The sequence below is a fragment of the Schistocerca serialis genome, chromosome 1 (genome assembly GCF_023864345.2).
Source record: "Schistocerca serialis cubense isolate TAMUIC-IGC-003099 chromosome 1, iqSchSeri2.2, whole genome shotgun sequence".
Taxonomy (NCBI): Eukaryota; Metazoa; Arthropoda; class Insecta; order Orthoptera; family Acrididae; genus Schistocerca; species Schistocerca serialis.
The window spans coordinates 1,041,550,029-1,041,622,117 of NC_064638.1; positions in this window are offsets into that span (position 1 = coordinate 1,041,550,029).

Below are 72,089 nucleotides of genomic sequence, written 5' to 3' on the forward strand. Positions count from 1 at the left end.
ATCTATCATTTTGTATTGCAGGTCACACATTTCACTCAAATTTTAGGATCGTTCCTTTATTGACAACAGACGTTATCTTAGGTACTAATTTTCTCGTACAACACGACGCAGTGGTTGATTTTCAGAATTCCTATTTAATGTTGAAGGATGAAAATGTGCAATTGGCTTTAGAATTTCAGCACTCATTATCGGCAGAAGAGGAAACAATTAATTGTACACAGGTCATTTCCGTGTTACGTAACATAAACTGTAATTCCACATTGTTCACTGATACGTACGTACATAACTATAACACTCCAGACGAAGCTGACTACGACGTAATGCAGATGATTTGTGATAAAGTTAAGCAAAGTAGTGCACATACAGACGACGAACGCACGCAACTATACAAAATTCTTTTACAGCAAGCTCCAGTTTTCGACAACATTCCTGGTACTATGTCCGGATTTATGTATGAATTTCAAGTCAAACAGCACGACACATTTAAAGCTAAGCATTATCCTATTCCGTATATTCACAGAAAACAAGTTAAAAAAGAATTGCAGGATATGCTCGACCAAGGAATTATTGAACCGGCAGTTAGTCCGTACATAAACCCGCTACATATTGTTAAGAAAAAAGATGGCTCACTTCGCCTTATACTTGATTCACGTCACATTAATGACATTATTATTAATGAAACAGATCGACCACAGACACTAGAGGAACTTCTACAGAAATTTCACGGTACAGCTATTTATTCCACATTAGATTTGAAATCGGGATTTTGGCAAGTTCAACTTCATCCGAATTGCAGAAAATACACAGCTTTTCTCTGTTTTGGCGACTGTTATCAATTTTGCAAATTACCATTTGGATTAACTATTTCTTCTGCAGCTTTCATTCGCGGTTTGACCACAATACTTCCGACAGAACTTAAGGACAGAATTACGACGTACGTAGATGACATTCTTATTGCAGAAGCTAACTGGTCTGAACACAATGTGATTTTAGAACGACTGTTGCAAACTTTTCATGCACAAGGACTCACAGTTAACCTCAGTAAATCGCACTTTGGTAAAACTTCTATAAAATTTCTTGGACACATAATTTCAGCAGAAGGCATTGCGCCTGACCCGGAAAAACTTCAAGCTCTACGTGACATTACTGTTCCTACGACAAAAAAACAATTACGCAGTTTTTTGGGTTTAATTAACTTTTTTCGTAAATTTATTCATCACTCCGCTTTAGACACGCCTAGATTATGCCAATTGACAGGTAAAAACAGTATTTGGTCTTGGGATAGGCAAGCACATTCTGAAGAAGGTGAACCTGAAACATGCTTTGTTGAATGCTCCACTTTTATCGCACCCAGATCTTACTAGAAATTTTTCCATTGCCACCGACAGTTCCAATACCGCTTTAGGCGTACATATTTTCCAGGAAATTGAAGAAGATGGCTCAACAGTAATTAAAAACATCGCATTTGCAAGCCGCATTTTGTCGCCTGCTGAACGAAATTATTATGTTACAGAACTGGAAACGTTATGTGTTGTTTGGGCTTTCACGAGATTTAGGCATTTTCTTTATGGCAGACATACCACCGTTTACACAGACCACAGAGCGATACAATTCTTACTTTCAGCTAAATTTACGCACGACAGATTAAGCAGATGGAAACTATTTACAGGAGTTTAATTTTACAATAGTTCATATTCCCGGCACACAAAATGTTGTAGCAGACGCACTATCTCGCTCTCTCAGCAACAATCAGCAAGACGTAGCAACCAACTTCTGCAAAGCGAATTTCAGCGTTATGTACATTCAGCAAGTTGCATTTGAAAATTTTATTTCATCGTCATTACAGGACATAGCACGAGAGCAAAGTAAAGACAATGTGTGGAAAGAAATTAAACACCTTTGGCAAGATAGGAATAATGTTACGATTAGAAACCATTACACAGTACGCAATGACATTCTGTTTCGCCGCTCTCATCCTGACAGCAACAGCTGGTTATTATGCATTCCTGACGAACTGGTTAACAAATTAATCTGGTACACTCATTTAAGTTACGCACATTACGGAGCAAGAAAATGTTTTCTTATACTGAGACAGATCTGTTATTTTACCAACATGGAGAAACGTATACGACGAGTTTTAACGACATGTAAAATTTGCCAGAAAGCTAAGTCAGACACCACTTCACATATTCCTTCTTTATATCCCATTATACCTATTAAATTAAGACACATGGCCGCTGTAGACATTTTTGGTCCGATTCCGAGAACTAACAGAGGTTTTTGCTACATCTTTGTCGCTGTTGAGCTCACTTCAAAATTTGTTACCTTCACTCCGTTACGCAAAGCTACTGCTAAAACTGTTTCGAAAGCATTTGTAAAACATTTTCTATTTCATGTAGGGCATGTGATGAAAGTAATTTCTGACAATGGATCACAATTTCGATCTGCTATATGGACACGTATGTTACGAGCTAGAAACATTTATCCGATTTATATATCCAAGTACCATGCTTCTTCGAACCCCTGTGAAAGATTAATGAAAGAAATTGGTAAACTGTGTAGAATATACTGCCACAAAAGACATATTAATTGGGATACACACATACTCTCATTCCAAGATGTAATTAATTCCATTCCAAATGAATCCACTATGCTATCTCCGTCTGTTATACTGAAAAACGGTGAACCACCAAACAAAATTAAAGAATTAGTAAACTTCCCTACCTGTCGTCGCCTACGACACCACGAAATAATTGACATTGCGCTGAACAACATCAAACGTGCCGCAGAGCGCCGGAGAAGACAGCAAAAACAGGTTTGTACGCGCCGAGACTTTCACGTTGGACAGAAGATATTAGTACGTACACACTATTTATCCAGCAGAATAAAAGGTAAGTGCAGTAAATTTGAACTTCTATACGCAGGTCCATATCGGATTCGCAGTATTCCTCACCCCAATGTTGTACACGTCGAAACTTTGAGAACCAGAAAATCGAAAGGCAATCACCATATCTCATACATTAAACCGTTTATTGAATGAAACCACTTTATGATGTAACATGATATGATGCCATTTACTAACCTTTATGACCACTTATGCAATTACATTCATATTACTAATTACTGATGATTATCGTATTTTTTCTTGGCAAGTGCCCAGCAAGGTAAGGTTAGCAGGTCGCTTTTCTTGTCGTTACATATCAGACCGTGCATATTTTCCAGATGAATTTACACATCTTATGAGCAGTTATGCAATTATAATTACATAGTTAACTACTGATGATTATCGTATTTTTCTTGGCAAGTGCCCGGCAAGGTATGGTTAGCATGGCCCCTTTTCTTGTTATGTATCAGACTGTGCACATTTTTTTCCAGAGACACGTATTTTATGACTAATTATGCAATGTTATCTAATGACATGTTAATTTCATTACATTTTTTCTCCATTAAAGGCTTTAACTATCGCCTCTATTAACTACACTACATACAAGCTGAACACAACGAACATCACATTTTTTCTTTCTTATATATATACGATTATTTCATGTTTTGTTCGTATGCATTATGAAATGGTGAAGACATAGCAAACACCAGTCGACTTTGACATTTTTTGCCTTATGACATCTCAAGATCGTGACTGTTTTACATTTTTTGCTGCTGCATTGTGATATTCTGTGTACATTTTTGCATTTGAACACTGTCAATGTCTTCGACATATTACGTTTTCTGTCATGTTATGCTGTATGCTTAATTGTGCCACCATTAACCAGTCATTATTTAGTGGGTATATGATTTAAATGCAAGACATTAATCTTTGTTCATCAATTTCAGAAAGACACGATGCGTAAAGGAAATAAATTAAACAGAAATGGGAATTTCGACTACGGAATAGACAAAAGAAGATACAAACACCTTATGAGGAAGAGTAAATGGATCAGAATTAACAAGCATTAACAAGAATATACTATACACATCGTAGAATAGCAGTCGTAACTAATTTTTTCTTTCAGAATACAAGGCGATTGATGCAGGCTGTCAGACAGAACTACACATCTTAGTTTTAAGTGATAAAATATGTTAGAGATAAGGAATAGTTGTGTAATGAATAATGAAGTGATTTTTGCAGATGATAATGAATGCTGATGAAGAGTAATGATGAAGAATATGCTACTATGAATAATGAAGTTTTTCTTTACAGGTGATGATAATAATGAAGTTATGATAATATGGATAATGATGTTTTTCTTTACAGATGAGGATGATGTTGAAGTTTATGTATTTATGCTAAGTAGTTATTTAAGTATTTGTTGCCGTTTGTTTTGACTATGTTTTATATCGTATGGTATGATGACTGAAGGTTTTGAAAAGGACAGCTATGGAACACAATTTATACACATTTCAGTACCTGTTAATTCGAAGTTCACTACTTTTCAGCATAGTATGCGTTTCTTCTTTCAGCTCAATAATCCATTTTGTATTTTTTCCAGGAGAAGCCTTTCATGATAGTTACTAAACTTGATACTTATTAAGCCTATACTAGTACTTGCATTTTTTTTACCCACTTGTGTCACAACCTTGCTACAGCTGACTCATGACGAATGACGTTACACATTTTTCATTTACAGGAACAACCTAGAAGCAATTTTATTTTTATTTTTTTCTTCTTGCTTTCCCTTATAATTACCCAAAGCAATGCATTGCTAACTATCTAGCACAGAAACAAACAATAATGTATTACCAGTCCCAAATAATGTTACTAGTTTAAGAGAATTCTGAATAATACTGATCAGCTCTGAATAGTATGTCACTTCAGTAATGACTTCTTAATGATACAAAAAAAATATATCAAATAATGCTTTGTAACTGGCTAATAACTGCCACTGTTTATTGTAATGAGACTACTTATAATGCCCATGATTATTAATGCTATGACTGTAATTAACTGATTTTTAATAATGACTTCTTAATGATCTGAATAACACTGAATGATGAACAATGTTTTATACTATTCAATACTTGCTGGCCACTGAGTGCCAATAATTAATATCACTAAATGAATTATGTTATTAATTATGCCATTAATTATCTCCTGTTTTCAATGATGAATTTTCATGTTCTATAACTGGCCACTGAGTGCCAATAATTAATGTCATTAAATGAATTATGTTATTAATTATGCCATTAATTAGCTCCTGTTTTCAATGATGATTTTTCATGTTTTATAACTGGCCACTGAGTGCCAATAATTACTGTCACTAAATGAATTATGTTATTAATTATGCCATTAATTAGCTCCTGTTTTCAATGATGACTTTTCATGTTTTGGTACCTGGCCAATGAGTGCCAATAATTTCTATAACACAATGTATTATGTTAATGCTAGGCCAATAATTGACTCTTTTTTTTTTTCAATGAAGACTTCTGATGAACATTATTCTGTCATACTAAATATGCTTTGTAACTGGCCAAAGACTGCCGCTGTTTATTGTAATACGATTACCCATGATGCACAATAATTTAATTTTATGAACATTATTCTGGAATACTAAATACATGGTACAGAAATGTTCAATAACTGGGCTATGAATGCCGCAAACTACTAATGTAATTCCTAATCAAGACTAGTCTGTGACTTAATGTCCTTCACCTTCTGACCTAACTACCTGGAATTACTGTAATATCCGTTTGTCTTGTCCATCCTCATGATCATGGAGCACTATATTTGGTTTTTGCACTAATTCTACGTTGGTGTGCCTTGTAAGAGCGTGGTGTTGACACGACATGCTGTCCAGCACCGTGAGCGATGAAGACGTTATTATGGTCCCACTGTTTGGTGTACCTAATGTACTGCCAAAATGAAAACATGGAATATTACTACGACAGTTCAGTGTCTTGGCTGCGCTGATAAATTCTGATGGGAAAAGAACTTCAAATTGTGTCACTTGGTGTTGTACTTCTGTGGAAAGATATGGACTTTCAGAGCAGCTGCATGCAACCTAAAGTGCTACAAACATGATGCAATCCTTCCCTTTCCTATCCTAATTCTTGTAACATAGTAAAAAACCATTTTTTTGCTAACATGATTTGTATTCATGACCTATACATTTTTTTGATTTGATGATATGTTCTAAACTACAGTACATGTGCACTTATGTCATGTGTTAATATGTTTTCTACTGCACTTCAGTGCCTGTGCACTTTTCTCATTTTTCAATGTGATTTGTACTCATTCTGTATGTTCAATACTTTAGTGCGTGTGCACTTATGTCATTTGTTACTCATTGTATATACATTTTGTCATTTGCTGATATGTTCTGAACTGCAGTGCATGTGCAATTATGTCACTTGTCAACAGGATTTTTTGCCATTCTATTTATTTGTTCTGAAAATGCTAAAGAATTTTCAGTGCGTGTGCACTTTGTTATCTATCAAATAATTTGTATACATTTCTCTGATCTGCGAATATGTTTTGTAGTCATATCTTGTCTTTGTTTGAAATGTTTTATACTCGGTACATGTGCACCACATTTAATTCATGTACTAAATCTGAATATTCTGTAAATTGTAAAAGTTGATTAATTAAAGAAAAAATTTTGCCGCGCTTGGCAAGTCCAAATGACTCACCATCGCTGCCAAATTTTTGCCCCCCCCCCCCCCCCCCCAGTGGAGGGTTATGAAACACGTATGTTGTGTGGCGGCGATGGCGAGGCATTGCAGAGTCTCTGACCAGAGAGCTTTTTATCGTGGTTAGTCTGCGCTTGACCGCGCGAGAGTTGCGAGCAGTACTCTGTCGGCAGCAGTCGTGTAGTTCAGCTGCGAGCAGCACTCTGTCGGTAGCAGTAGCCGAGTACAGTTGTGTGTGAGGAGTCGGCGGGCGTCGACATGGCACTCTGGTCAAGATTCAGGACGAGGTATATTATTTTTAAATAAGGTAATGAAGCAGCATTGCGCTCAGCTAATAATGTAAATTAACTGTAACTAATTTGTGCGACAATCTCCCCAATAATAACTTTGGTTTTCAAAGCAATTTTTTTAACAAAGAATTCTTTAATGAAAGAAATATTCCCTTGATATTCCTTAAAGAAAAGTTTCCCTTAAATTCAAAATTTTTGCAATCAATTTCCTCCAAGCTATGGCAAAAAAAAATAATAAGAGCAGATGCAGCTTTACTAAGGTAAGAATTTCAGTTTAATTAATGAACAGGGCTTAAGATCGACATTTCGGTCTGTTTGTGTTTTCATTGTCACTGAGATTTTATTATCACTGAATTGACTTTCATTATTTTTGTGGGGAGCTTATATTTGGGTCAGATTGCTAATTATTATTTAATTGTCATTGTCAGTATATTTCATTTGCGCGGAGGTTACACTTGGCTCCCATTAATTATTATTTATTAAAATATTTTTGTTGGGAGGTTACAATGTACAAGCAGAATAGATACAATTACGTACGTGTACTAAGCTACTTTTGTTACAGTGCGTCAAATACCTATTTGGAAATGTTGAAAAACTTGATCATGATACTTAGGAGGGAGGTTAGAAATTAAAGAAACTTGCATTTAGACATGCAAGAGTAGCTAGTCGGCAGATTAACACAGATGGACCTGCTCCACACCAACGCTTCCTCCGGTCATCAAGGAATGTAAGATCCGAAGAAGATCTTAGAAGATCGAAACTGGTCATCTAAAAATGAAAGTGAACAACTTAAATGCTACCATAGCTATGGGTACTGAAATAATTTTAGTGAAACAGAAGCCAAAGATGAAGGTGGGGAATAGTAACGGAACACACAACAGTAACTTCAGTATACATCAAAATTGGAGGATAGACGGTAGTCGAAGAACTAAGGAAAATATGCCGTGTACAAAACAGATGGCTAATAGTATTATGTACTGGTGCAAAAAGGATGTCGATGTCTATAACCTATATTGTTTAAAAATCAATCGTTGATGCAGGTTGTTGTTGTTGTTGTGGTCTTCAGTCCGAAGACTAATTTGATGGAGCTCTCCACTCTACTCTGTCCTCCAAGCTATGGCAAAAAAAAATAATAAGAGCAGATGCAGCTTTACTAAGGTAAGAATTTCAGTTTAATTAATGAACAGGGCTTAAGATCGACATTTCGGTCTGTTTGTGTTTTCATTGTCACTGAGATTTTATTATCACTGAATTGACTTTCATTATTTTTGTGGGGAGCTTATATTTGGGTCAGATTGCTAATTATTATTTAATTGTCATTGTCAGTATATTTCATTTGCGCGGAGGTTACACTTGGCTCCCATTAATTATTATTTATTAAAATATTTTTGTTGGGAGGTTACAATGTACAAGCAGAATAGATACAATTACGTACGTGTACTAAGCTACTTTTGTTACAGTGCGTCAAATACCTATTTGGAAATGTTGAAAAACTTGATCATGATACTTAGGAGGGAGGTTAGAAATTAAAGAAACTTGCATTTAGACATGCAAGAGTAGCTAGTCGGCAGATTAACACAGATGGACCTGCTCCACACCAACGCTTCCTCCGGTCATCAAGGAATGTAAGATCCGAAGAAGATCTTAGAAGATCGAAACTGGTCATCTAAAAATGAAAGTGAACAACTTAAATGCTACCATAGCTATGGGTACTGAAATAATTTTAGTGAAACAGAAGCCAAAGATGAAGGTGGGGAATAGTAACGGAACACACAACAGTAACTTCAGTATACATCAAAATTGGAGGATAGACGGTAGTCGAAGAACTAAGGAAAATATGCCGTGTACAAAACAGATGGCTAATAGTATTATGTACTGGTGCAAAAAGGATGTCGATGTCTATAACCTATATTGTTTAAAAATCAATCGTTGATGCAGGTTGTTGTTGTTGTTGTGGTCTTCAGTCCGAAGACTAATTTGATGGAGCTCTCCACTCTACTCTGTCCTGTGCGAGCCTCATGATCTCTGAATGTCTACTGCAACCTACATCGCTCTGAATCTGTTTACTGTATTCATATTTTGGTCTCCCCCTGCGATTTTTACACTTCATGCTTCCCTCCAATTCTAATTTGGTGGTCCCTTGATGCCTCAGAACGTGTCCTACCAACGGATCCCTTCTTTCGATCAAGTTGTCCCACAAATTTCTTGTCTCTCCAGTTCCACTCTGTACCTCCATCTATCCATCTACCCATCTAATCTTTGGCATTCTTCTGTAGCACCAAATTTCGAAAACTTCCGTTCTCTTTTTGTCTAAACTGTTTACCGTTCATGTTGCTCTCCTACACTCCAGAAAAGACTTGATGATATTTAAATCTATATTCGACGTTAGCAAATTTCTATTTTCAGAAACTCTTTTCTTGCCATTTCCAGTCTACATTTTACGTCCTCTCTACTTCGGTCATCATCAGTTACTTTGCTGCCCAAATAGCACAACTCATCTACTGCTTTCAGTGTCTCGTTTCCTAATCTAATTCTCTTGCATCACCTGACTTAATTCGACTACATTCCATTATTCTTGATTTGCTTTTGTTGATGTTAATCTTATATCCTTCTTTGACGACAAAGTCCATTCCGTTCAAATGCTCTTCCAAGTCCTTCGCTGTCTCTGAGAGAATTACAATGTCATCGGCGTACCTAAAATTTTTATTTCTTTTCTCTGAATTTTAATTTCTACTCCAAATATTTCCTTGGTTCCCTTTACTGCTTTTTCCGTGTACAGATTGAATAACATCGGGGATTGGCGACAACCCTGTCTCACTCCCTTCTGAACCACTGCTTCCCTTTCATACCCCTCGACTCCTATAACAGACGTCTGGCTTCTGTAAAAGTTGTAAATACCCTTTCGCTCTCGGTTTTTTACCCCTCCTAGCTTCAGAATTTCAAAGCGAGTATTCCAGTCGAAGTTTTCAAAAGCTTTCTCTGTGCCTACAAACGTAGCTTTGCCTTTCCTTCACCTATCTTCTAAGATAAGTCGTAGGGTCAGAATTGCTTCGCGTGAGCGTGTAAAGAGAGAAGTTTATGGAAGTCTCCTCGCTAGACGAATAACAAGCTACAGTAACGTAAATTGATGCCAGCAGGAGTAACTAATTGACAATGGAAGAAGCTATTGTACTGGGGTAGTATACTTAAGTAAGGGATATCAGGAGAAAACATTCGTGAAGTTGAAAATTTTTGTGCAGGGGTAGAGGTAAGTGTCATGAATCTGACCTGCGGGAGGTGAGCCTGGGGATCAGTTTTAGGGGGCGGGGGTGGCGATTAAAAGTCGCTTTTTAGGTTTTTCTTGGCTATCTCGAAAACTGGTGCTCATAGAGAAACTACCCGGTAAGAAATTAATCTGCATTAAATTTTCTACAAATAAGTACCTATTAATTTTTTTCTCTTTGTCCTGTAGTTTCAACGTTGAAGGGGATGAAATAGACCCCTACTATTGAAAACAGTATTTTATTAATGTTTATTGTCAAATAGCAATGGATTTACGACAAATATTAAATGTTTATTTCTCGTGTAAGTGCAGTAGAACCGTATTAATGGATTAACTGCGTTGTTGGAGTGTAACGCTGTGCAAAGATGGGAGCGGAGTATAGAAGTGTGAGGGAACGTAAGTCGCCCTATTGTTGTCATGAAACTCCCTCCGTCAAGGGTCAGCCTTTTTCTGTAGCGCACTGCGTCACAAAAAGGAACTTCATGATGTCTCACAAAGTTATACCGACCTTTTCAAAGCTCATCTATCATTAACGGTGCAATGTACAGAAACGGCAGGCGATGTTTATTTTCTGCAAACTGCGCTAATAGTACATGGAATACGAGCTTGAATTACTAATAACACTAACGCAAGAAACGTATATGGACAGAATTTAAGTAAATCTCAGGACACTGTTCTAAAATGCTACAGAGCAGTTGTAGCGTTCTTCCGAGAAAGGCAAATTTCCCACAAAAAGGGCTGCTCACCTTTCAGTTTACAGACAGACTACACACCCCACCGTTTCCTGTCCAGTTCTCTCATGTGAGATATCTTCACTGAGCTCCTGTTTACACAGTTGATTTTTTTTCAGTTTATTAAGTGAGTATTTATTTGCAGCTCGTGAGGAAAATACAGGTGATACCTGAAGCAAAACCATAGATTGACGACGGAAAAAGGAACGGAGCTCCATGTAACTGAGTTATATAAACTGAAAAATGACATGATCTCAGAAACGATCGATATAAATTTCTGTATAATTCCTGCTCTGTGTTGCTTTCATGGATTATATGTCAGTTTCCGGCTCCAAGACATTCATTTCCACGAACCGAACTGTATGTTGGAAGCACAAAGATTTGTCCTATGAAGATAGTCATCATAGCTTAACAGGATCGCGACACGTTCTTCTTTGCTCAAGAGTTCGTGTTGTTTTACTAAGGCAAAGAAATGTTTAAATTTGGGCACCAAAATATTTTACTTGTTTAAAATAATTTAAATAAAAACATAATAATCGTACGTATAACATAATTAAATATGCTCAGCCGTGTACCGATTCTTAAACCAAAAGAGAATGTAGTGAAACAATAACCAAATCCAATAAAAAAAATACAGTTTGCAACTTACAGAATTGTAAAACTACAATAATGACCCGATAAACAGCTTCTTTACATGCATAATCATAAAAACGAAGCACAATGAGCAGTACACAATGATGATAATAATATTTACGCTTTGACATGCATAAATTTCCTTTCAGACCTACCAGTCAAAAATATACTCTAACACAAACAAAAAAAAAAAGGGCCGCAACACAAGCAATTATACCAATAGTACGTAAATCAGTAGTACATATACAGACAAACAAACGATTAAAATTTCAGGAAAAATTGGATGATTTATTTAAGAAAAAGAGCTTCACAAATTGAGCATGTCAATAACGCCTTGATTCATCTCTGGCCCTTATGGAAGCAGTTATTCGACTTTGAATTGATTGATGGAATCTTTTTAGCTGTCAACCTGAGGAATAGCGTGCCACATTTTCTCCAGTTGGTAGACCGCCAAAATCCCGAGCTGGTTGGTTGGCCCTGACCATAATGCTCCATACGTTCTCAACTGGAGAGAGATCTGGAAATCTAGGTGGCAAATTTAGGGTTTGGCAAACATGAAGACATGGAGCAGAAACTGTCACTGTGTATGGGCGGGCATTACCTTGCTGAAATGTAAACCCAGGATGGATTTCCATAAAGGGCAACAAAATGGGGCATAGAATACTGTCGAAATACCACTGTGCTGTAAGGAAGTCGCAGATGACAACCATAGAGGTCCTGCTATGAAATGAAATGGCACTGACCAGCATTCCCTGTTGTTGGGTCTTACGACGGGCAACAGTCAGGTTGATGTACTATAGCTGACCGGGGCGTCTCCAGAACCGTCTTCGGTTGTCATCGGGGCTCAGTTCGAAGCGGCACTAATCACTGAAGACAATTCTACTCCATTCAATGAAATTCCCAGTCGAATGTGCCAAACACCAATGCAAACGATCTTGTTGGTGTGCAGAGACTACTGATAATCGGCGCAAGGGCGCCGTTTGCTAGATCTTCTTTCTGTGAGCCGCCTGTTAATGGTTCATGTGGTCACTGAAGGACCAGTTGCACGTCGGATCAATGATGATGATGAATTCGGGGTTCTGGCTGCCTCTCTGACGATTGTTCGGTCGTTCCATTCTGTTGTGTCTTCAGATCGAAAAAAAAAAATGGTTCGAATGGCTCGGAGCAGTATGGGACTTAACATCTGAGGTCATCAGTCCCCTAGAACTTAAAACTACTTAAACCTAACTAACCTAAGGACATAACGCACATCCATGCGCGAGGCAGGATTCGAACCGGCAACCGCAGCGGTCACGCGGTTCCAGACTGTAGGCGCCTAGAACCGCTCGGCCACCCCGTACGGCTTTTAGATCGACCTCTTTCGTCTTGACACTGTGTTCGGCTATGGTACACCCATTCCCGCCAACATCGCTGAGTAGTGCCATCGCTCATATTTAAATATCGAATGATTCGCTGATTACTCCAACGGGGTTCTTAGAGTCCAACTACACGTAGTCTCTCAAATGCTACGTATACTATTCAGGGTATGTCTGTGGTGCATAGTGTCCAAATGAGAACACAGAATGCAAATCCCAAAGACTTTATGCCTTGGTACCGACATGTCTCCTGTTTACTGTCTTTGCCTACTTCGCGGTGAAATTGCGACTGCAGCGTCACAGACTCATAAATCGGCCGCGAAACGTTTCAATTTTGCATTTTTCATTGAAGCTCTTATGAGGATCAGTTTCTGGCGAATTTGCATAAATTCATGGTTATGTGTCTTTTTTTGTTCTCTTTTCTTACAGTGTATAAGAAAACGTTTCAACAAATTAAGCAGACGTCTCCTTTATACTTCGGTTTGTGGATTTTGTTCTCAGTAATCTAATGTTTGCTGTTATATCTGACTTTTAACAGTATATTTTTAATCCCATTTGTCCTTTCCTTTGCGACGGTGATTTTAAGCATGGCTTGTTACTCTCAGAAAAACTACCACAGAAGGAGTCACATACAACGTTCTTTGACGTTTCTTACAGTGCTACCGAACCAAGGTAGTTTTCCTTTGGCGGTTCCTGGCAAATAAAAACTGTGTGGCGGACCGTGAATCGAAACCAGAACCTTTGCACTCCGCTACCAAATGCTCTACCGACTCATGATCTCCCTTCACAGCTTCACTTCTGCCATTCTCCAATTCCCATTCTCCCAACTTCACAGGAATTGTTCTGCATTTCTTGATGGGCAGAGACTGCTGCAGAAATAATACTGTATGGACGTGCCGCAAGCAGTGAGACGACAGCTCCGTCGGTAGAGCATTTGGCTGCGAAAAGGAAGCACTGTGGGCTTGAGTTTCGGTCAAACACATAGTTATAAGTTGCCATGAAGTTTCGAGCCAGCATCCCTAGAACCTAAATAAAAGCAAGTCACGCTAGCATAAGATAGTCATACGCCAGATAAAATATGATCTTCAGCCTACTACATTGTCCTTTATTCTTTCAAAGAGCCTGCTTGGTATTCGATGACAGTATGTAGACTTAGTAACACTACAGCAACAGCTAATCAGTATATGAAATTTGAACGCTGCACTCGCAGACAAGCACTTGGAGTTGTATCTCTGCCAATAGTAAATCCGATACCTCTTCATTTAGTACCTTATTCATCTATTTCGCGCCCGACGCTCAAATGTTACCAATTTCTACTTCCCCGTTCTCTCCGTTCTCCTTAACATTAAGGCGACAAAATCGTATTGGGAAGAAAACTGTTTGCAATTCCAGTCTCACCATTCTGATATAAGATTTCTACTGTGTATCTAGTTGATGTGGAATTATTCTGCTGTGGTTCCTTATAGATCGAGTTCTTACTATAGTTCTCGCCTGTTTCGTTCTGTCTCCTCAGATTTCCAGATCTCACTTCTTGTTCTGCATGCGGTAAATACAAATATCGGCAAAGACATAGAATACATTCAGACAGAAATTAAAAACTACTAAATCTATGTTAAAGGGCTTTTCATCGCTCTGTCAACACTTACTTTGAAAAAAAAAATACTTTACTGAACAAATAACGTTACTCTCCATTGAAGACGTGAAACGTACTGACTTAAAAACGGTACTTTTTGGCTGCTTGGATACCTTGCCAGTCCATTAGATTATAACTGGAAGGACGAAGGGTGTTTTTCGTTTAAAGGAATTCCGGAAACTACATTCCGGGTGGACGGTTTGGCGGGATTGGGGTGGGAGGAGGGGCAGAGAGGAGGTCGGTGTGCAGGAATTCGCTTGAATGAATAAAAGTGTAATGGAAACCGTATTTCAAGCTCTAGCTAGGATTAATGGCTCAGAACCTTTAAGAGAAGAGAGAGGTTAGGGGAATTTTTTTTTAAAGCTGCAGTGCGGTACCTTCCCAAACGCATCGTACGAATGACGTTACAGGCTTATTAGTCTTTAATTTTTATCTTTTTCTTATTTACGCATCTTATACCGTAGGACCAAACCGAGGAGCAAATCTCCAAGCTCATGGTACGTATCAATACATGGAATTGCAACATAAAAGTAATAATGGATAAAATAAAATGTTTTTGAATCCAAAAACCGTTACCAGAATTCAGATTATTTTGATTAAAATATGTCAGATTCGAGGATAATTTACTTGGTGAAATAGTAATTACTAATCCGTTTAACAGGAAAAAGCATACTGGTGGGTGTATCAGTTCTCTTTCAAGATAACTACAATCTACATCTCGCCACCTTGAGTTATCATCACTGCTACAGGATTTCAGGGTTAACTATATATTTTAATCTGCTAAAACCATTGGTTGTCATACTTCGTCCTAGCACTCTAGTGTGTAATAAATAGTATGAGGAAGAAAGCTGCCATATAATTTAAACTCTCGATAACTGCTTTGTTAAGCCCTATCTTATTTTAAAGTGTCATCTACAAGTATGAGATTGTAACTGCATCAAGTTTTTGTTGTTTTAATACAGAAGATAGCTCTCTATTGCTGAGTACCTAGTGCCGCAAAAAATATCTATTTATTCCAACCGTCAATTAGTCTCCTCTTCCGCTCTCTCTCTCTCCCCATCTCCTCCTCGCACCTCTCTCAGTCCACCTCTACTTTCATTCTCTGTCCATTTCCTCCTATCTGTCTCTTTATCCATTTGTTCCTCCATCTCTCTGTATACCTGCTCCACCCCTCTCTGCCCATTTCCTCTTTCATCTCTTTCTGTCGATCTCCTTTTGATCGCTCTCCTTGTCCATTTCCATTTTCTTCACTTTCTCTATCCTTCCTCTCCCCCCCCCCCCCCCTCCCCTCCGTCTCTGACCATTTCCTCCTCCTCTCCCAGTCCATCTTCTACTCCACCCTCTCTTGTGTATTTCCTCTTCCATTCCATTTCACAATTCCTCTTCCACCCTCTCTGTCTATTTCCTCCTCCTCCTCACATGTTCCTCCACACTCTCTCTGACCATCTCCTCCTCTTTACCTTCTCAGTACACCTTCTCCTCTTTCCTTTCTCAGTCCCTCTCCACCTGTTTCCTTTCTCAATCCCTCTCCTCCTCTTTCCTTTCTCAGTCATCACCTCCTCTCATCCCTCTCTGTCCCACACCTCCTTTCCCCTTTCTGTTCATCTTCCTCCCCCACCGCTTTCCACCTATTTCTCCCCCTGTATCTGTCCATTGCTGCCTTCAATCTCTCTTTCAGTCCTCCTCGTCCCCCATCACCTTCTCTCTCTCTCCACGTTATCGCCTCCATCCCAATATGAGGTTGTTAGCTCATACTCTCACAGTATTTCTATCCAGAGTACGTAATAGTTGTAACAAAACTGGCTGAAATAGGTGGGGTTTAGAAGGAGCTTTCGACCCATGGCTTTTCCTGTGTACACATGTAACATGTATTTCATATATGTTTAACATATTTCTCACATATTCGTACGCATATTTCATGTGTACGACCAGCGAGTTTCAACATGCCGTTTTGTTTTCAAACAGCTCAACTTCTTTGACGTCGTGTCACCTTAAGTATGATTTGTACAATGATATATTTGCAAGTGCATTCCGTGTGGCATATATGAATACTGTCTGCAAATTGTCTTGCTAAAACAATCATTAAATAAGTAGTAAACTAAAATCTAATGCCGCAAATTTATTGCAAAGACAGCGAAAATGTACTAACTGAGAAATACTTTTTCTTTCATAATTTTGTAGGAGGTGTCGGTGACAAAAATTCTCTCAAAGGTTTGGAATTATGAATCAAGTTTCCTCCAAGTCTCTAAGTGATGCCATTCTCGAATAATGGATAGATTTGATCGGCCTATTAGTACTTCGGGAGCCACCCTCCTTTTTCAACCACGCCCCCACCCCTCTGAAAGGCAGATAGTTCGTACCAACACAGTGGTTTTCTTTAGACGCTAAGTGACACGTACACCATATTTGGCTGAAATCGATCTTGCAGTTTACGAGGAGATGAACACACAGACAGGCATATATACAGGGTGATCAAAAAGTCAGTATAAATTTGAAAACTTAATAAACCACGGAATAATGTAGACATAGAGGTAAAAATTGACACACATGCTTGGAATGACATGGGGTTTTATTAGAATAAAAAAAAAACATCCCACATTGCTATACGCGTGAAAGATCTCTAGCGCGCGTCGTTTGGTGATGATCGTGTGCTCAGCCGCCACTTTCGTCATGCTTGGCCTCCTAGGTCCCCAGACCTCAGTCCGTGCGATTATTGGCTTTGGGGTTACCTGAAGTCGGACGTGTATCGTGATCGACCGACATCTCTACGAATGCTGAAAGACAACATCCGACTCCAATGCCTCACCATAACTCCGGAAATGCTTTATAGTGCTGTTCACAATATTATTCCTCGACTACAGCTATTGTTGAGGAATGATGTGGACATACTGAGCATTTCCTGAATGAACATCATCTTTGCTTTGTCTAACTTTGTTACGTTAATTATTGTTATTCTGATCAGATGAAGCGCCATCTGTCCGACATTTTTTGAACGTTTGTATTTTTTTGGTTCTAATAAAACCTCATGTCATTCCAAGCATGTGTCTCAATTTGTACCTCTCTATCTACATTATTCCGTAATTTATTCAGTTCTCAAATCTATACCGACTTTTTGATCACCCAGTACATCCATGTTTATGATATCTACGGATATAAACAGTGGCTGCGCAGTATATAGTCGTTTCGAGACCTATTGCTGCAAATCATTGGAGTGTTATGGATTGAGTGGTGAATATAATTTACATCTCATGGTAAGAACGGAGTAATATCATTCCTGAATCCTATATTCTCGGTAGCACTGCTTTGTTGATGTTCGATCTATCGTTGGCACAATTTTAACAACAAAGTGTGTGTGGCTTCTATTTGAAGGGGGCATTTCTCTCTGGATGCCGATTCCAGGAACTTTCAAAGCAGTTTCTAATGGCAAGTAGGGTACATATTTATCGGTTTATAGGGCGGATACTGCAGACGCTAAAAGTTTGGCCTTCCCTATAGTAACATGCACACTTCGTACTCCAACAGGTACAAATGTGACGTACATAATTTAGTAAACAACAGGACAGGAGAGCCATCTAGACGAATTGTTCCAAAGATAAAATGACGGAAGCAATGTGGAACTGTGTATCACTCGTTATTTGTTTTTTATTTTTTTTATCCCCGAAAATTTGGGCCGTCAAACCCTCACTTTTAAACATAGTGACTTGGAAATTGGCTTTTTCTTATTCTAAGTGACTTGCGCCCATGCGTCGGGATTAGCCTTTACTCGATACATTGTTCAACTTAATGTTCATTGATGATTTCACAGATTTGTATTTAAACTTCCGTAGTGAACACGCCACTCCTTTTTTCTGCCTCACTAGACAGACTATCGTAAGAATTTTTCCGCTTCATAGCAGGGTTGGTATAGCAACCGGTATGTATTATACGAAGATACAACTAGACTTGGTTGCAATGTAACAATTTTTTTAATTATTTCCCAGTGACTTGTTTCGCCTTTGTTTAGGAATCTTCGTACTGGGTTACGAAGAAAATGTTAAATAACTTACTGATATTTGGTAGCGATGTGTACATGGGATAAAGCGTATAAAATATCCCAGAAGGTAAATTTTTATTGTCAAAGCTTTAAAACACTATGCGGTGTCCTATAAAATACAATAAATTGCAGACTACGAAATATAAGAAGCAGTAAATTACCGAAAAGTCTTTTCGAAAAACATGTAACCTGCTTTGTCTTATGTTCACGACCCACACTGGAAATAAGAAGGAAGCAACAGACTACGTTATTACGATATGTAGTGCAGGCCAGTGCAAAGGAAACGGGATGAGGCCCAGGGCAAAGCATTACAAAAATATACTGGAGGTATAATGCATATCCTGATGGCACACATCACACTGGATATGAAAATCACATAACACACTTAAAACTGATGCACACAGCTCTCGGCAGATGAGCCGACAGGCTGTGAGCTACGATAGTGTTGACCTTCTAAATCTTGTCATAACAACAAATAATGACAGCTGCTGTACAATGTCTTTTGTTCTAAGACTTGCTGATAAAATGCTTGCATTAGTAACCAGAATACTGGGGCTGAATAAAATTAAAAACCACCCACATCTCCCTTAAACCTGAATTTACGTCCATCCCCCCCCCCCCCATCCTCCCCCACATTCGAACGTCTATCCGCCAGAAGAGCCTAGCCAGATCGACGAAAAGATTTTTAAAAAGGCAAGAGTACTTAATTACTTAATTAATGTCTGCATCAGTCGGGATATTGGGACACACATTTTTGCTTCATAGAGTTTGTTTACAATGGAAGGGCTGTGAACATACCTTATAGCAATGTATCTGAGGTTTTTAAGTTCTGTGCCGATGGCTGAGTTACTAAGAGGGAACTCGAGAACCTGGGCAATCATTGCCATAAAAACACTGAGCTTATACTGGCGGGGGTGGCTCGATTATGCGTGAATAACAGTGTCGCTCGTGGTTGGTTTTCTGAAAATGCCAATATGCTCTTTATTATCTACTAAATGAAGCTGCAGATAAAGATAATTTAGGACTCCAGCTTGGTCCATATTCTCCTGGATGAACACTATTTTTGGATGGAGCGCACTGAATTCATCGGTCAGCCTAACAGGCCCAGAAGCACCACCAATAAAGATAATACTACCATCGACATAGTGCAGAGAAAATGGGATATTATGACATGCCTGTGACATATTATCGAAAAATTTACATTCGAGGAGATTTGCAAAAACGTCTGCTAGAAAACCAGCCAGGCAGTTACCCATAGTCAGTCCATTGAATTGTTTATAAATATGATTATTAAATGACAAGTAATTGTGTGACATGAGCAGCCGAGGAAGAGAAATAATCTCAATAATTTCTTCCATTACTATGAGCTCATTAATAACTAATTTTTTTGCATGATGAGGATGGTCTCCTCCAGGGGGACGTCCGGCTGTAATTTTTTGATGTCCAACGACAAGCAACGAACACCCTTTTGGAAATGCAGAGTAACAAGTTCTTCCCGACTGGCAATCTTAAAACTGTTTAAAATCAGTTTCTTTTCCCGAAACTGCAACAAAATCTCTTGGTCAGGCTCTCCAGGATTCCCCTTAACATTAATTAGAGGGTGAATTGGGAAGCCATCTTTATGTATCTTAATCTGACCTCTAAGTGCCAGCAGTTTTGGGTTCCTAACACGTAATTTCCCCCCCATGAACCATGGACCTTGCCGTTGGTGGGGAGACTTGCGTTCCTCAGCGATACAGATAGCCGTACCGTAGGTGCAACCACAACGGAGGGGTATCTGTTGAGAGGCCAGACAAACGTGTGGTTCCTGAAGAGGGGCAGCAGCCTCTCCAGTAGCTGCAGGTGCAACAGACTAACCAAAACAGCCTTGCTGTGCTGGCACTGCGAACGGCTGAAAGCAACGGGAAACTATATTTGTAACTTTTCCCGAGGGCATGCAGCTTTACTATATGGTTAAATAATGATGGCGTCCTCTTGGATAAAATATTCCGTAGGTAAAATAGTCCCCCATTCGGATCTTCGGGCGGGGACTACTCAGGAGGACGTTGTTATCAGGAGAAAGAAAACTGGCGCTCTACGGTTCGGAGCGCGGAATGTCAGATCGGGCAGGTAGGTTAGAACATTTACAAATGGAAATGGATAGGTTGAAGTTAGATATAGTGGGAGTTAGTGAAGTTCGGTGGCAGGAGGAACAAGATTATTGGTCAGGTGAATACAGGGTTATAAATGCAAAATCAAATAGGGGAAATGGAGGGGTAGGTTTAATAATGAATAGGAAAATAGGAATGCAGGTAAGCTACTACAAACAGCATAGTGAACGCCTTATTGTGGCCAAGATAGATACGAATCCCATACCTACCGCAGTAGTACAGTTTATATGCCAACTAGCTCCGCAGGCACGAAGAGATTGATGAAATATATGATGGGATAAAAGAAATTATTCAGATAGTGAAGGGAGACGAAAATTTAATAGTCATGGGTGACTGGAATTCGATACTAAAATTTTGCACAGAGCATAAGTTAATCATTGCTAACACTTCGTTTAAGAATCATAAAAGAGGGTTGTATACATGGAAGAAGCCTGGAGACACTGGAAGGTTTCAGATAGATTATATAATGCAAAGACAGAGATTTAGGAACCAGGTTATAAATTGTAAGACATTTACAGGGCAGATGTGGACTCTGACCACAATCTATTGGTTATGAACTGTAGACTGAAACTGAAGAAACTGCAAAAATGTGGGAATTTGAGAAGATGGGACCTGGATAAACTGAAAGAACCATCGGTTGTAGAGAGCTTCAGGGAGAGCATTAGGGAAGGATTGACAAGTATGGGGGAAACAAATACTGTGTAAGACGAATGGGTAGCTTTGAGAGACGAAATAGTGATGGTAGCGACGGATCAAGAAGGTAAAAAGACGAGGGCTAGTAGAAAATGTAAAAATGCAGTAATACAAACGTCTCAAATATGAGATCGACAGGAAGTGCAAAATGGCTAAGCAGGGATGGATAGAGGACAAATGTAAGGATGTAGAGGCGCTTATCAAAAGGTGTAAGAGGGATACTGCCTACAGGAAAATTAGAGACACCTTTGGAGAAAAGAGAACCACTTGCATGAATATCAAGTGCTCATGTGGAAACCCAGTTCTAAGCAAAGAACGGAAAGCAGAAAGGTGGAAGCAGTATATTGAGAGTATATACAAGGGCGATGTACTTGAGGATAATTTTATAGAAATGGAAGAGGATGTAGATGAAGATGAAATGGGAGAAATGATACTGCGTGAAGAGTTTAAAAGAGCACTGAAAGACCTAAGTCGAAACAAGGCCCCGGGAGTAGACAACATTCCATTAGAACTACTGACAGCCTTGAAAGAGCCAGACCAAACAAAACTCTACCATCTGGTGAGCAAGACTTCAAGAAGAATATAATAATTCCAATCCCAAAGAAAGGAGGTGTTGACAGATATGAAAATTACCGAAATATGAGTAAAATAAGTCACAGCTGCAAAATACTAACGCGAATTCTTTACAGACGAATGGAAAAACTGGTAGAGGTCGACCTCGGGGAAGATCAGTTTGGATTCCGTAGAAATGTCGGAACACGTGAGGCAATACTAACCTTACTCCTTATCTTAGAAGAAAGATTAAGGAAAGGCAAACGTACGTTTCTAGGCTTAGAGAAAGCTTCAAATTCTAAAGGTGGCAGGGGTAAAATACAGGGAGCGAAAGGCTATTTGCAATTTGTACAGAAACCAGATGGCAGTTATAAGAGTCGTGGGACATGAAAGGGAAGCAGTGGTTGGGAAGGGAGTAAGACAGGGTTGTAGCCTCTCCCCGATGTTATTCAATCTGTATATTGAGCAAGCAGTAAAGGAAACAAAAGAAAAATTTGGAGTAGGTATTAAAATCCATGGAGAAGAAATAAAAACTTTGAGGTTCGCTGATGACATTGTAATTCTGTCAGAGACAGCAAAGGACTTGGAAGAGCAGTTGAACGGAATGGATGGTGTCTTGAATGGAGGATATAAGATGAACATCAACAAAAACTAAACGAGGATAATGGAATGTAGTCGAATTAAGTCGGGTGATGTTGAGGGTATTAGATTAGGAAATGAGGCACTTAAAGTAGTAAAGGAGTTTTGCTATTTGGGGAGCAAAATAACTGATGATGGTCGAAGTAGAGAGGATATAAAATGTAGACTGGCAATGGCAAGGAAAGCGTTTCTGAAGAAGAGAAATTTGTTAATATCGAATATAGATTTAAGTGTCAGGAAGTCGTTTCTGAAAGTATTTGTATGGAGTGTAGCCATGTATGGAAGTGAAACGTGGACGGTAAATAGTTTGGACAAGAAGAGAATAGAAGCTTTCGAATTGTGGTGCTACAGAAGAATGCTGAAGATTAGATGGGTAGATCACATATCTAATGAGGAGGTACTGAATAGGATTGTGGAGAAGAGGAGTTTATGGCACAACTTGACCAGAAGAAGGGATCGGTTGGTAGGACATGTTCTGAGGCATCAAGGGATCACCAATTTAGCATTGGAGGGCAGCGTGGAGGGTAAAAATCGTAGGGGGAGACCAAGAGATGAATACACTAAGCAGATTCAGAAGGATGTAGGTTGCAGTAGGTACTGGGAGATGAAGAAGCTTGCACAGGATAGAGTAGCATGAAGAGCTGCATCAAACCAGTCTCAGGACTGAAGACCACAACAACAACAACATCAAAAGTTGTGGCATTAAGTAACGAAGCCGCTGATAGATATGCACTGTAAGATAGAGCTTTTAAACAATCTCTACATGTCATTGTTGATTTCCTTGGCAGTTACAGTCTAAACACATTTAAACAAATGTGGCTTGGGAATTGGTTCTTTTTTATTCTAATACACTTGTAGACATACTCCGAAATTACCTTTTCCTCCATATATTGTTCGTTGATGCTCTCATAGTTTTGTATGTGAAGTTTGATAGTGATTACGCTGCCTCTTCCTCTGCTTCTCTAGACAGACTATCGAAAAACTTTCAGCATTTCATAACGGGGTTAATACTACAACCAGTATGTATGATGTGAAGGAACATGCTTTCTTGGTTGCAGTATTAAAATTTCTTATTTTCCAATGACGCCTTTCATCTTTATTTAGGTATCTTCGGATTTTCCTATGGAAGAAATACAAAATTTCACAATAAACGCGTGATACTGGGTTACCATGTAAATATTAAACAACTTACTGATATTTAGTAGCTATTGGTACATGAGATAACATGAATTAAGTATCCCAGTTGGTAAATGCCCCTTGTCAAAGCTTTAAAAACGCTATGTGATGTGATGCAAGACAGAATACATCGGAGATGACCGAGAGGCATTATTACAAAAATGTGCACACTGCTTTCTCCATAAATCGACAACCTAGACTGGAAATAAGGAGGAAACGATTATTTTATCATGGCATGTGGCGCTGTCCAGCGCCTACCAAACGGAATCAGGCCCAGAGCAAAGCTTTGCATCAAAACAAGCTGGAGGTGTAGTGCATATTCTGGCTGCACACATCACACAGGACACGAAACCAAATAAGGCCCCTACGATAAGAGCATACAGCTCTAGGAAAATGGCACCTGCAGGCTATGAGCTTTGATAGTGTTCAATTGATAAATCTTGTCACAATAACAAATCATGACAGCTATTATAGAAGATTGTCGTTCTAAAAATTGCTGGTAAAATACCTACAATAGTAGCAAGGATGAATAAAATTTAAAAGCTACAGCATATAAAAATGCATTGCATAATTGGAAAGGATAAAAGTACGAAGGGGAGCTCCAAATACCAATTTTGAGTGTCCCTAGTAGTATTATAGCCAGCAATAATATGCATACTTGAACCTCCCTCAAGCCAAAATCTATCCTCCTGCCCCCCCCCCCCCCCCCCCCCGCCTCCAAATTCATCAGGCCGCGTCTACCTTTGTACTGACCTACAGTATCAGTGCTATGTCCAGATGCCAGAGAAGTTCAGCATCTAAGTCGTAAAAAACACTACACTGGGGTGCTGATAAATGCAAATACATATGTAAAATATATAATCACATCAACAATAAAAACCGCTAGTGTCAGCCGGCCGGTATGAGCGAGCAGTTCGAGGCGCTTCAGTCTGGAACCGCGCGGCCGCTACGGTCGCTGGTTCGAATCCTGCCTCGGGCATGGATGTGTGTGATGTCCTTAGGTTAATTACGTTTAAGTAGTTCTATGTTCTAGGGTTCAAAAAATGGTTCAAATGGCTCTGAGCACTATGGGACTCAACATCTGAGGTCATAAGTCCCCTAGAACTTAAAACTACTTAAACCTAACTAACCTAAGGACATCACACACACCTATGCCCGAGGCAGGATTCGAACCTGCGACCGTAGCAGTCGCGCTGTTCCAGACTGAAGCGCCTAGAACCGTTCGACCACAACGGCCGGCTATGTTCTAGGGCACTGATGATCCCAGATGTTAAGCCCCATAGTGCTCAGAGCCAATTGAACCATTTTTTTGCTAGTGTTAACTGTATGGCACCCTACATCACACCCTGAGGTCACACAGTGTAAAAGCTGCTAGCTAGAATCAAACTTAAAAATTCGACTGCCATACGATAATGAACCTTCTTGTTAAAAACAGAGCTAGATCAGCACAAGAGTGCCAGTGGCAGCTATATGTGACAGTGTTCATAATATAGAGCTCCCACTGAGTGTAAAAACTAAAAATAAAAATCAGTTAACTATAAAAGTGGGAAATTTAAAAATAACATTTCGAAAAATGTACAAGCTGAACTGCCCTCCTGCATTACCCAAATAGAACATGAAAATGTCAAATATCGATTTAGGATTAAATTTTAATCAAAAAATGTTACCGAAGAACAATCATGAACACAAGTGAAAGGGCAAAATTACGTTCTAGCTCGGGAGCCAACAATTTTAAATTCACAGTACTTTATTACAATGTGTTTCATGAAATAAATAGCTGTACCAGAAAACATAGTTAATTACAGAGGCGGTTACAAAAGTGCACAACACGACCATAGGCCCCACAGTACGCCAACGGCGGCCTCCTATCGCATCAAGAGCACTCTGAGGGAAACGTAAATGAGCGTTTGGCGTTATTAGGCGGAGGTCCCTTGCGGGGCAGGTCCGGCCGCCTTGGTGCAGGTGTTGTTGCATTCGACGCCACATTGGGCGACCTGCGCCCCGGATGGGGATGAAATGATGATGGAGACAGCTCAACACCCAGTCCCTGAGTGGAGAAAATCCCCGATCCAGCCGTAGGGCGGCAATCCGTCACGCTGACCACTCAACTTTGGGGGCGGACTAGCACTCTGATTACAGGCTCGTACAGCAAACTTCTGAAACAGGAAACTGGCATACATGCAACAACAAATGTAATGATCTGAGAAACCGACAATTCGCTCCGAGCTCTGGATTGTACAACACAATGAAATTAACTACGATTAATAAAAAATTTTCATAAATAAGAAAACTTTAAAGCTCAGCTTTAAGTCAGATGCACAGGGCCTAAGTTACTGGTGCTGATAAATTACTCATCAGTTACTTTACTTGAAAGGCAACATGCACTTTAGCAACAGCTGTCCAAAACGTAATTACTGAACAGTCGCTACGATAGGGTAATGGGCAAATGATTCAAATTTAAGGTTATTAAACAAGAGTGTGTTTCAATAATGCGGCCCACTTATGGTACTCAATAAAATGGAAATCACACAAAGCCTTTAAAAGAAACTCTAACACACATATGAAAATAAAACGCCATTTTTTTAAAAGCGACCAGCTCATTGACATACTAAATTCATGTAAGGCTAATGAAGCTCTGCGCTGTTAGGAGTATGGCAAAGTACACTAAACAACAGAAGTTATTTGCAATGAACAAAGATGTACCGACTTGCATCATCGTATCATGCCGAAGCGCAGCTCAGTTCCATTCAGCCACATAGAATAACTTTCCACCAGTACACAACGCCTTCCCAATGTGACAGCAACTAAAGGCGCTTAGCACTGACCGTATTCCGCTTAAGCGAGCCACCAAACAGCCGCCGTTCAGTACGGTTACAACGGCCAACTCAGCTCGCTGCAACGAGAAATTTCCTTCGAGCCGAGCACCGTCTCTCCACGTAATCCCTTACCCGACGGTTTAATAACGCGTCGCAACGTTACTCGGGTTCCACCGCTGTATACCACAAGTTTTAAAGGATACTTCGGCACCACACCACCTCACACCTACCGTAAACTCAGCTTCGACGAAACTCTGCAATCAGCTGGCCGGTAAACCGCAATGTTCACTTGAGCATCCACAGCCATCCTCACCGGTCTCGAGCGATGTATCGAGGGCCGATAACAAGACTTGTTGCAATCGACTACGGACGGTTTCAAAGTCATCAGGCCTTCGTCGTCATCGCATGGTCCTGGTAGTGTTCTCCTTCCCGTTCTGGAACGAAATTTCACTCACCATATTTCCAGCTAAGAATAAAGGAAAACCCAGTTCAAAAAGATGAAACTTCAAATATGGCGCAACAGTGTCCCAACCTCACTGCTTTTGGCTAGTGCCATCCAATTTCTGTCAGTTATTCCCAACGACCTCTCACAAAATGTGCACTCTCTAATGTGACTCAAAGCTCATGAATTCTAGAACAAAACTCTGAAAATTTCGAAAGCATTCAACAAAAAGCTTTTTTCTAAAGTGTCGTTCTAAGGATTTTTTCCTCATCAAGTCCACAATCACTAGTCTAAATACACACAACTACTGCCAAGTTCTTTACTTTGGAACCCGAGCGAAACATACGCCTTTGTCGCCTCTGTCCCCCACACTGTTACCTTTGCACACAACTCGCTGACTATTGTTGCTGTGGTCACATGTTTTAATCCCAAAATGAAACTGCAGGATTTCACGCAGTAAAACCCACGCCATCCTGCAGATATAAACTACCACGTGAATCTGTCAACTTTCATTCAGAATCCTCAATCACAATCGATCACCTCGTCAAACACAAAATCACCATCTACTGCAGCGAATGGGTGTACAGCTATCCAATGTGAAATTTCAAATTATATGTTGATGGTGCTGGGCCAGCAAATAGCCACAAATTTACTTTCAGTTTCTTTATTCAAGGGGTACCGTTAACGTTTTCGAATCGTTATGATTCATCTTCAGACGGTTTCCATGCTTTCCTTACAACATGTAATGCGTTTTTTTTCAGATTAATGGTCCTAAAATACAGATAATGTATAATTATAGGCACGCCACACAGATGGTTGCGTTACAGACTATCATTGGATGTGACTTACGTGAAATGTCGGTTTCGAATGTTCGTTTTCATAACATTCATCCAACAGATGTGAATACATTCCCACTACCTTTTTATACTTGCACACGTAAATTTTTCTCACTGAACACTTTATATTAGTCACAGAAAAGATTTCTACCACGTACCACATGTTTTGATACATACAAAGTGCTTACAAACATATGAGTGTCAAAGATGCTATGATATGTCGTAACATTTGAAGATGTCCCATGTTTGGAAAAAAATCTTGTATTCATTTATTTAACTGAAACGCCTTTTACACTGGTGCAGAGAGATTGATTTTATGAGGTTTAGAGCGAATACTGTGTAAAAGAACGCAGCACATGTTGTAAGCAAAGATGGAAACCGTCCGAAGATGAATCATAACGATTCCAAACCGGTAACGGTACCGTTTGAGTAAAGGAACTGAAAGTAATTTGTGGCTGGTTGCTGTCTCAACACCATCAACATTTGTATTCAAATAACAACTACGGTCTCCAGCCATGTCATCATATGACAAAATTGCATTCTCGTTATATAATGATTTTGATGCGAGTGACCCTGCAAAGTAAGAATGGAGTCCATTCCTCTACTGCTAAACCAAGCCTCTTTTAAAAATCCAAATGCGCTGTCCCGGCTCAGCACATTGGTTTGCCTGTTATTCTAAAAACTCACTTCCAACGTCTAGAGATATTATCTCTTGTTGTTGTTGTTGTGATTTTCAGTTATAAGGTGGTTTGATGCAGTTCTTTACGCTATCTTGTACAAGCCTCTTGATCTCTCTATACTTAATGCAACTTACTTATATACCGTGTCGTACATTCCATAGATTCTCGATTCGGTTTAAATCCGAGGAGTATGGTAAACTCATCCAGCTGCTCTTCGCAACACGCATGCACACTGCGAGTTGTGTGTTACGTTGCACCGTGCTGCTGGTACACCACTGGCCATTAAAATTGCTACACCACGAAGATGACGTGCTACAGACGCGAAATTTAACCGACAGGAAGAATATGCTATGGTATGCAAATGATTAGTTTTTCAGAGCATTCACACAAGGTTGGCGCCGGTGGCGACACCTACAACGTGCTGACATAAGGAAAGTTTCCAACCGATTTCTCATACACAAATAGCAGTTGTCCGTTGTTGCCTGGTGAAACGTTGTTGTGATGTCTCGTGTAAGGAGGAGAAACGCGTACCATAACGTTTCCGACTTTGATAAAGGTCGGATTGTAGCCTATTGCGATTGCGGTGTATCGTATCGAGACATTGCTGCTCGCGTTGGTCGAGATCCAATGACTGTTAGCAGAATATGCAATCGGTGGGTTAAGGAGGCTAATATGGAACGCCATGCTGGATTCCAACGGCCTCGTATCACTTGCAGTCGAGATAACAGGCATTTTATCCGTATGACTGTAACGGATCGTGCAGCTACGTCTCGATCCCTGCGTCAACAGATGGGGACGTTTGCAAGACAACAACCATCTGCACGAACAGTTCGATGACGTTTGCAGCAGCATGGACTATCAGCTCGGAGACCATGGCTGCGGTTACCCTCGACGCTGCATCACAGACAGGAGCACCTGCAATGGTGCACTCAACGACGAAACTGGGTGCACGATCGGATGAATCCAGGTTCTGTTTACAGCATCATGATGGTCGCATCCGTGTTTGGTGACATCGCGGTGAACGCACATTGAAAGCGTGTATTCGTCATCGCCATACTGGCGTATCACCCGGCTTGTTGGTATGGAGTGCCATTGGTTACACGTCTCGGTCACCTCTTGTCCAAATTGACGGCACTTTGAACAGTGGAAGTTACATTTGAGATGTGTTACGACCCGTGGCTCTACCATTCATTCGATCCCTGCGAAACCCTACATTTCAGCAGGATGCAGGTTCTGTACGGGCCTTTCTGGATACAGAAAATGTTCGACTGCTGCCCTACCCAGCACATTCTCCAGATCTCTCACCAATTAAAAACGTGTGGTCAATGGTGGCCGAGCAACTAGCTCGTCACAATACGCTAGTCACTACTCTTGATGAACTGTGGTATCGTGTTGAACCTGCATGGCAGCTGTACCTGTACACGCCATCCAAGCTCTGTTTGACTCAATGCCCAGGCGTATGAAGTGCGTTATTACGGCCAGAAGTGATTGTTCTTGGTAATGATTTCCGAGGATCCATGAAACCAAATTGCGTGAAAATGCAGTCACATGTCAGTTCTAGTATAATACGTTTGTCTAATGAATACCCGTTTATCATCTGCATTTCTTCTTCGTGTAGCAATTTTAATGACCAGTAGTGTAGATGCCACTGTGCCGCGGAAAAACGATCTACTTTAGAGGCGGATATGGTGCCCAAGAGCAGATACACACTTCTACTAATCCATTTTTCCTTCCAGAATGAGGAGCTCACCCAGAGAACGCCAAGAACAATTTCCCAGACCCTAACGCTCCCTCTTGGTTCCTAGGTGTTTGCTTTCAGATGTTTCACATCGTACACACCAACGGCCATCTGATGAAACATAAAACGTGATCCATCGGAAAAGGCCAAATGTTGACGCCCACTCAGTGGACGTCAGCTTATGGTATTGGCGTGGAGATACCAGCCTTCGTCGCCGCTGGACAGCAGTCAGAAAGGGTCCACGAATTAGACGCCTGCTGCGGAGGCCCATGTCCAGCAACGTTCGCTGAACGGTCGTTGAGGAGACACTGTTGGTAGACCCTTGGTTCGTCTTGACGGTCAGTTGCTCAACGGTGGCCCGTCTATTCGCCTGTACAAATCTCCGCATACATCGCTCACCCTACCGTCTACGGCCCATGGTGCACCGCAGTTGCCTTGGTGCCAGTTTTGGATAGCGCCATTTTGCCCGCTATACTTTACCACGGCGGCACACGAACAATTTACGAACTTAGCCGTCTTGAAATGCTTCCATCCTATGCCTAGAAGATAGTCCTCATGCCCTTTTGGAAGTCAGAGAAATCGCTCTGTTTCCACATTTAAACACTCACAGCACGTATTCCGCGTGCCCCTACACGCTTTATACGATGTGTGACAATAAAGTAATGAGACTGATGTGAAAAAAATGTTGTTTACCGTTTTAGTCAAGTTTAGTGTTGTCTCCTTCAAAGTAGTTCCCTTCTGATTGCACACAATTTTTCCAGCGCTTCAGCCATTGACGGTAACATTTCTGGAACTCATCTTCTGTAATATCCTCCAAGACCCTCGTCACAGCGTTTTGGACATCTTGTGATGTTTGAAAATGGTGTCCCTAGACCGCCCTTTGACTCTTGGAAATAGAAAAAAATTCGCACGGAGCGATATCTGGTGAATAAGGTGGTTGTTGTAGTACTGAAATTTGTTTTGAGGTTAAAAATTGCTGTACTGACAGAGCAGTGTGGGATGGCGCATTATCGTGATACAGAATCCAATTATCATCAATGTTGCCACGCACAGGAAGAACTCTTTTACGAAGTGTTTCTCAAATTTCTTTGTATTAATATAGGCTAACTGTTTGTCCAGGAGGCACCCACTCACCCTGGCCAAGTTGACACCCGTCTGTGAGGTTGATGGTCGTCCACTGTGTTCTTCATCTTCAACATTCGTCCTGCCTTCACCAAACATTTTACGCCAACGAAAAACTTGAACTCTTGACATAATCTCCTCTCCAATAGCCTTTTGAAGCTTACTGTAAGTTGTCGTCGCGTTTTCACCCAATTTAACGCGAAAAGAAATGGCATACCATTGAGCAATATTATGCGGTTCCATTTCCGTGAGCATAGACACAAACACGTGTTAACTTTTTACAGTATAACTCACGACTGAGCAGTTGCATCGATGTGCCGCTTGGACTACAAGCGGCTTATAGACCAAGGTCAAAGAAATTGTTCCTACGCAAGTCAGCAGGGTTTCCACATCTTGCAAAGAAAATCAGTCTCATTACTTCATTGTCGCACCTCGTATACCCTCCACGGATGGCGCTGCCATCTACTGTCAATGAGTGGGTATTGCAAGATGACGTCGAACATAGGTGGTGGTCACATTGTGACCGGACTTGTACGTGGTTCCCTGTTCGTACCACACTTTCCCACCACATCTTAGATACCATAAAACAGAAAGCGGGATGGAATCATGGTTCGTAATCACAATATATAATTAAGACAGTTTACTTACATTATGCCTTTTAAGGAATTTGTCAATTACAAATTGTGGAGGAGCCACTAGATAAAGCTTTGCAAATACAGTTAGAAACCAAACGTACTCAGTACTCAAATAAACAGTCCCTTAAATGAAAGCTATAAAAACCTTAATATCCCAGCCATTTATAGAAACCTTAAGCACAGAAATTATCGATTACTTCACACAGCCAATTCATCAAACTCCTTAAAACCAGTTATTACATTCAGATGGCCACACTTAACATTCTTCACTAAAATACCCTCATAAACTTACTATTTCAATCCGTTAAAGAAACACTTGTTAAAAGGTCAGTTACAAATTTAACGTTGCCGGGCCCTAATACCCCTTGCTTTATTTTCAATTATTAAGGTAACAGAATTACTGACAAACTTCAGAAATTCAAACTCCCATATACGATTTCCCTCAAAATACGTACAATGAAAACAGTTACCAATGAAGGGTGGCTTAATGACACTTAAGCACTAGTGCCAGGATAAGATCCAATTACTTAACATGATAGAACCACTTACATAAAAGACTACAGCAGAAACACTGATCTTTAAAAAAAGAAATCTCACGTGCTCAGGCGTGTTAATAAAAGACTACTAGAAAGAGCTGTGCAAGGAACTCAGCCAGTTGCCAGTCGCTATCATTAAAACAGTTTCGTATAAGAACAGGTTACATACAATATATATTTACACATCTACCAGCTTAACCGGCCTTGGCGGAAGGATGATAAATACTAAACTTTGGAAGGCGATATGTGAACAACTCCCAGTAGTGGCCAGGTTCTTAAACACTGCCAGGCCTAGACCTCGGATGACTTTTCACTCCCCGCCAAGCCCCCGCAACATAAGTTCTCTTTACACAAAATAATTAATTAAATAATTAATTTTTTTACAGTTACTACTTCATAGCTAAGAATTCATCTATTTAGTAGAAGACGTTGTCATTCAGAAATTATTTTAATTAGCTTTTACGTATTGGTTGGCTATCTGTCAGATTTCTAATACGATATGACAAATGACCACACATCTTTGTGGCAGCATTATTCACCCCTTTCTGTGCCAAAGTGAGATTTAATCCAGCATAGTGAATATCATTCTTTCTTCTAGTGTTGTAGCTATGCACTTCACTCTTATTTTTGAATTGGGATGGGTTATTAATGCCAAATTCCATAAGTGAATATATGCATTGCGAAGGTGCTGTGAATATCCCGAGTTCCTTAAATAAATGTCTCCAAGGTGATCTTGAGTGGGCTCCAGCTATTATTATGATTACACGCTTTTTTGCAATGTATACTTTCTCTCTTAATGACGAATTGCCCCAAAATATGATGCCATATGAAAGTAGTGAATGAAAATAGGTGTAGTAGGCTAATTTCACTGATACGTTTATCACCAAAGTTTACAATAACCCTAATAGCATGAGTAGCTGAACCTAACCGTTTCAGCAGATGATCGATGTGTTTCTTCCAATTCAATTTTTCATCAATGCACACATCCAGAAACTTTGAGTATTCTACCTTAGGAACAGACTTCCCGTTCATAGTCTATATTTATCAATGATGTTATGACATTTACTGTACAGAATTGTATAAACAGTGTTTTCTCAAAATTTAGTGAGAGTCCATTTGCAGAGAACCACTAAATAATTTTCTGACACACATTATTTGCAATTTCCTCAGCTGCTTCTTGATTCTTAGGAGTGATTACAATACTTGTGTCATCAGCAAAAAGAACTAACTTTGCATGTCCTTAGATTAGTTAGCTTTGAGTAGTTCTAAGCCTAGGGGGCTGATTATCTCAGATGTTAAGTCCCATAATGCTTTGAGCCATTTGAACCTCCTGTATTAATAGAGTGCAGGCTTTGAAAACGCCAACATAAAATCACTTGATTACAAGAAACACAGAGCACTAGTAAAACTTCTGAGAAAACATTCAAATAACGGCCACCATTTAACTAGGCCAACTGAACTCTTCCACACCATCTTAAAGTTCGACTATGAAATTCTCACCATAATAATAAAATTTAAATGCCTCTTAGTGCGCCGGCCGAAGTGGCCGTGCCGTTAAAGGCGCTGCAGTCTGGAACCGCAAGACCGCTACGGTCGCAGGTTCGAATCCTGCCTCGGGCATGGATGTTTGTGATGTCCTTAGGTTAGTTAGGATTAACTAGTTCTAAGTTCTAGGGGACTAATGACCTCAGCAGTTGAGTCCCACAGTGCTCAGAGCCATTTGAACCAATGCCTCTTAGTGCGTCGGTCAACAAGCACAATTACGACTACTTGCTTCATATCACGTACACAATACGAAGGAATTGGTTCCACAGCTTCACCGCTTCACTTCAAATTTTGTTCCCAGCGAAGTTACAGAGGCTGCCCATGTCGCCAAAACGGCCGACCAATTCCACACCGCAACACATAACGGTCATCACGCACTTTCGGCAGTCGTTGACACTCGTCTCCCAGTGAATGTCAGGAGATCTCGAGGGTTACCCGTCGAAAGCTAACAACCCAATCCCTTCGCCCACCAACCCGGAAATAAGACACGCGAAAAGCAAAGATAGCTTAGCTCAACCACATTCGATCTCAACGACACATGAACAAAATAACACTGGCGCCAGCTCGCCACGGCTCACGGACCATGTGTATGAAATGCACATTTAAGGATCTGCAGTGATTACAGCTGGCCGTGGCTTTTGTCGCCAACATACAGCCGTTAGTGTTCCAAGTCTTCGAAATTCCTGTTTATGGCCTGTGCATTGATTTTTCTGGTATTTAGATTCCTACAGGAACAGCCGGTTAGTTTTGGTTTTTACCTGTGAAATACGAGATTGTTCTCAATAAGGCTGAAATGCTTATGAATAAATTAGTGATCGAACATGAACTGACCCTGCAGTAACTCCCAACAACACCGGCCCTTGCAGGGGTTACCTGCAGCGGGTTACAACGGAAGTACTTTAAAGTAGTCCATAGGTGCTTCATACTGATAAGGTACACCATTAATCATGAATGCTAACGAATCAGCTGTGAGGTTTTTATTCATGTTATCTGAGCTACAAGTGAGCTTTGAATCGATGGAAGCTGTAGATGAGGAATTAGACGGGATGCTCGAATTAGACGGGATGAATTAATAACGAAGTGCCACGTCATCAGAGACTAAATGGAATTACTGTTTTCTCTCTTATGCTGTTGCAAGTAGGCTGTTTATGTTTTCTTATTGGCAACGTTACGTAGCGGTCTGTGTGAGAATCACTGGCTGTGCTGTGTGCAGTCTGTGGCTGGTTTCCATTGTTGTCTGCCATTGTAGTGTTGGGCAGCGGCAGCTGGATGTGAACAGCGCGTAGCGTTGCGCAGTTGGAGGTGAGCCGCCAGCAGTGGTGGATGTGGGGAGAGAGATTGCGGAGTTTTGTAATTTGTCATGAACTGCTGTATATATTATGACTATTAAGGTAAATACATTGTTTGTTCTCTATTAAAATCTTTCATTTGCTAACTATGCCTATTAGTAGTTAGTGCCTTCAGCAGTTTGAATCTTTTATTTAGCTGGCAGTAGTGGCGCTCGCTGTATTGCAGTAGCTTGAGTAGCGAAGATTTTTGTGAGGTAAGTGATTTGTGAAACGTATAGGTTAATGTTAGTCAGGGCCATTCTTTTGTAGGGATTTTTTGAAAGTCAGATTGCGTTGCGCTAAAAAATATTGTGTGTCAGGTTAAGCCCTCTAGTATAATTGTTCAAAGGGGACGTTTCATATGTCGACCCTTAGCCGAGGATATCTCACTGGAATCTTCTGATTTTTTCTTGTAGTTTATGCAATTAGTGCAGCCTTTGTCTATTGCTAGCGCGTAATTATAGAGAGAATTTCCTTTGTAGTTGTAGTTTTTCATTGTTGTACAGTAAAACAGTTGTGGCATGCATGTAGATTTGCAGCAAGTATTTCGCAGCTGCGCTTGCAATTAACTAGATATTATTTTCAGTGCTATGTTAATGTGTTCTCTTATTTTTGCTCTTCAAATTGTGCTTTTCTGTGTTATCGTGTGAAATATTGTGACAATAATGGCGTGTGAAAAACGTAACACTAGGCTCCACAGTAAACTGAGAAATAATAGTGACGACGAGCATAGCTTATCAGCACCACTGTGTAATGAAGTAACAGACATTCAAAGTAGTAATTTGGTAATAGTGCATAGGGAAATGGAGCGGGCGGCAAACAATGGCGTAGACAGTGAAACAAATAGTGAAAAGGGAAGCATTATCGATCGATCGGTCGGCAACAGCTCGCCTCAGAAATCGGGAATAACAAGACACAATCTTGCAAATACTGCAGATTCAGGTTTTGGGTCCTCACAGTTTTCTCAAATAAGTCAAGACACATTTTCTGCTTGTCAAAATGTCAATGTTGCAGGTGCAAATTCACTGCCAAAAAGCACTGAGGAACATGTTTCGGACACCAGTGCTTTGTTATTACAGTTAATGCAACAAATAGGACAAAAACCACAAAAGTTAGACACAACACTTGAACAAAATCAGAAACAAATGGGACAAAATCTTCAAAAGTTAGACACAATGGAACAAAATCTTCAAAAGTTAGACACAATGGAACAAAAGCTTCAAAAGTTAGACTCAGTGGAACATACGCTTGAACAAACACGTGAAGATTTAACTAATGAGTTACAAAACATCGAATCGAAATGTCAAAAAGTCTGTAATGACGTAAAAACACAAATTTGTTAGCATTTCCAACCTATTTTTTCGCGGCATGAAAATGCATTACAGAATCACGAAGCAGCCATAAAAGAAATACGGAAAAGCCGCAAAATAATAACACAGGGCATTTCGGAAGTTATGAAAGAAATTGGCAAGGTGCACCGAATTTTGAAATGGAACCGCCGATACGACGTAACAATGACCGATATGCTACTCGCCGACAAGATGATTGTGACTATAAGCTGTTCATTACTACACGTAAATTTAAAACATTTAAGAATTCTGGCAACGACATTCATCCAAAAGCGTGGCTCCATCAATTCTCTCATTGTTTTCCTCCCAACTGGTCGTTAGAACACAGATTAGAATTTATGTGTGGCTACTTAGAGAATGAACCAACTGTAAGAATGCGATCGGTCATTCACGATTGTCACAGTGAAGGATAATTTTATCATGCCTTTCTCTCAGCGTATTGGTCTCAAGCTACACAAGACCGAGTAAAACATAGCATCTTGATGATGAAACACTTTGAACAATCTGAATTTTCCAGTCTTGTCAAATATTTTGAAGACATGTTGCATAAGAATCAGTATCTTTGTAACCCATACAGCCCCTCAGAACTCATCCGCATTTGCTTACGCAAATTGCCTGAACATTTACGACAAATTATTTTAGCAGGACGTTGCAAAGACGACATTGAAGCTTTTCAGGGACTGTTACAAGAACTGGAAATTGACACAGACCGTCGCGGGATGCGAAAACAGGAAAACAATCACTACAGGTTACATCCGTCACAATTTCGTGACGACAGAAGCAATAACTGGACATGACAAGCCTATTCGTACAACGCATATCGTGACCAAAACAGACACCACCCATATGACAACCACTGGCAGAGTAATAATAGTTACAGAGAAAGATCGCATTTCCGAAGTAGTGAATATGACAGAGATTACCTTAGAAACGGACAATATGCGAACCAAAACAATTATTATCAAGGGAGACAGAATAACTTCAGACGCAACAGTTCAGCGCGCAGTTACGATTCAGGAAGAAATTCTCCACCACATGACCGACAAGAAAGAAATTATGAAATCTACCGACATGGCGACAGACGAGAGAATCATAACGACAGACCTGAATTTCATCAGAACTGGCGGGATTCCAACAGAGCAGGGCACTTTCGACAACGTGAATTTGTAGGAGCTAGGTCTCCTAATCCCAATAACGACGCGCGCCAACAAAGGAACAGACAATGACTCGCACCGCAGGCAGCCACCTGCGCCAGCTGGCTCAGAGAAAAATAACACAGACGCTAATCTTGAGAAAAGATTTAACATTCCTTACCGATGTATAAAACATGACAATTGCTTTTCAGTTGAAACTGCGTACTAGGAAGAGTAAAGGTTTACACCACATTTCACATGTAAAACTGTTTATTGAAAGATAATCTGCTTTTTAAGTTTGTCTTTGCCATATAACTTTTCACTTTACATTGCTAGTATGCATTGTCAGAGTTAGAATCTGTTAATATGCAACAATGTTTGAAGTTAAATATCCAATCAAGAACCAAGAGAACTTATTTAAACAGAAGTGACGAATGCATTGTTATAGTGAACAGACGTCACAGTGTTATTGTGTGTGTACATTCTTGCTTGTTAGTTGCACGATTATGGAACGACTATAAGGCTTACATACTTAGAACATTTACCGGCACTGCTAATGAGATTTTCATGCAATATTTTGGTTTACTTGAAAAGACATTCTTTATTTGAAGTACTTTCTGTGGGATTAAAGATGACTTAGTACTCGGTTTCTTTGACAGCTACACAATTTTATCACGACGCTACTAATGTGCGACACAATTTACATTGTTGCTTTTGTGCTGTATCTGCTTTATATCTGCACAGTTTTTCTGAATTCTTCTGGAAAGTGAAATATGTTTTAGTACTAACTTTTGTGGTATAGCTACAATGAGACTGCCTTTTCCGTAGCACAACAATACGTTACAGCACAGTACTTTCTTCATCATGGCAATAAGCGTAATAACTAAGATATCTATACGCAAAGCATTTCACTTTTGTTTATCATGAGGTAAGTACATTGACTTCTGCAGAACTTAGCTTTCGGAGGACAATAACTACGACACTTCCACAGAGATTATCTTACAGCAAGACACACATTTAGCGCTACAGGACACGTATTTGAGTGATTAATCTTGCACTTAAATCATTTATTTTTAAAGATATTTGAAGTACAATGATACAAAGGTTTTCCATAATAATTTCATTCCATTGTTGTAATCTGTAACACCTGAGGGTATAATTACATTAATCCTCAGGGGGGTACACGCCTACTTTGTGTATCATGTGTTTGGCAAGCACAAGGAGCCCTAGCTAATATGGTATTTGCTTATACAAATTTACAGATCGGTACCATATTTCTCTAACACAGAATTACACAGCTATCTGATTAATTGACAGAGAAACAAACATTTTTTTTACTACATCAGTGACACATGTTTACGCAATTACACAGTTGGGTAACTTCACACTTACGAAATTGTATTTTGTCTGTACTTTGTGAACTCTTCATATTTTTTCAGAACCATTGTAATACTATGAGAGCTTTGAATGATGTATTTGGTGTGAGATCATGATTTTTATTGTTCAAAGGGGACGTTTCACTGTGTATGCACAGAAAGTCAACGAGACATACAAAGCTTTATACAAATGAAGGTCATAACAGCGAATTCTTTCAGATGTACAAAACAAAAAGCATTCCATGAGTTTTGCCGTTATATCATTCAAATTTCCATAGAAGAAAATAGCATTACTACGGCAGAGCACATACTATGGATTGAGAGTAAGCAGACGCAAGATGAACGTAATAACGCGTGGGTGAAATGAGATTAGCAATAAACGTAACGTCGTAATTGGTGATCATGAAACAGACGGAGTGACTGAATTCTGCTACACTTTAAGCAAAGGAACACAAGACCGACGAAGCAAGGAGGACATAAGAAAAAGGGTCTGGCACGGGCGAAATGGGCAGTCCTGGGTAAAAGAAATCTAAAGTCTACTTGAAAATAAGAAATTCTGAGAGAGCGCGTTTGGAGCACATCATTGCATCTAAGTGAATCATGGACACTGGTAAAACTGGAAAAGAAAGGAAAATTAGGTACACTGATAAAGTGTGAAATGAAGTTCCGCACAGAATCAGCGAGGGGAGGAAACCATGGAAAACTTGTAAAAAAACGGGACAGGATGATAAGGCATGTGTTCCGACATCAAAGAGTAACTGTCGCGGTATTTGGGAGAGCTGAAGAGGGTAAAAAATTGTATGGGAAGACGGAGATCATAAAGAACCGAAAAACGTTGAGAACACAGTGAGCAAATGCTACTCTGAGATGAGGAGATTGGCACAGGAGAAGAATTTGTGGCTAGCCACGTCGAGCTAGTAAGAAGAAGGATAGGGTAGAGGGGTGCCACTTGAATAGACGGTCTATGTAAATATATATACGATATTACGCATGTCACGTGACATCAACAATGATGAATGGCCGTTTGTTAGTGTCTGTGGTAGTCAGAAGTCTTGTCTTTCAAGTGAACAAGTCTTGTGAGTTCAGAACTTCAGTCAACATTGCCGAAAATGTGGAATGTAAGTCATTCACAATTGATCATTGTACGGCTTATAAAAGTTACTTAGTATTTGCTACGGATTTCCTGCGGTTTGTGTGAAATGAAAGACGTGAAGTAAGTTGAGAATGAGACTGGGTGCTTCCTACGGCCGACTGGTGACTGCTTATACCATGTGTTAGTGTGCTGGGGAGCTGCGTCACGATAGCGTTTTTAAATTTGCAGGGTGGTTGTAAGTAATGTTTCGCTTCTTGGGAGGGCTCCGTGAAAAATGACAGATCGTAGAGCAATGAAATTTTGTGTAAATATTTGTAAAGACATGCGGAAGAGAAAGAACGAATAAACCGTCCTAAGAAACACATTTTCATATCCACATGAGAAGATACCGTTTGTTAATTGGGTACCAGTTTCACACTCCAGATGACAAATGTTGCTTAGAATCAGTGGATACGAAGACCTCAAGCTCTGTTCCATGCGTATATAAGATAACCTGTAACGGGCATGAGGTTGCATTTTCAGCTTGAAGTAATTCAAAGAAAGTACGGCAGCTTGCTCGTGGTGGTTGGACGAAGATTAGAGCTGCACAGATGCCTTTCACAGATCTAGCGTCGTACTACTGTGTCGTGTGCTCAGAAAATGCCAATTACCGTTCTAAGAGAAGCCGTCATATAATGATGTACAACAATATGGTAGTGCCACGGGAATTCTGCACAGTTTTCTAATTTCGAAACCAATCAATGACCTACATTAGAACTTAAGTTTGGCTCCCGTGTGGTACAAACGTTCTACGAAGCATACAATGATCAGCCAGAGCATTATGACTACCTATCTAATAGCCGGAATGCCTACCTTTTTCATGGATAACAGCGGCGACGCATCGTGACTCGCAAGCAATGAGGCGTTTGTAGGTCATTGGAAGGAATTGTCATCGTATCTGTACAAATAAGTCACCTAATTCCCATTAATTCCGCGGAGGGGGCGATGAGGTCCGACACCAAGTTCAATTAAATCACAGACGTGTTCAGTCGAGTTCAGATCTGGCGAGTTGGGAGCCAACACATTAGTTAGAATTCGCCTCTGTGTTTATCGAAGCACTCCATCACAGTCCCGACCTTGAGATATGGCTCATTATCCTGCTGAAAAATGCCACTGCACTCGGTAAACATGATTGTCAACAGGGATGTACGAGATCTGGAACCAGTGTACGACACTCCTTGGCCGCCTGGTGCCTTGTACGAGCTACACTGGACCCATGGATGCAATGTGAAAGTTCCCCAGAGCATAATGGAGCCCCCACCAGTTTCTCTCTGTCCTGCAGTAGAGTTCTGCCCATGGAAGACGACAGATTCGCGCCCTCCCAGTGGCATGATGTAGAAGTTATCGGGATTCTCCAGCCACTGCACCAACTTCCAGTGTCGATGGTCACATGTCCATTGCAACCGTAGTTGCCGATGCCCTGGTATTAGCATTGGCACGTGTATAGGCCGACGCCTGCCGAGGCCCATTGTTAGGTGCGTTCGGTGCAGTATGCATTCAGACACACTTGTACTCTGTCCAGCATTAATGTCTGGTGTTACACTCCTGGAAATGGAAAAAAGAACACATTGACACCGGTGTGTCAGACCCACCATACTTGCTCCGGACACTGCGAGAGGGCTGTACAAGCAATGATCACACGCACGGCACAGCGGACACACCAGGAACCGCGGTGTTGGCCGTCGAATGGCGCTAGCTGCGCAGTATTTGTGCACCGCCGCCGTCAGTGTCAGCCAGTTTGCCGTGGCATACGGAGCTCCATGGCAGTCTTTAAAACTGGTAGCATGCCGCGACAGCGTGGACGTGAACCGTATGTGCAGTTGACGGACTTTGAGCGAGGGCGTATAGTGGGCATGCGGGAGGCCGGGTGGACGTACCGCCGAATTGCTCAACACGTGGGGCGTGAGGTCTCCACAGTACATCGATGTTGTCGCCAGTGGTCGGCGGAAGGTGCACGTGCCCGTCGACCTGGGACCGGACCGCAGCGACGCACGGATGCACGCCAAGACCGTAGGATCCTACGCAGTGCCGTAGGGGATCGCACCGCCACTTCCCAGCAAATTAGGGACACTGTTGCTCCTGGGGTATCGGCGAGGACCATTCGCAACCGTCTCCATGAAGCTGGGCTACGGTCCCGCACACCGTTAGGCCGTCTTCCGCTCACGCCCCAACATCGTGCAGTCCGCCTCCAGTGGTGTCGCGACAGGCGTGAATGGAGGGACGAATGGAGACGTGTCGTCTTCAGCGATGAGAGTCGCTTCTGCCTTGGTGCCAATGATGGTCGTATGCGTGTTTGGCGCCGTGCAGGTGAGCGCCACAATCAGGACTGTATACGACCGAGGCACACAGGGCCAACACCCGGCATCATGATGTGGGGAGCGATATCCTACACTGGCCGTACACCACTGGTGATCGTCGAGGGGACACTGAATAGTGCACGGTACATCCAAACCGTCATCAAACCCATCGTTCTACCATTCCTAGACCGGCAAGGGAACTTGCTGTTCCAACAGGACAATGCACGTCCGCATGTATCCCGTGCCACCCAACGTGCTCTAGAAGGTGTAAGTCAACTACCCTGGCCAGCAAGATCTCCGGATCTGTCCCCCATTGAGCATGTTTGGGACTGGATGAAGCGTCGTCTCACGCGGTCTGCACGTCCAGCACGAACGCTGGTCCAACTGAGGCGCCAGGTGGAAATGGCATGGCAAGCCGTTCCACAGGACTACATCCAGCATCTCTACGATCGTCTCCATGGGAGAATAGCAGCCTGCATTGCTGCGAAAGGTGGATATACACTGTACTAGTGCCGACATTGTGCATGCTCTGTTGCCTGTGTCTATGTGCCTGTGGTTCTGTCAGTGTGATCATGTGATGTATCTGACCCCAGGAATGTGTCAATAAAGTTTCCCCTTCCTGGGACAATGAATTCACGGTGTTCTTATTTCAATTTCCAGGAGTGTATTTCCGCCACAGTGGGCCCCTGTTCTGTTTCAGGTTGCTCAGCTACGAATCTGCCGAAAATAACGTGGTGGCAGTTATTTTCACATTTCATACTCAACCATGGATAGTCATTTACACTGAGACGGAATTAAACTGGTGGTCACAGTTACGTGCACGAAACTTTCCTCTCCGAATTCAATTCACTCGCTTTTGTATTGCTCTGATTTCCGGGGCGCCTCTGGCATGAAGCTGCAACTGAAAGGCGGGTGCTCTCAATGCGTGTGTTTTCGTCGCCAACACTTCACGTCCGAGCGACTGAGTACTCTTCTCTCTGTCCTGTAGTACCGCCCATCAGCAGCGTCCAACCGACAGCAGTTGCCGGAATCCGTGTGTGGAACTCGTACTGCGCCGTCCCCATTCCCCACATGAATAAGGCTCACTCTTCAAAACTGCCCACCGCTTGTGTCGCGCTAAAACACTTTCATGCCTCTGCTACTCTGAAAGTCAACGGCAAGGACTAGGTTAATGAACCCAAAAGTATTCATTTAAAAATGACCGGATGTACTATTTTGTGCCCAGAAGCGGCGACTATTATTAAGATCGACAGATTTCCGTTTTCTAACAGTAGTAAGTGTGTACGTTGAGAGCAGTTGCAGATAATTTAATGAAGTTTTTAATTTTCTTATAAACAGTTATTTCTTATAAACAGCTAGGCTGCACACACAAGTCACTTACTTCCTAAAATTTTTCATAAACCACTGCAAGCCAATTAAAAATTTACAACTAAAATTCTATGCTCTGAAACATAAGTCAAATTCTTTTTACCATACATCACCACATACATAAGTGTATCTTTCGGAATTTTATCATTAAAATATGCACACAGCTTCATTGTAGTTTTCTGTGTAGCTAACGCATTCATTCTTCTACACATATTTGTAACATAGACAGGATAATTTTCAATAAAGTAATATGTATATTCTGTAATTTAACATGATCGAATAAGGAACTGATTATTTTTTAAAATTCTGCAGCTACACAACAAACTCTAGATCATGAAATTCGTTATCATTACTTTTAGTTCTCTTCGTTCCTTTATATGTTAGTTTAATTTCACCATCTTTAAAAAATTGGAAGTCGCAGTTAGTTATTATTTTATTAAACCTTTCTGGCAAAATAAATTTGAACTTATTATCGATCTCAAGACAATTTTTATCGCCATATCTAGTTTTTAAATGTTCACAGTCAGTAATGTAATACTGCTCATTTACATCAAGCTCACTAATCTCTTTAAACAAATTATAATTGCTTGCATTATTGAGCTTCTTCGGTAAAGTGTCCATTTATATAGAATAAAATTTTAATAATCTTTTAAATTTTAATCTTTATAAATATGACTAATGTATGCGATGAATTTCAATTTGACATATTTGTCAAAAGAATTAATAATACAAGAGAAAAAAAAGTTGATTGTATTACTTGCAAAGAATATTTTAAACAATCATTAATTATAGAACACTTGAGAAGTCAGAAGCATACTAAAGAAGTTAGGGCACTAAAGAGAATTTATGGAGAAGATTACACTAAGTACTTTGATAACTATGAGGAAACAGATATAGAAATATGGGAGGAAATAGAAAATTCCAATACTCTCTTTTCTATGAACGTAAAACAAATAGTAGATGCTAATTTACCAATCAATAATTTACCTACAAAATTACAAAATTACGTTAAAGCTAATTTGTTATTTTTGAAAGTTGTGTAGCTGCAGAATTTTTAAAAATAATCAATTCTTTATTCGATCTCGTTAAATTACAGAATACATATATTACTTTATTGAAAATTATTCTGTCTATGTTATAAATATGTCTAGAAGAATGAATGTGTTAGCTACACAGAAAACTACAATGAAGTCGTGTGCAAATTTTAATGATAAAATTCCGAAAGATACACATCAGTATGTGGTGATGTATGCTGAAAAGAATTTGACTTATGATTCAGAGCATAGAATTTTAGTTGAAAATTTTTAATTGGCTTGCAACGGTTTATAAAAAATTTTACTAAGTATGTGACTTGTGTGTGCAGCCTAGCTGTTTATAAGAAATAACTGTTTATAAGAAAATGAAAAACATCATTAAATTATCTGCAACTGCACTCAACGTACCCACTTACTACTTCTGACCTACAGAATCTTAGACATGTGATTAAAACAGTATATCTGATGTCTAAAAAAATCAAAGTGATAATATACCTCAAACGTTTGTAATATTCCAAGTAAATGTGACCAATGATACGTGACACAATCAATTCGATAAGTTTCCAACGCTATACCGAACACATGTCGTATCTGTCACTGGAGTCTAGAAAAATCAGCTGTAGCCAAATACACCCTAACTAATAAGTACAACATTTTGTTTTAGAAGAGATTGATTCCAGATAACATTTCAATCCATTCAGTCATCAAAAAAGTTGGAAAAATTTGAGTGTGTGTCAAAAACTTTAATAGAGATACTCTCACTGAGGAGTGCTTGGAAGTGAGCGCTTAACGCCCAGTAACTGTATAGTTTCTTTGTTTTATAGTCAAAAAATCCAGAAATACTTATCAATAACTAAATACGTATAGGAACCAGATATATGCCCCACTATCTTTCTTCCCTCTCTTTCTGTTTATCTCGTCCTCCCCATCTCTTTGTCCACTTCCTCATCCTACCCTCTCACTGTACATCTCCTCCTCTTCTCACTACCCCACACTATCCATCTCCTCCTCCCACTCTCACTGTCCATCTCCTCCTTCCCCCTCTATATGTCTATTTCCCCCTTCCCCCCGTTTATCAGCCCATCTATGTCCCACCCTCCTCCCCTCTCTGATTCTACAATCTTGTTTATTGTTACTGCAAACTGCTTCACTAGTTGTATTCTAATCGTAAGCTGCTAACCGATAAATAAATCGTTCTTGTTTTCTGTGAAAACCGACAGCGAGGAAGAAAACACAATATTTAGTTGCTATGTATATGATTCCTGTTTAAAAATATAAATAATGAGGAAACGTATGTGCGAGAGAAACAATTTTTCTGGCAATTTAAATGCCCTACTATCGTAGCCAAAATTGACTACGAGAAGATAAATGAAACCACAAATATTCACAGTAGACCAGATACCAACATTCTTTTTTCTCGTAGTCGGTTATAACCGAAAACCTATACATCACTGTTCGAAAAACTTTGTCATCGAACTTCATGTCAATATTATTTCCAGTGTCCTGTGAAGATTTGAAGAAAACTGGTCAAGCATTAATCGATAATTTGCGTGATATAGTTTCACAAACTTGGTTACTTATATATTAAAATTTGTTCTATGCGGATGTTCATTGAATTATGTAATATTGAGAAAAGAATCGGTGAAGTACTTTTCGAGACTTTTGGTGACAAAGTTTCCCCATACATTTATGTAAATAATTACATATTACTTACATTAAAACACAGACTGTGTCCGTCCGAATGTTCATTACTCAGCAAAAATTTGAACTAAATCGGTCAAGTATAAGACTTTTTACCGCTATATTCTTGCATGGCTATGTCAGTTTTACTTTTGCACAGTTTGTTTACGGAACGTTGTTGATAGTTCTTAGCTTATTTTCGTAATCGAAGGCTCAGTGCAGGGATTGTTAAAGACAGATGAACATACAGTGTCTTCGTGTATCATTTTAAAACACTGATATTTATCCGTAGAAGAGTAAGAATATACGAGTCTGGATCAGAACACCGGCAACAATTGAGTCTTACGTCATCAAAACGGACCGCCTACTGTTTGAATTCGCCCTGCTGCCACACTGACTGGCGCGTACACACATTACGTTGGTCTAGTAAACGTTCAAGTCGTGTCTATCGCCAGCAATTCACAGTATTTGGCATTATTCACTGGACGAAGCCAAGACTCCTTTTGTGGTGCAGAAGGCAATAAAAACCGTTACATTAAAGACACATAACGTGTATCCATAGGACATGTGGCCTGTAATATAAAAGTGTCATGAGGATCTCTCTATTGGCGAAATATTTCGGAATAGTCCCCCATCCGGATCTCCGGGAAGAATCTGCCAATGGGGAGGTGACCATGAGAAAAAAATTGAACAAAGAACGATACAATAAGGTTCTACGAGCCGGGGCATGGAGAGTCAGAAATTTAAATGTGGTAGAGAAGCTAGAAAGTCTGGGAATGGAGACGCAAAGGCTAAATCTAGATGTAGTGGGAGTCTGTGAAGTGATATGGAAAAAACACAAGGACTTCTGGTCAGATGAGTATACGGCAGATCAACTGCAATCAACCGCAATCAACTGCAAGAAATTTCAGCTACGAATACAGAATACTCCGTTCAAAAGTCACCAGAGGAGGAAGTATACTGGGAAGAGGCCGAGAGATACGGAAAGACTCCCGTTACATTACATCATGGTCAGGCAGAGATTCCGAAATCCCATAACCGACTGTAAAACGTCCACAGGAGCCGATATAGACTCAGATCACAATTTAGTAGTGATGGAGAGTAGGCAAAAAAGTGGGATACGGAATTAATAAGGAATGAAGAACTTCGATTGAGGTTCTCTGAGGCTATAGTTACTGGGATAAGGAATAGCTCAGTAGGCGGTTCAATTGAAGAGGAATGGATGTCTCTGAAACGGGCAGTCCCTGAAGTTGAAATCGTTGGCACGAAGAACGTATATCTGAAGACACCATGGGTGACAGGAGGACTTCAGTTGATCGATGAAAGAAGGAACTACAAAAATGTTAAGACAAATTCAGGAATACGGAAACCCAAGTCACATAGGAATGAAATAAATAGGAAGTACAGGAAAGCTAAGGCGGAAAGAATACATGAAAAAACGTGAAGAAATCGAAAAAGAAATGATTGCCGGAGGGACAGAATCAGCACATAGAAAAGTCAAAACACCCTACGGTGAAATTGAAAGAAAGAGTGGTAACATTAAGGATGCAATGGAAAATCCACTGTTAAATGCAGGAGAGAGAGCAAATATGCGGAAAGAGTACACTGAAGGTCACTGTGAAGAGGAAGACTTACATGTTAGTTTGATAGAAGAAGGAACGGGAGTCAGTACAGAAGAGATAGGGGATACAGTATTCGAATTTAAAAGAGATCAGGACGACTTAAGACTGAATAAGGCAGAAGGGAGAGATCAGATCCCATCGGAATTTCTATAACCGTTGGGGATGTGGGAACAAAACAAATGTTCACGTTGGTGTGTGTGAAAATTTCGCGATGTACCATCTAACTTTCGGAAAAACATCACACACAAAATTATGAAGGTTACAGGAACCGAAAAATGAGAGAATTATCGCATAATCAGCGTACCAGTTAACGCATCATAGCTGCTGACAAGAGTAAGATACAGAAGAATGGAAAGGATTATTTGAGGATCTGGTAGAGTACATGCAGTTTGGCATTAGAAAAGATAAGGGCACCAGAGAGGCATTTCTGGCGTTGCGGTTAATAATGGAAACAACATTAAAGAAAAATCGAGACTCGATCATAGGATACTTTGACCTGGAAAAAGCTTTCGACAATATCAAACTGTGCAAAATGTTCGAAATTCTGAGAAAAATAGGGGTAAGCTGTAGGGAAAGACGGGTAATGTACAATATGTACCAAAGCTAAGAGGGAACAATAAGAGTTGAAGACCAAGAACGAAGTGCTCGAGTCAAAAAAGGTGTAAGACAGGGACACGGCCTTTTGTTCCTACTCCTCAATCTATACGCCGAAGAAGCAATGACGGAAATAAAAGAAATTAAATTCGAAGTGGATGAATCTGATTGATGAGATTCCCTAATGACGCTGCTATCCTCAGTGATAGCGAAGAAGATTTACAGGATGTGTTGAATGGAATGAACAGTCTATTGAGTACCGAATATAGATAGAGTGTAAATCGAAAAAGGACGAAACTAAAGTAGCAGAAATGAGAACAGGGAGAATCTTGACATGAGGTTGGTGATTACGAAGCAGATCAAGTTAAGTAACTCTGCTACCTAGACAGGAAAATAACCTATGACGGACGGAGGAAGGAGGACGTATAAGGCAGACTAGCACTGGTAAAAAGGACATTCCTGACCAGGAGAAGTCTGCTAGTGCCAAACATAGGCCTTGATTTAAGAAAGCAGTTTCTGAGAATGCGTTTGGAGCGCAGCATTTTATGGTAGTGAAACATGAACTATGGGGAAACCAGAAAAGAGGAGAATGGAAACATTTGGGATGTGGTGCTACAGACGAATGTTGACAATTAGGCGGACTCATAAGGTCAGGAATGAGGGGAATCTCCGCAGAATCGACGAGGGGGGAATGTATGGAGAACATTGACAGGAAGTAGGGACAGGATGGTAGGACATCTGTTAAGACATCACGGAATAACTTCCATAGTACTAGAGGGAGCTACAGAGGGTGAAAACTGCAGAGGGAAACAGAAACTGGAATGCATCCAGCAAGTAATTGAGGACGTAGGTTGTAGGTTGCGATGAAGAGGTTTGCACAGGACAGGAATTCGTAGCGGGCTGCAGCAAACCAGTCACAACACTGATGAGTTCAAAAACAATGCCTGGTAGAAGATCTCCGTAGAGGTTAACTTGTGTACTAAAGGAAGATACCTTCATGTCATTACAAAATCACACTCTATTAATTACATTTCGCCCACTGTACTTGGTTCTACATTTTTATCATTTATGTGGCGGGAAACTTGCTAGAATTTGTTCCATACAAATGGAATATTTTCGAGAAAAAAAGAAAAAATAAGGTTGTAAATTAATAATACTTGGAGTTTTCTGACCTGAGCTTCGGACTAGAGTATTCTTATTTACTTTATTGGTTGACATAGTTAATAAACCTAGATTAGTATAAGCGTTTGTTAGGTCATTACGTAATCATTCAGACCTCTGAGGCTGCTAGTATTCATATTTTAGCTAACATAGGTAACCTTATGTCCTCTACATGGGACAGTATCTGTTTATTACATACTTATTTCATAAAAATCATTATATACCTGTTTCCAAGCCCGTTACTTAAATCCCATTCCTTATGGAAGATCGATCTATTCGCCCATTCCCAATATTCCGTGCTCTCCTCCAACGTGGATCTAAACACTTATTTGGGCCCTGTCATTTGACTCTGGTTCCCAATTAAAAAGTGGTCGCATACCTAGTGTGTACTTACTGAGTAACATCAAGAAGCCGCCAATGTATTCTAGTTACTTACAAAATAGTATTAAAATTCAGTTAATGGGGCATAGGTAAAGAATCTCAGAGGCAACCTTGAGCATTATTCACTTCGTAAGAGCGGGACAATACCTGTTCACTTTCATTTTGAATTACTTCAGCCACAATTTGAATGAACATAGTGGTGATTAACTGAACAATAAATAAATATGATGTCACATAAAGAATTGTAATTTCTAAGCCCGTTGTTCACCTTCAACTTCTGTACTAAGTGAAAGTGTTTCTTAAGGTCTCGTTGTGAATCGGGTCCTTTCACCTTTTTTTTTTTTCCGCAATGGGATATGCCAACAAATAACTGATTTTCATTTAAAATGCCCGCACCTGTTATGGTGGGTTGTTGTTTGTATAATGTGTCATTGTTGTTGTTGTTGTCGTCTTCAGTCCAGAGACTGGCTTGATGCAGCTGTCCATGTTACTCTATCCTATGCAAGCTTCTTCATCTCCCAGTACCTACTGCAACCTAAATCCTTTTGAATCTGTTTAGTTTATTCATCTCTTGGATTCCCTCTACGATTTTTACCCTCCACGCTGCCCTCCAATGCTAATTTGGTGATCATTGATAGCTCAGAATATTCCTACCAATCGATCCCTTCTTCTAGTCAAGTTGTATCACAAATTTCTCTTCTCCTCAATTCTATTCAGTACCTCCTCATTAGTTATATGATCTACCCATCTAATCTTCAGCATCCTTCTGTAGCACCACATTTCGAAAGCTTTTTGTCTAAACTATTTATCGTCCACGTTTCACTTCCATACATGGCTACACTCCATACAAATACTTTCAGAAAAGACTTCCTGACACTAAAATCTATACTCGATGTTAACAAATTTCTCTTCTTCAGAAACGCTTTCCTTGCAATTGCCAGTCTACATTTTATATCCTCTCTACTAGCATGTCTAATATGTCATGTTCTGTGTATTCCGTCATAACCGGGAGAACGCTAACCAGTTCGATTTCCGTCAAGCTTCCTTTATTGATACAAGACGGGCAGCGCCGTGCTTGTGGAGTGTATCGCAGTAGCTGCCCCATGGCTCGCTCCAGCAAAACAAGTTCACCGTCTTGTGACGCAGCGTGCCAACAAAGTTTTACTAATAACTGCGAGAACTAACTCGCATCACAACTGTTTTGTAGTTTTTATGATTGTCGACGTTGCTGCTCGTCATAAAGGTGAACATTTGAAGCTGTTTGTATTTGAGGAGACTTATGTCTGGCAGAGTAATAGAAAGGGTTGGCTCTGCGCCCACACTCTTAGTTGTATGGTTCTGTGGCGGCAGGCTACAACAGTGCGTTTCATCAACATAACTATTATCATTGGGTGCTGGACTATGTTAAACATAACAGGTCTCAGCTACCTGAACCACGCGGGATGTCTTATTCCTAACCTGTCTCTTTACTGCGTTTAATTATTTTTCTATGTTACCCATCTGATCATTAAAGTGAGGTTGGATCCTCTGTTGCCATTTAGGCAAATTTTATGTCAAGGCTTTCTGTATCTGTCCTAACTGATCTCTAACAGCTTGTGATGAAATACTCCGTTTGGTATACACTTTGGTAATAGTTTACTGTGCTGCTGTCTGTAATTCCGATTGTAATCTTTCTGTAATTTGTTCGTCCTTTTCCTATAAAAATTCATCTAATCTGCTGTCAGTGACCGCTGAAGAGATCTGCTTCCGTTACAGTCTGTCGAAGAGTGGATTTCCAAGTTTCTTGCTATAGTTGCGAAGTAATAACGTTTTCAGTCAGTTTCTCTTCAGATTCATGAATACCACTAATATTGTTTTTCAAGCCGGTAATCTCGTTCATTGTAGCTTGTAGATCAGCTCGCGACTGATTGATCACGTGACGATCAACACAGGTATTTAATTGCTCAGTCTGATTTTTGGCATGAGTAGACAAATGTTGCTTCATAGGCCTACTTTCATGTCTCTGATTCGTAGGAACTATTTCATTTTTTAGTTCCAGGAGTAGTTGCATAAAGGTATCTAACAGGCTTAGTAATATTCTCGTCTGTAGTCGGCGAAGTAATTTCACTTCACGCACCTATCGTATTATTTAAATTTTCAGTGATGAATCTGCCTTCTTCTATCTGATTAGATTCAGTTTCCTTATCTGAATAAGCCATCATTCCAAATTGCTGACAGGTTACCACTGTACTTCTGTTCAATACAACTGGCAAATTTATTACATATCATAATGCAGCTAACACTTTACAGATAATTTGCGAGCAACTCAGCACTATAAAATGCTTCTTTGAAAAAAAATCCTCATCGGTGCTACATGCTGCGTGCGCATGATTATGATCATGCGCCATCCTGTGGCATTCTTTCCAATGTATGGAACAATTACGTAATGATTTCAAATTTTGCACGTGGCTAAAATTTTCAACCGACAAGTCTCAAAGAAATTAATTTTACTGCTACAAAATACGGCACTAACACTACGGCTGAATGAGCAATGTACACAGAAGAGCCAAAACATTATGGCCCACCAGCTGAATAGCTTGCTTGTCCCTCTTTGGAACGAAATATATCCCTGATCCTGCGTGTCAGGGATCCAAAAGTTTCTTGGTAGTTTTGTGGAAATGGTGCAAATGGGTCTAAGCACTAAGGGACTTAACAGCTGAGGTCATCAGTCCACTAGAACTTAGAACTATTTAAACCTAACTAACCTAAAGACATCACACACATCCATGTCCGAGGCAGGATTCGAACCTGCGACCATAGCGGTCTCGCGGTGCCATATTTAAGCTCCTAGAACCGCTCGGTCACCATGGCCGGCTGCCTACGAAAAGGTCATGTAATTACGTAAATGCATGGCAGGTGATTTGTGTACACGGTGATGGCGCCCGAAAGCGACCCATATGAGTTCCCTAAGTCTTACATAAGACGAATTTGATCGCTGAGACATCGACCTGAGTTCACAGTAACGTTACTCACACCACCTTAGCAACGTTCTCGTTCCGAAACATTGACAATTGTATTGCTGTAAGATGACATCGTCGTTTGGGGAAGACATCAAGCATGAAGGGATGCAGGTGGTTCGCATCTGTCAGCGTCTCTTCGATTACAACAGATCCCATGCAAGGTCAGGAGAATGTCTCCCACAGCGTAATACTCCCACCAGCCTGCGTACGTGGTACACCGCACGTTTCAAGCCGCCGTTCACCTCGATTACGGCGTTTTTGGGGGCGACCATCTATCTAGTGTAGCAAAAACCTCATTCACCTGAAGAGTCGACACGTTTCTATTGGTCGACTGTCGAATCTCTATGGCCCCGTGCCCACTGCAGTCGTAACTGACTTTGTCACAGGGTCAACATGTGAACACGCAAGGGTGGTCTGCTGCAGAGGTCCTTGTTCAACAATGAATGATAAGCGGTGCGCTCCGAAACACTTGTGCGTGAACCAGCTCTTTCGGCAGAGGTGCCACAGATCATTATCTATCCTATTTTTACAGAACAGAGAAGCCCCACAAACCTACGCTCTGTGAAGAGTCATGGACGTCCAACCATTAGCGCGTAATGGTAGTTTCACTGTCCTCCTACCTCTTTCCGTAGATGCTGGCGACAGTAATAGATGAACATTTGACCAGCTTCACAGGCTCTGGGTAATAATGATCTGCCGCGTATGAGAATCGTTTATCTCAATGGATTTCCCAATTTGCGGCCCGTATCTTCGCTAGGATGATCTCCCGCCTTTGTCTGCTCCACTTAAATACTTTTGATACCGCGTCACTTCCCTGCAACGCCACCAGGCGGCATCCAACGTCGCAGTGGGCAGTGGTCATAATGTTTTGGCTGTTGAATGTACGAGGGAGAGTTGGAAAATAAGTTTCCCCTGTCGACTGTGGGAAGAGTTGTGTGATATGGGCGAAAGACGACACGGCAGGTGAGCGCGCACGTGCAAGACACCGATACACCATTGGTTTAGAGGTCGACCGTGATCAAGCAGATGGCGCTGTCGCAGTGCCTGCGCAAAGCGGAGGCCAGCCGCTCAGTTTTTTCCCACAGCTATGGAGAGAAAGCGCGTTTTGGAGTCGTGGTCAAAGGAGGAAATGAGAGCTGTTACCCGCTGTGAATGGGCACGTGGGGCATCAGGCACAGAAATTCATAACAGCCTTGTTGAGGTGTATGGGTCAGGTGTGATGTCGAGGCAAATGGTGCGGAGATGGTGACAGCAATTCAGGGACGGACGTCAGCAAGTGCAGGACATACCGACACCTGAACGGACGCGCACGGCCACTACAGATACAAATGTCAGGAGGGTGGACGACATGATTCAGGCGAACCGGCGTTTCACCATCGATGGAGTAGCGGCAGAACTTGGGAGTCGGACATGGGCGAGCTCACAAGACCATCCTGTGTGTTTGGCATACATGAAAAAAGAAACAGATAATCACGGAACACACATGTTTTGAAGAAAAATCACATACAGCACATTAAAGATCTAGTTTGCTAGTTCTACCAGCCGTCGCCTGTTTAATTCTAGTGGACAGTTAAACTTAACGATGAACAGAAAATCTCAATCTGCTCCAAGTATTCTACACTTCGGGAATAGCTGGCGTGGTTTCTTGTTCTGTCGACCTTGTCAGCTTCGAATACCTCAAGTGGGCTACTATTGTTCGCACTAGCAAATCGGACTTCATAAATTAACAATTACCAGAATTAGTAGCGATGTTAGTGAGACAGCCATAATGGTGATTAAACAGACAAGCCGTTTATTCGCCTTCACACAATCAGACTCACCCGTATTTCCACTGTAAAACTTTTCAGTAACATACCACGGGTAATTATTACTAAAATGAAAATAATACTACAAAAGGTTTGATAAGAAATGAGTGATCATAGTGTTTTCGCTTAATGAAATTTACATTCGTGCATGCGTCTTAACAGAACGCAGCAAGGAGGAGGAAAGGTGAAGAACTAACAAGTGAAGTATGTCAGACAAAAGACAGATATTTATTTACAACTCCACAGTGGCTGAATGTTTCGTATACATATGTTTTCTCTTCATCACATATAACGCATTTATTGCCAGACTCTTACCTTTGCTCTAAAAATAGCTTTACTAAAACACACAAATGATAATACTCCAATATGTCGTTTTATGGAAACTGTCCTTCGCGTACCAGTGATGGGTAACTAGTATTTGGAGAATCTGTTGGCATTCTAAATACGCATATACATAAGCTTCACTGGGCTTGATAATTCTTATTGTTTTTATTTAATGGTTAAATGAAATAATGTGGGACCGCCATCTCAACTATTTCTATCTTGACTGACTAAATCAGTTCATTCAACTTAAAACACTTTGGTTTTTTCTTCAAGAATTATTCAGAAGAACATAGCTTTTTATTATTTTTATTATTATTCTGACTTACTATAATTCATTTTTACTTAAAATATCGCATGTCAGTGGTTGGACAATTAACCTAAAGGACCGCAAGTTGTAACTATTCTCGCAGCGAATTTAGCAGCTGGGCATGAGAGCAGACTTGTACAGCACAACGCTTTGACTTTCTCGACGCAAAATTGTAGACGACCCGCCCAGCGCCTAATTTCGTGTTAGAATTTATTTAGTGAAAGTATTAGTGTAGGTAAATCGCAAGCCAAGCAGGAAATATATTTGAAATTCTATTTGACGGAATTCTCTGTACTTAATGAAAACATTTTCTCCCTATGCCCACCCCTTTGCCTCCATGCTCGCCACCTGTACATTGCACATCTTCAAAGATTAATATCTAAACAGCATATTCTTATGGTTGAGCCGTGGTACAAAATTGCTGTTTCGAAGAGGGCGCCGCAGCGCGTAGTGTGAAACAGTCGCCCTCGGTTTCTGGCGAGTGCGCCGCTGTGGCAATCGCAGCTTTGGTGCCTCCCTCTGGTGGGAAAGGGGAAAGATTGCCTGTTCATGTGCATTTAAGGGGCGCTATGGGCTCGCCAGTCGGTCAGTCTGGATCAGTCTCTCGTCCCCAGCTTGCTAGTCTGTCTTTCGTCCGCATTTGTTAGGCGGTTAGTTTCTGTCTGTCGTTCGCAGTGCTAGTATGTCTGTCGTTCGGATCAACCTTTAAAGCCGGCAAATGAGAATCTTTCCACTCCGCCAGTAAAAGAACTCAGCTAGTGGTCGCCAGGTCGGGGCTTAGTTCCAGCATCTGCGTCTGCGCGTTAGGCCGCCAGTCTGCTCGAGTTTGCTCAGGCAATGGTCAGTGGCGGTTGGATCGATCGGTTGGGCGGTCGCGCACTGAAACACAAGATGACTTGTCCGTCTTGAGCGTCGGCGCATGTGAGGTCGCCACGTGAGTCCAGTGGGCCACGGCGTATAGCGAGGAGTAGTGACTTCGCGGTCGACACGAGAGCAACAGGAGTCAACCCACGACATCAGTCTGGCCGTTGAAAGCTGCGACGCCGTGAGACGGGAGATCGGCGCGCCTTCCTGCGTTCGTTGAAGCGGCTGGCAGCGGACGCTTCGGGAGAGCGATTTCGGGGTGGTGCGCCAGGTCTTCTCGAGAAATCGCAGTTTATTAGAAGTTGGTGATATCTTGTTTGATTTACTCTTGTTAAATTCTACTTGTTTTCTTGGTGAGGTCACCAGCCATTTTGCTTTGTGGTCGTCCCACTGTTCTTCTCCATTTGCCCACCCGCGGGAAGGTGGTTGTTTATAAATTGGGTGGTCCGTTTTTTCCTTGTAGAGTAGGGGCGGGTTAAAGAAACCTGCGGTTCGGGTTGTTCGGTAATCTCCCTATCAATCTACCGTGCGTTAGTATTTGCCTCTGTCATGTTTGTCGGATTTGGTGTGTTAACGAATTTATTGCTTGGAATGTAACGGCCTAATAACTGAAATATGTTTTGATCTTTGGAAACTTTGATATTATTGCCTATGATATTGAGAGGCGGTATCTGTGTACTGTAGAACATCTTAACTATTGTTTGGCCAAGATTGTAGAATTTTATATAAGATTACATTTCATGGGCTTTTATTTAAATGATAGTTTTAGTATATAAAGTTGCCACCCTTGCACCGTAAGACTTTTCTTAGAAGTTAAAATCAAGTTACACCTTCGGTGGAAAGGTTAATATTTTAATTGTTAGTGTTTTGTACCATTTCCATCCCTCCTACTGGGGGTGCATAGTTGTGTGCTTGTGTAAATTGTTAAAACTCTTAGTTTAAAGTTATCTGGTGTGTTGCAGACGTGCACCAGTGTAGTCTTTCAGAGGCTGTTGTAAGCGGTCGTAACTACGGCCGTGTCAAAAGGGAGCGGCAAAGTTCTCAGCCCGAAAGCAATCCAAACTTGTTTCTTTCTGCCTCTGAATAAATTGTAACTTTGATATTTAGAGGGTGCTTTCTGATTATAATTTTAAATCTGTTTCTTTTTTAAAAAAAGGTTTTAGGCACTATTAAAGTGAATAAAATTCCCATTTGTTAAAAGGAATTTGGTTACGATTTCATCAGTTACTCCCTGGCAACTACTTCCATGCTTACATAGTGTGATTAAATGTGTTAATGTTCTTGATGAATCGCTAGTTAATAAAATAAATTCTTGAGAATATTCTTTGAAAATAAATCACGGTTCAATGGTGTTGAAATTCTGTGCTAAAAGTCAACCGCCCTAGAGTTCACGAAATGTTGAAAGTGTCAATTTGACGGAAGGATGGTAGAGTGGGGGTTTTATGTTCAGTTTTAGATACGACATGATTAATACAGGCAACAGTACCCGCCTCTTCTATGGTTAATTTGTCAGACCGTGCACATTCACTTTAGCTCATACACAGGTAAAATTCTTTAATGGTCAGTACAGTCGATCGGTTTCTGTTGAAATTTCACTTTGCTGAGCATATATATGTCGACTGGTTAGTCTCTCCTTAGCACACCCCTGAAGGAAAAAATCTGAGTTTGGTACACTTCTGCACCTAATTAACACATTTCACAGTTGCTAGGAGAAAGTTCTCAGTGATTTACGTTAAACCTCTTGCAAGGTTTAAATCAACAAGCGTAATCTTTTAATACTTTTCGGGTTTAACGCAACAGTACCACATCTGCATAATAAAGAGACGAACAGAATTACTTTTTCACGATCTCCACGCCGTCTCCACTTAGCTAGATACAATCAGGAATTATGGCGGGATCACCTCCGAAACTACCAACAGTCCAATTTCAAACCTGTTATCAAAATGGCTCATAATCTAGCTAAAATTTTTAATACAGTCACACAAATATTTCCTGACATGGTCACTCACAATCTCCTGTTTTAACAACAACATTTCCTCTGCTATTTTACATATATAAAATATAGTCATAGCTGGGCCATCATAGCACATTATACAGGGTGTCCCACGAGAAATGGTCGGTATTCAGGCTTATGACAGAGATGGTCATTCGAAGCAAAAAATGGTCTCGAAAATGCGTACCTTAAGACTTATGAACACTTCATCTTCGACGCTGTGAAACAAATTTGTTCTGCAGCAAGCTCATTGCGTTAGATATTTTAGAAAGAGGTAGTATGGACCAATCCAAGAAAAAGGAGTCTAGAAGAGAGGGCATCTAAAATACATGCCTTAAGAGCTACGACCCTGGTTCAGTTTTCACGATAGTGAATATGAACAAGTGCTCATAGTTCTTAAGGTATGCAGTTTAATGCCAACGTTCAATGAACACTTTTTTCTTTGTTTTATTGGTTGCGTACTACCACCAATCAGAATATGGAAATTACGGAGCCTGCTGTAGAAGCGATTTGTTACACAGTATCGAAGATAAGTACTCATAGCCCTTAAGGTATACATTTTAGAACCTGAAAATATCACTTGTGACAGCTTGCATACAGAACAATATTTTCAGATCATCTTATAAGTGCAGCTAGACAATATCGATACATGTGAAACTAAAAATGAAACGCAACATGATTGTAGTTTGTCACAAGACATGGTTTACCAATGTAAGGAAAAAAATTGCACATGGAGATTGAAGTCTGAACAAATGATTGAATGTCTTTCTGGCTGCATACGCTTTCAATACGTACATGTTTGTGTTTAAAGTGCGTGTTTAGCCTCTATGGTACTTAACTGTAACCATAGAGAACACATATGGGACGCCGTTGTGGGAAATATACTTATCTGGACCCAGCGCTAATGTTTCAGTATGGCTCTCCAAGGCGTTTTTCGTGGAGCTGAGACTAAGTTGAATCGTCGCCATTTTCGACGCAACACCAGGTGTTTATAGCTATTTGGTGGAGGTATGTAATACAGCCGCTTGTGTCAGTACACGACATCTGAACTGGACATCTGGCATGGCACTAATGTCGAAAGAATAGAGCGAGTGCCACTTAAACAACAATTAAAGTAAACTCTAGGATAAATTTACACGCTACCTCGAGGGTCGTTTGATAACCCACTTAAGATGAAGGAAGACACAGCATATCAAGGCACCCTTGCTTGACAGTCGGCACATTAGGAACTATTGGCTACAAAGTATACTAAAAAACAAACGATCCCACAAAACAGCTTCGAGTAACAGCGCTATCTAAACCTTCCAAACTGGGTGAAAACGTACAATGATTCAATTACATTCCTCTACAAAGTTAATAACTACTGAAGCAGAAGTGGGACAAGTGGAGGACTTGAAAGGAACCAAGTTCAGCAACTTCTTTTGTACAAACGACGTACTTTAAGGTGAAGTGGTTTCTTCTTTACATCTGAAGGAAAGAGTCGACAGAGACGAAAGGGAGCAAGGGTGGCGTCCGACCTGAGAACTTATTAAGAAGCACAAAGCGCCTCTTGTGTATAGACAATGCTTTCTCTGTAAGGAAAAGGGAATTGCTGTCGTATACTCCGTTTTGTGTCTTTCTCTCGTGTTCTGTGCTTTCCTGCCGTCCCGAGAAAGGAAGGAACTGAGGCCATTGCTTCGTCTGACGTAGCAGTTTAAGACATCTCTGACATGAGAGACTTACCAGAGGGAATGAATGTCGAAGCCATTTATGAACTTCGAAACAACAGTGAATGTTTCTGTTGTTGAGAAGAGATTATAATTAATAACTTATTGATGTTACTATTCTGTGTAACATGAGCTCCCGTTGTTTACAAAGATGTATTTTGTTGAGAAAGTAGACTTGCTTTCAACCATAATTTGACAGAAAATACAGTATCAGGTTTGAGTCACAGTCTGGCACAATTTTCAAATGTCGCTAATCCGTAGTGTATCTATACAGAAAACAGCTGATAACATGATATTCGCAAACAGCAAATTTATTTCGCACTGAAATCATAAAACCAAGGGGACAGTTTTCAATGCGGGCAGTTATTTTTGAAGAAATTGACATTCATTTTCTAACTTTTATTCGTACGCTTTGCAATTAGGACAGTAGTAAGTTACGTGTGTTTTCAAACATTTTTATTAAATTTGTTACACAATACGCTTGTATTATTATCAATGCCTTCTGGACGGGTCTTACAGCGTAACTGTTCAGTAGATATGTTGTTTTCAGTGATGCTGACATATTTGCTGTACCTTCACGGTTTTCAAGGTAATTAACCATTCTCAGAGAGTCTTCTCTTCTTGGGAAATGCTTCTCTGATGCAATATGTTAATCTCAAAGTTTCTCCAAGAATGTTCTACCCATCAGCATCTGACATATCTACTATTTCATTTTGAAACGCTATACAAAATAGTACTTCAGGTGAACGTTTTATGTCATTTTTCTGCTGGTTTCATATCTGGCAACTCCTGGGGTACTTCTGATGATAATCAAAACTTATAGAAGTCCATGTTGTTCTGGCGGGTGTGACTGGAATTTTGTATTCACGTTTTTAGAAAGAAAAGACTGCACTGTTTTATACAGGCTGTGGACTGCCGTCAACAGAATACTTGTTTTCAGATACATAGACGAAGAAACATGTATACATGGATGCCGCTGCAGAAAGCGTGCAGATTCCGTATCAGCGTACAGTCACGATTATGGTCTCTGAGGATAATGCTGCTGCCACTGGGATCCTGAATTCTAACGTTAAGCGTTGAGCGTGTCGAGTTTCTAACGCCCCAGGGTGGAAAAAGCACGTTGGGGAGTATTTTTTAACATGCAGATCAATATCTAGCGTGTCAGACAGTCTAAAGTTGCGTTTTAACGTGGACCAATGAGACAGAGGAACGTAACCTCTGCCACAAGCCCGCTATCCCTCTTTAGTACAGATCAAAGACGATGTAAAAGCAAGGTACAACCACGGGAGACTCCATATTGGCTTTCAGTTGAAGCCCGTATATACGCATGCCATTTATAAGGACCTGCAAACTGAGGGCTTCTCGAAAATCCGTCGTTAGAGGTACGATTTGTCATACTGCGTACAGATATACTGTAACTTGCATATTATGAAAGAATGACGTTTCAAACGCAATGCACATTGAGAAGCCACCAAAACGCTTTGTTCTTGAAAAAAATTTGTTACTGTTAAATGTCAATTAATAACATATCTTGATGGTAAGGTTGCAAGAACCAGTTTCAATATTCTGTTGTATTACGTTTATAAACCTGCTATGACGTACCACTGCTACTTCCCTTAGTAGTTATTTTGTTAGTTTCCTGAATGAATCCTTACCTGTCGTGTAGTATCCCTAGCAGTTTCTTCTGTTTTTTATTTAGTCGCTTCATATTTACTCAAACATTTCTTGCATAATAAATTCTGTGACTTTATTTTTGTTCGCTTCTCTTCCTGTAGTTGTGCACTCTCTAACAAATGCCTGAATCTATGACTCGGCCATGTTTTCTGTTGTCTTTAAATTATCTGCTGGTATTTCCAGCTTCTCGTTTTCTATGTCACTCATTGTAATTGCTGGTCCTTCCCTTAATTTTGTACGCGGAAACATATCGCCATTCTCGGACAAATATTTCACGCCATATACAGGGTGCTCCATTGATAGTGACCGGGCCAAATATAGCACGAAGTAAGCATAAAACAAAAAAACTACAAAGAACGAAACTCGTCTAGCTTGAAGGGGGAAACCGGATGGCGCTATTGTTGGCCTGCTAGATGGCGCTGCCATAGGTCAAACGGATATCAACTGTGTTTTTTAAATAGGAATCCCCATTTTTATTACATATTCGTGTAGTACGTAAAGAAATATGAATGTTTTAGTTGGACCACTTTCTTCGCTTTGTGATAGATGGCGCTGTAATAGTCACAAACGTATAAGTACGTGGTATCACGTAACATTCCGCCAGTGCGGACGGTATTTGCTTCGTGATACATTACCCGTGTTAAAATGGACCGTTTACCAATTGCGGAAAAGGTCGATATCGTGTTGATGTACGGCTATTGTGATCAAACTGCCCAACGGGCGTGTGCTATGTATGCTGCTCGGTGTCCTGGACGACATCATCCAAATGTCCGGACCGTTCGCCGGATTTTTTTTTTTTTTTTGGTCATCAGTCTACTGAGTGGTTTGATGCGGCCCGCCACGAATTCCTTTCCTGTGCTAACCTCTTCATTTCAGAGTAGCACTTGGAACCTACGTCCTCAATTAGTTGCTTGAAGTATTCCAATCTCTGTCTTCCTCTACAGATTTTGCCCTCTACAGCTCCCTCTAGTACCATGGAAGTCATTCCCTTATGTCTTCGCTGACGTCCTATCATCCTGTCCCTTCTCCTTATCAGTGTTTTCCACATATTCCTTTCCTCTCCGATTCTGCGTAGAACCTCCTCATTCCTTACCTTATCAGTCCACCTAATTTTCAACCTTCGTCTATAGCACCACATCTCAAATGCTTCGATTCTCTTCTGTTCCGGTTTTCCCACAGTCCATGTTTCACTACCATACAATGCTGTATTCCACACGTACATCCTCAGAAATTTCTTCCTCAAATTAAGGCCGGTATTTGATATTAGTAGACTCCTCTTGGCCAGAAATGCCTTTTTTGCCATAGCGAGTCTGCTTTTGATGTCCTCCTTGCTCCGTCCGTCATTGGTTATTTTACTGCCTAGGTAGCAGAATTCCTTAACTTCATTGACTTCGTGACCATCAATCCTGATGTTAAGTTTCTCGCTGTTCTCATTTCTACTACTTCTCATTACCTTCGTCTTTCTCCGATTTACTCTCAAAACATACTGTGTACTCATTAGACTGTTCATTCCGTTCAGCAGATCATTTAATTCTTCTTCACTTTCACTCAGGATAGCAATGTCATCAGCGAATCGTATCATTGATATCCTTTCACCTTGTATTTTAATTCCGCTCCTGAACCTTTCTTTTATTTCCATCATTGCTTCCTCGATGTACAGATTGAAGAAGAGAGGCGAAAGGTTACAGCCTTGTCTTACACCCTTCTTAAGACGAGCACTTCGTTCTTGATCGTCCACTCTTATTATTCCCTCTTGGTTGTTGTACATATTGTATATGACCCGTCTCTCCCTATAGCTTACCCCTACATTTTTCAGAATCTCGAACAGCTTGCACCATTTTACATTGTCGAACGCTTTTTCCAGGTCGACAAATCCTATGAAAGTGTCTTGATTTTTCTTTAGCCTTGCTTCCATTATTAGCCGTAACATCAGAATTGCCTCTCTCGTCCCTTTACTTTTCCTAAAGCCAAACTGATCGGCACCTAGCGCATTCTCAATTTTCTTTTCCATTCTTCTGTATATTATTCTTGTAAGCAGCTTCGATGCATGAGCTGTTAAGCTGACTGTGCGATAATTCTCGCACTTGTCAGCTCTTGCCGTCTTCGGAATTGTGTGGATGATGCTTTTCCGAAAGTCAGATGGTATGTCGCCAGACTCATATATTCTACACACCAACGTGAATAGTCGTTTTGTTGCCACTTCCCCCAATGATTTTAGAAATTCTGATGGAATGTTATCTATCCCTTCTGCCTTATTTGACCGTAAATCCTCCAAAGCTCTTTTAAATTCCGATTCTAATACTGGATCCCCTATCTCTTCCAAATCGACTCCTGTTTCTTCTTCTATCACATTAGACAAATCTTCACCTTCATAGAGGCTATCAATGTTTTCTTTCCACCTATCTGCTCTCTCCTCTGCATTTATCAGTGCAATTCCCGTTGCACTTTTAATGTTACCACCGTTGCTTTTAATGTCACCAAAGGTTGTTTTGACTTTCCTGTATGCTGAGTCTGTCCTTCCGACAATCATATCTTTTTCGATGTCATCACATTTTTCCTGCAGCCATTTCGTCTTAGCTTCCCTGCACTTCCTATTTATTCCATTCCTCAGCGACTTGTATTTCTGTATTCCTGATTTTCCCGGAACATGTTTGTACTTCCCCCTTTCATCAATCAACTGAAGTATTTCTTCTGTTACCCATTGTTTCTTCGCAGCTACCTTCTTTGTACCCATGTTTTCCTTCCCAACTTCTGTGATGGCCCTTTTTAGAGATGTCCATTCCTCTTCAACTGTACTGCCGACTGCGCTATTCCTTATTGCTGTATCTATAGCGTTCGAGAACTTCAAACGTATCTCGTCATTCCTTAGTACTTCCGTATCCGACTTCTTTGCGTATTGATTCTTCCTGACTAATGTCTTGAACTTCAGCCTACTCTTCATCACTACTATATTGTGATCTGAGTCTATATCTGCTCCTGGGTACGCCTTACAATCCAGTATCTGATTTCGGAATCTCTGTCTGACCATGATGTTATCTAATTGAAATCTTCCCGTATCTCCCGGCCTTTTCCAAGTATACCTCCTCCTGTTGTGATTCTTGAACAGGGTATTCGCTATTACTAGCTGAAACTTGTTACAGAACTCAATTAGTCTTTCTCCTCTTTCGTTCCTCGTCCCAAGCCCATATTCTCCTGTAACCTTTTCTTCTACTCTTTCCCCTACAACTGCATTCCAGTCGCCCATGACTATTAGATTTTCGTCCCCCTTTACATACTGCATTACCCTTTCAATATCCTCATACACTTTCTCTATCTGTTCATCTTCAGCTTGCGACGTCGGCATGTATACCTGAACTATGGTTGTCGGTGTTGGTCTGCTGTCGATTCTGATTAGAACAACCCGGTCACAGAACTGTTCACAGTAACACACCCTCTGCCCTTCCTTCCTATTCATAACGAATCCTACACCTGTTATACCATTTTCTGCTGCGGATAGTTACGTTATTTAAGGAAACAGGAAGTGTTCAGCCACATGTGAAACGTCAACCACGACCTGCAACAAATGATGATGCCCAAGTAGGTGTTTTAGCTCCTGTGGCGGCTAATCGGCACGTCAGTAGCAGACAAATTGCGCGAGAATAGGGAATCTCAAAAACATCGGTGTTGAGAATGCTACATCAACATCGGTTGCATCCGTAACATATTTCTATGCACCAGGAATTGCATGGCGACGACTTTGAACGTCGTGTACAGTTCTGCCACTAGGCACAAGAGAAATTACGGGACGATCACAGATTTTTTGCACGCGTTCTGTTTAGCGACGAATCGTCATTCACCAACAGCGATAACGTAAACCGGCATAATATGCACTATTGGGCAACGGAAAATCCACGATGGCTGCGACCTTGGCGGGTGAATGTATGGTGCGGCATTATGGGAGGAAAGATAATTGGTCCCCATTTTATCTATGGCAATCTGAATGGTGCAATGTATGCCGATTTCCTACGTAATGTTCTACCGATGTTACTACAAGATGTTTCACTGCATGACAGAATGGTGATGTACTTCCAACATGATGGATGTCCGGCACATAGCTCGCGTACGGTTGAAGCGGTATTGAGTAACATAATTCATCACAGGTGGATTGGTCGTTGAAGCACCATACCATGGCCCGTACGGTCACCGGATCTGACGTCCCCGAATTTCTTTCTGTGGGGAAAGTTGAAGGATATTTGCTATTGTGATCCACCGACAACGCCTGACAACATGCGTCAGCGCATTGTCAACCCATTTGCGAACATTATGGAAGGCGAAATAATCGCTGTTGAGAGGTCGTTACACGTATTGCCAAATGCATTGTGGTTGACGGACATCATTTTGAGCATTTACTGCATTAATGTGGTATTTACAGGTAATCACGCTGTAACAACATGCGCTCTCAGATATGAGAAGTTGTCAAAGGCACATGTATCACACTGGAACAACCGAAATAAAATGTTCAAACGTACCTACGTTCTGTATTTTAATTTAAGAAACCTACCTGTTACCAACTGTTCGTCTAAAATTGTGAGCCATATGTTTGTGACTATTACAGCGCCATGTATCACAAAGTGAAAAAAGTGATCCAACTAAACCATTTGTATTTCTTTACGTACTACACGAATACGTAATAAAAATGAAGGTTCCTATTTTTCTTTTTTTAAAAAAAAGACGCAGTTGATATCCGTTTAACCTATGACAGCGCCATCTAGCGGACCAAACATAGCGCTATCTGGTTTCTCCCTTCAAGGTAGACAGGTTTCGTTCTTTGTAGTTTTTTCGTTTGACGCTTATTTCGTGAGATATTTGGCCCGGTCACGATCAATGGACCACCCTGTATAGTTCTACGCTTTTTACCTGCTATACCACTTGCTAGTAACATAAATTGACGGCCTGTCGCCTTGCGTCGACTGCGAACCTCAACGTGCGTACTTCAGCGCACCCCATCTCCGCCTCTGCCATGAGCTGTGCTGGTTCCCGTGCTATCCTAGTCACTATGATGTCTCCTGATGCGCGTCTGACCTCGTCACGTCTGCTGCCCCAGTCTTCTCTCTTGCGATGTCTTCTAGACGATTGTTCTTCATGTTTCAACCGCGAAATGTTATAATCTTTGGACTCGATTTGTATTTTCCACTGCGAAGACTTCTAACGATTTGCGACTCACTTTTGGCGCTCCGCGAGTAGCACTTTTAATGTTTGTAACCTCCCCACACGAAATTTTAATTAAATGAAAATTTGAAATGGAGCCAAGCGTAACCTCCCAAAAAAAGTGTTACATAATGATGCGAATACAGCCAAGTGTAAACTCGCCACACAAATTATGGAATAATAATGGTCCAACAAACACACAATAATATTAATTAAATAATGAACCATGAACTGAATGTAACATCTGAACGGAAATAATTAAACCTGATAAATTTGATAAGGACAGCAGCGCTGACCTTCGGCCCTGTGAAATAATTAAACCTGATAAATTTTATAAGGACAGCAGCGCTGACCTTCGGCCCTGTATTCCGAATAACAAAAACAAAATTCTTACCTCAATAAACTGCAACTATATCTGCTCTTATCCATCGACACAGCTTCGTGCAATGCTGGCGTATATTTAATTTTGATTCTTGGAGGAAATGCATAGGAAATATTCTTTAAATTGAAATGAATGTTTTTCTTTAAAAGAGTTACTTTATAAAAAAATTACTATTGGGGCATTTTTGAACAAATTAATTACAATTAACATACACTACTAGATGTGCGCAATGCTGCTTCATTACCTTCTATAACAATACTCATCGTCCACCACAATCCTAACCAGAGTCGCAAGAAGAACACGCCGTCGACGCATGCCGACGCCTGCCCAGTACAACCGTCCACTCGCTACCACTGGCGACTACTGCAGATAGACTACGACAGAACACTCGCGCGGTCAAGCGCAGACTAGCAACGATAAATAACTCTCTGGTCAGAGATTCTGTCATGCCTCGCCATCGCTGGTAATGAATACATACGTGTTTCATAACCCTCATACTGGGGGAGGGGGGGGGGGCAAAAATTTGGCAGCGATGGTGAGTCATTTGGACTTGCCATGAGCAACAAATTTTTGTTAACTAACTAACTTTACAATCACAGAATATACAGATATATAGGCGTAGAACATGAAGTAAATATAATGCACATGCACCGAGTACAGAACATGTCAGGTAATGACAAAATATATATACAATGAGTACAAAACAAATTAACAAATGACATAAGTGCATATGCACTGTAGTTCAGAACATATCAGCAAATCAAAAAATGTATAGGTCATGAATACAAACCATGTTAGCAAAAATGATTTTCACTGTGTTACAAGATTTAGGATAGGAAAGAGAAGGATTGCATCATGGTTGTAGCACTTTAGGTTGCACGCAGCTGCACTGAAAGTCCATATCTTTCTACAGAAGCACAACACCAAGTGAGACAATCTGAAGTTCTTTTCACAGAAGTATCAATCAGCGTAGCCAAGACACTGAAATGTCGTAGTAATATTCCATGTTATCTTTTTGGTGGTACATTAGGTACACCAAACAGTGGGACCATAATAGCATCTCCATCGCTCACGGTGGTGGACAGCATGTCGTGTCAACACCACGTTCTTGTAAGGTACACCAACGTAGAATTAGTGCAAAAACCAAATATAGTGCTCCATAATCATGAGGATATACAGGACAAACGGATATTGCAGTAATTCCAGGTAATTAGGTCAGAAGGTGAAGGACATTAACTCACATACTAGTCTTCATTGAGAATTACACTAATAGTTGGTGGCACTCATTGCCCAGTTATTGAACATTTCTGTACCATGTATGTAGTATTACAGAATAATGTTCATCAGTCATTTTACAGAGAACATTGGCACTCATTGCCTAATTACAAACCATCAGAAGTCATCATTGAAAACAGGAGCTAGTAAATGACATAGTATTACAGAATAATGTACATCAGTCGTTTTACAGAGAACATTGGCACTCATTGCCTAATTATAAAGCATTATATATATATATATATATATATATATATATACATATATATATATATATATATATATATATATATATATATATATATATATATATATATATGTTAAGCAATGCATTGCGTTGGGTAATTACTGAAGAATGAAAATATTTGCTTTTGAGTTGTTGCTGCAAATGAAGATGTGTAATGTCATTCGTCGTGAGTCGGCTGTAGCAAGATTATGAAACAAGTAGAGTATATGTAATCACATTCATGAATGGCATAGGTTTAATGAACAACTGCTTATAGCACATTAATTTCATAAATAATTTCTCCTGCAAAATACAAAAATGGATTATTAAACTGAAAGAAGAAACGCATTTTATGCTGAAAAGTAGTGCACTTCGAATTAACAGGTAGTGAAACGTGTATAAAAAAAATGTGTTCCCTAGCTGCCCTTTCCAAAACCTTCAGTCATCATACTATGCAGTATAACACATACTGTCAAAACGAACTGCAACAAATACTAAAATAACTACATAGCATCTCTTAACTAACAGCAAATATATAAACTTCATCATTATCATCACCTGCAAAGAAAAACTTCATTATCCATATCACCATAACTCCATTAGTATCATCACCTGTAAAGAAAAACTTCATTATCCATAGTAGCATATTCTTCATCATTATTCATCACCATTCATTATCATCTTCAAAAAAAAGGTCACTTCATTACTCATTACACAACTATTCCTTATTTCTAGCATATTTCATCACTAAAACTAAAATGTGTAGTTCTGTCTGACAGCCTGCATCAATCGCCTTGTATTCTGAAAGAAAAAATTAGTTAAGACTGCTATTCTACGACGTGTATAGTATATTCTTGTTAATGCTTGTTAATTCTGATCCATTTACTCTTCATCACGAAGTATTGTATCCTCCTTCGTTCATTCCGAAGGTGAAATTCTCATTTCTGTTTAATTTATTTCTTTTACACGTTATTTCTTTCTGAAAATGATGAACAAAGATTAATGTCTTGCATTTAATTCATATACCCATTAGATAAAAACTGGTTTATAGTAGCATAATTGAGCATACAGCATAGCATGACAGAAAATGTAATATGTCAAAAACATAGATAGTGTTCAGAGGCAAAAATGTACCCAGTGTATCACAATGTTGCAGAAAAAAAAGTAGAGTAGTCACGATGTTGAGATATCATAAGGCAAAAACTGGTGTTTGCTATATCTTAACTACTTCATAGTGCTTACAAACAAAACAGGAAAACAATCGTACATACATAAAAAATGATGACAAGAAATGTGACTTTCTTTGTGTTCAGCTTGTATGTTGTGTAGTTAATAGAGGCGAGAATTAAAGACTTTAATGGAGAGAGAATTAAATAAAATTAATATATCACTAGATAAAATTGCATAATTATTCATAAGATTAGTAAGTTTATCTGGAAAAATGTGCACGGTCTGATGTGTAACGACAAGAAGAGCGACCTGCTAACCTTACCTTGCTGGGCACTTGCCAAGAAAAAATACGACAATCATCAGTAAGTATTCATGTGAATATAATTGCATAAGTGGTCATAAAAATTAGCAAATGGCATTACAGCATGTTAAATCATAAAGTATTTTCATTCAATAAAAGGTTTGATATTCGATATGTGGTGGTTTCCTTTGGTTTTTCTGGTTTTCAAAGTTTCGACGTGTACAACATTGGGGTGAGGAATGCTGCGAATTCGATATGGACCTGCGTATAGAAGTTCAAATTTACTACACCTGCCTTTTACTCTATTGGATAAATAGTGTGTACGTACTAATATCTTCTGTCCAATGTGAAAGTCACGGCGTGTACAAACCTGTTTTTGCTGTCTTCTCCGTCGCTCTGCGGCACGTTTAGTGTTGTCCAGCGCAATGTCAATTATTTCATGGTGTGATAGTCGACGAGATGTAGGGAAGTTTACTAATTCTTTAATTTTATTAGGTGGTTCTTCATTTTTAAGTATAACAGACGGAGATAGCATCGTGGATTCATTTGGTATGGAATTAATTACATCCTGGAATGAGGGTATGTGTGTGTCCCAATCAATATGTCTTTTATGGCAGTATATTCTACACAGTTTACCAATTTCTTTCATTAATCGTTCACAAGGGTTCGAAGAAGCATGGTACGTGGATATATAGATCGGAGAAATGTTTCTAGCTCGTAACATACATGTCCATATAGCAGATCGAAACTGTGATCCATTGTCGGAAATTACTTTCAACACATGCCCTACATGAAATAAAAAATGTTTTACAAATGCTTTCGAAACAATTTTAGCAGTAGCTTTGCGTAACGGAGTGAAGGTAACAAATTTTGAAGTGAGTTCAACAGCGACAAAGATGTAGCAAAAACCTCTATTAGTTCTGGGAATCGGACCAAAAATGTCTACAGCGGCCATATGTCTCAATTTAACAGGTACAATGGGATGTAATGGAGGAATATGTAAAGTCGTATCTGATTTAGCTTTCTGGCAGATTTTACATGACGCTAAATCTCGTCGAATACGTTTCTCCATGTTCGTAAAATAACAGTTCTGTCTCAGTATAAGAAAACATTTTCTAGCTCCGTAATGTGCGTAACTTAAATGAGTATACCAGATTAATTAGTTAACAAGTTCGTCAGGAATGCATAATAACCAATTGTTGCTGTCAGGATGAGAGCGGCGAAACAGAATGTCATTGCGTACAGTGTAATGGTTTGTAATGGTAACATTATTCCTATCTTGCCAAAGATGTTTAATCTC